The sequence below is a fragment of the Podarcis muralis genome, chromosome 5 (genome assembly GCF_964188315.1).
Source record: "Podarcis muralis chromosome 5, rPodMur119.hap1.1, whole genome shotgun sequence".
NCBI lineage: Eukaryota > Metazoa > Chordata > Lepidosauria > Squamata > Lacertidae > Podarcis > Podarcis muralis.
The window spans coordinates 86,692,122-86,764,210 of record NC_135659.1 but is presented as its reverse complement, the minus strand read 5'-3'; the positions used below and the strand labels follow the sequence as shown (position 1 = coordinate 86,764,210).

Here is a 72,089-nt window from a genome sequence, read left to right as displayed (position 1 = left end):
AGGGATCAAACTCCCCCCCACCCCAGTAAAGGACCCACTGAAAAGAGCCTTCTTAACAAAAAACAACAACATTGTGGGTGTTGCTAGAGTTACCATTTTGAGGGACTCCTTCAAATGGGGAGTGGATTACATGTTGCATGTCTTGTCAATGCAGACTCATGGACATGACAGTGCCACACAGTGCCACACAGTGCACACCGCCTGCTGTTTCACAACACTGTAGCTACTGACAGATATTTTGAATGACTGGTAACCCATTCTACGACAAGTAGGCTTTTGAAGTACATCTATCACCAAGAGGACAAACATGAGTTGTGTCCAGCAAGGTAGGGAAGCCACGTCTCTTCATTTAGAGAGGACAGTCTTCTATCTGAAAGGCTGTTTGTTCTGCCTAGGTTTGGTTTAAGGGAAAAGAGGAATCAGAAGAGATGTCATGGGCCTTGGCTATGCCCATCAGAAGTTAGTGCCTGGGCAGTAGACTGAGCATGGTGTCAGAAGTATGCACCCACACCCCAGGTTTTCAATTAAGAAGTCATATTAAGATTGCAGAGAATGCATGAGGGAGAAATTGGATGAGCCACCACCGTGTGGTGGCTAAAAGGCTGAACTGTGAACCAGAAAGTCCCCAGTTCAGATATTGCCTTGCCATGAGCTCCTTTGGACAAGTTGCTATCCTTCTGTTGCCCATTGCAATGGAGATGAACACTGGCCAACTTTGCAGAGTTGTTGCAAGGATTGTTTCGATAAAGTGTGCAAACATTATCTAGATCTGCTCTAGATAATACTTCTAAAGTATTACTGACATTATCCATAGAGGCTGGCTGCTGGTGTACTGATTCGAGGTGGATTTTGTTCTTGTTCTGTGGGTGCTGTTTTATTATTGGTTTTCCGCTGTTTACCACTAGGATGGTACAGAAAACAATTGCATGTGAAATAAAACAAATGTACAGCATTGGAAAACAGGCGGCAGGGATCCCCTTGGCGAGCAAGCAGCAACAGGAATCTGAATTTGCCATCTGTTGTTTTGTTTTGTAGTGTAAGCTAAGAACAAGCCTACATTGATGTAAACAACAAATTACCACATAATGACTTCTCCCTGTTATTCTCCCTTGGCAAAGCTTTTTTTTACAAATGAACACCCCTTCACATGTTCAACGTCACCCCGAAGTAGCCAAAACAACCATTTTCAGACTGTGGTTTAATCTGGATGTGACCACATGGGGTAACATTCAGAAGCAATTTTCCATGTAAGAAAATGAACGTGTATATAATAGGTAGTCCAACATTCCATACACACCCAAGCCTCACATTATGTATTTCTATCCAGAATACCACACTGCATAATTACAGTGGAGTCAAGTATTTGGTGCCATCTTCCAAGTGTGGGGCCATGCAAATCCTTACTAAATTAGATTTTTAAGATCCTTGAAGGTTTAATGAGCTATGGTGACTGAGCTATGGTGACTTTCATATCAGAGTTGAGGTGTTGGGTTTTTTAGTATCAAGCAAATCCTTGATTTGTATCTTTGCAGTGTCTCTTAAAAGGAAAAGAGAAGCCAGCAACCATCACGTCAGTAGTCCCTCCTAGCAAAAAAAGCCCAATTATGTAATTAACCAGCCAAGCCAGAGAACGAGGAGACGCCAAGCTGTGTTCAGGTTTTCATCCTCCATATCCAACCTAAAGCTGCTGAACCAAATGCTAAGCTCGTTTAAGCAGAGGCTGACACCAGTTCTTAGCCCAGCATCAGAACAAAATCTTGATGGGATTGCAAACACATTAAAGGATGAAGCAACCATGCAAATTAAGTGGAGAAGCAGGGTAACTTCCATAAAATGCAAGTCAGTAGGATCAAGAGTGTGCTTTAGGCCTTCTGAGTTTCTAACCTTTACCAGGGCTTAAATCCAGCATTAAATCTCCACCCTGATTAGGAAGGATCCTAGTCCCACAAGGGCACATTTAAATAGTTACATACAAACATAAAAGAATCGCCTCGCTGGATCAGTCTGAGGTCCGTGGATTCCTGCACTCTGTTTGGAACAATGAACACATAGGAGCGTCTGAGATGCTCAAAACCAGGGAATGCAGACCCCAGATTTCAGTTATTGTTTTTGTTTTGGGAGGGGACACATGCATATCACCAAAAATAATTGCACAGAATTTGTGTGTGCTAATTTATATATGCAAGTGGAGATTTAGACATAATCACTGTAATTAAAACATAAATGCATTCCATCTCACCATAGTGGAGAAGAATGTGACCAGGTGTGTCCAGGGGCTAAATGCTAACGAGCAACTTCAAGGTCTCCCTTTTTATAGTGCTTTATATTTAAATTTGACTAGGACTGGACAGATCTTAAGAGGGAGAATGTAGCCATCCAAATGGTATTGGACTCTCAACAGCCCCAGCCATTGTGACCGATGGTTAGTAATGAAGGGAGTTGCAGCCCAAGAATATCTAGAGGTCAATGGGTTCCACATTTCTGAAACTGAGGACTCGCTGCCCTCTGTAATGTAGGACACATAGCATCACCACATTGCTCCAGCAATTGGATTTCTGTGATTCATTGCCACGTCTTCTAGCAGTTCTGAGTAGCTAGAAGCCATGGACAGGTCTGAAACCTAACCTGAGAAATTATTGTTTATATCATGATAACAATCTCAACACAGGGCACTTCCAGCTGACCTGCTTACTGAGCATTCATCCTAATTTGTTTGTGGGGATGCTCAATGATGATGCATCAAAGCAGATGTTACCTCACACTTCCCAGTGCATTTTCTTGTCACTTTCCTTATTGCAAAAGGTCTGATCCTTTGCAGAAACAAGCTTGTTGCACAAAACCTTCCATTTAACTGTAACCGCACAACCTGTATATACCAGTATGTGATTGGATCCCACCCAAAAATAGTGACAATCTGGAAGTTCCCACAGAGTCAGACCAGAACCTAATCATGGTCAAATCTAAGCACACATTCAGAGAGTTCTACATTATGGGCTTGAGTCAGTCACTTCCTAAAATGAATATTAAAAATGTCACCAGACAGAAAGTTCACCTGTAGTTTTAATATCATTTCACTGCTGTTGTTTAAAATTGTTTTTCGTTTGTGAGATTTTAACTATCTGTTTATCTAAGCACTATGAATACTTGCAGGAGAGTGGATCCAATGGAACACAGTGGGAAATATTTTCAAGTAAACAATATTACAGTTCCACTGCATGGTTGAAATCTTACATACAGTTACTTTAGAAGGAACCCCAATGAGCTTTATGAGCCTTACTTCCAAGAAAGCATGCACAGGCTTGGGCTGGACAGGCATCTCAATGCCATAGTCCGCAAATAAGAGGGAGGGGGGGTTAGTATTAATTCTGTCTCCCCCTGGGAAAGCTTAGACAAATAGTTCTAGAAGTCAGACCACCCAACTTCTGCTTAAAAACCTCCAAGAAAGAAGAGTCCACCACCTTCCGAGGGAGACCATTCCACTGCTGAACAGCTCTTACCATCAGAAAGTTCTTCCTGAAATTTAGTTGGAATCTGCTTTCTTTCAAGTTGAAGCCATTTGTTTGGATCCTACCTTCCAGAGCTTCCTCCACCTTCCATGTGCCAGCCCTTTAGATATCTGAAGATGACTATCATATCTCCTACTCAACTCCCTCAACTGTTCGTCATAAGGCTTTGACTTCCACACCCTTGATCATCTATGCTTCCAGGTGTCATAAGAAAGCTGCAGAGATAGTGTAGGATAGTACGCACCCCGGAAATGATCTCTTTCAGCTTGTGCCTTCTTGAAGAAGGTACAGGGTTATAAAGACTAGGACTAGCCACCTGAGAAACAGTTTTTATCCAAATACAGTTTTGGTTTTAAACACAGTGTAAGGTAGTCTCTGTGGGAGTATATTGTATTTAATTATGGGGTATCAGAGTTTTTAGGGGTTAACCAGGCTGGGATAGCTGGGATAGCAGGCTTGTTGGTTTTTGAATGTCTGATGTAGATTCTTTCAATTTCGTTGTTCTGTATGGGACAAAGACAATAAAGATTATCGTATCGTATCATATCATATTGTATCTTGGTTGCCTTCCTCTGCACACATTCCAGCTTGTCAATATCCTTCTTAAATTGTTGCGCCCAGAACTGGACTCTGGGTCTGACCAAGGCAGAATAGAGTGGTACTATTACTTCCCTTGATCTGGATGCTAAACTTCTGATGATACAAGTATAGAAGAGCATTAGCTTTTTTTGCTGCTGCATCACACTGTTGACTCGTGTTAACTTGTAATCTGCTGAGCCTTCAATGCGCCATATTTCAGCATCAGTTTGTTATTTATTTTTATTTATTTTTAAAGACCTCATCAAAATTTTTAATATATCCTATTATAATTTTAATGCAAACTGTTTCCACTGATAGAATGCATATTTGCGTTATTTTTCGCTGATATATGCCTTTGTAGGCACACTTTGCCCTAATATATACAATTCTGCACACATCTTTTAGTCAGAGAACCACAATACAAAATTCAGAGAAGTGCAAATTTCAAAGGTTTAGCTGTGTTTTCAGTTCATGCCCTATTTTGGGGAGTGAGGATTACATAGATTCACATTAAATGGTGAGCTGAACCAATTTTATCCCCCATCCCTGATCATAGCAGTAAATTCCATAATTCAATTGTGTGTTATATGAAGAAGGACTTTTTTTATCTGTCCTGAATCTGTTCCTATTCATTTATTTGGATGACCTCAATATCTTATATTATGAGAACAGGGAGAAAAAGATCTCTCTCTAGCCACTTTCTTCACAGCATACATAACAATCATGCCATAGATCTGTTCTAAGGGATTTTAATTTTTTTAAGAATGTACATCCAGCATCTTATTGCTACATTCGCAAACCCACACTTCTGCTGAACAGCAACTTTCTCTGCAGAAGTATTCATTTGCACTTCAATGAGATTACTGTGGGAGTGAGATACAATTTACCAGCAGTAAATCTATCTGCTTGGATTTGTCCTCTAAACAGTTTACTTAGAAGAGATGGCCTGGGGTAACCTTGATAATTCAGATAGACCATAAAAGCCTAAATTGTATAGTGCAGAGTGCCAGCCTTAGACTAGGGAAACCTGGGTTCAAATCATGACTCCTCTGGTGACCACGGGCAGTTGCTATCTTTTGAACTTTTCTAGGTCACAGGGTGGTTGTGAGGATAAAAGGGGATCATTGGTATGGATGCCATGAAGACTTCTTTGAAAGAAGGGGAGGAAGCAAATGTAATCAGATTTAATACATACGCTTTCCCTAGTCTAGTTTGCTGTTTCCCCAACAACTCACAACTCCATTTTGCATTGCTTGGTTGTTCCAGAAGCGATCCCATATCCCACGGTGCATTTTGATCACAAGGCCTATAGTCAAGATGCCACAACCTGCATTCAAAATATGGATTGAAACTGATCTGTGCAACTAGCAAAGCAATCATGGAACGACATCACCTCAGAAGCAGTCACTTCTCAAGCCACATTTACCAGGACAAAAAAGTCCCTTCCCTTTTATGCCTCCATGCATACAGTTAACACACATACATACATAATTTTATTTGTATGCCACCTTTCTACAGTTCAAACCATGCTCAAGGCAGCTTACAACATGGAAAAAATACATAATTGCAATGTTGCAAAAGTACAAAACCAAACTGAACAATTTCCACATGACTCAGAACAAAATCTGAAATAAAGATACAAAAACCCACAGGAACAACCCCTCCCAACGCTCAGGGAAGGGGAAGATGGATCATATTAGCAGATTTAGTCTCCCCCTGTATCTGGTGTTCCTCACTCGATCAGGATTAAAATCAGGGGCAGGCAGAAGGCAGACTGGAGTCTATTGGTGGGTATCTGAGTGATTTGCACTCAATTGTTTTCCCCCAGCTCGTGGTTCTTTACAACAGCAACGGCAAACTAATTGCTTTTCACCTAAATGGGGCTGTTGAAATTAAGAAAGCTAAGCAAGAGCAGAAATCTGTGTGGAAAGAACTGTGTGATTTTGGTTTGGTTAAGAGCCGTGGGTTGAGCTGTGATTGGGTTGATTAGTGCTTGGCAATGCTGTCATTCAGTTGCTTCATCACAGTTTAAATGAGAGGCGGGGAAGGAACCAAATGCATCCTTCCAAGCCATTCTGTTTGGTCCTCAAAACACTCTCTCTACACCACATGACATTCCCTCCCTAGCTACATCTCCTTTCCTCAGGTCACACCCCTCACCAGCCCTGCCTTGTGCCCTCCTTAAGTGTTTTGACCTGACTGGAATGTGCCCCTGAACTCAGATAGTGCCTCTTGAATGTATGGTTAGAGGACAGAGAGGGGTGTCTGTGTGAGAGAGTCTGCAGAGGAACAGCCTACTGTATGAAGCTGAAATTTACATTCATTGTTCCACCCACATTTGCCTCTGGCCCCGCCCACCACTGACATGCAGCCCCTGGAAGGTTGCCCACTAGGGAACGCAGCCGTTGGATGAAAATGACGCCCCACCTCAGGACTAAAATCTCAATGTAAGCCTCTCTGCACTTTGGTTACATGAATTGGCCCTAATCCCTACCAAACCATTTCGTATAAAACCACAAAAGAGAAACAACTCCCAACGGTGTGATATTCTGCTGTGCCAAAGGCAGAGTAAAGGAAGGAAGAAGATTCCCCAGCGTCAGAAATAGCTGGGAGATCAAGAGAAAATGTACATAATTTGCCTTGGCTATTGAACCAAAGCGCATGCTTTGGGGCATGGCAATTCCACCTCTGCCCCCCAGAGGTGATCACTGGGTGATTTAAATGAGAAAAGGGAAGCTTTTGAAGAAGTGGCTTTGCTTTGAGAGTGCAACTAAGAGGAAAGCTGTCAAATGTGGGAGCTCCTTAAGGAACAGTCTTCCTGCTGTTGCTGCTCTGAAATTTTGGCTGGTGGGCCAGGGCCAGCACATGCACACAAAGGAGGAGTATACACGAGTAGCCAACAGTTGCAAGGGGAAAGTCAGGCTGGCTAAAGCTCAGAATGAGCTCAGGCTTGCAAGAGAGCTTAAAAATAATTTTTAAAAGTTTCTTCGGCTATGTCCGAAGTAAGAGGAAGAAGAAGCAAGTGGTAGGTTCTCTGTGGGGGGAACATGGAGAAATGCTATGGGGTGACAGAGAAAGTGTGGAACTACTCAACACCTACTTTGCCTCTTTCTTCACCCAAAAGGAAAGCGATGCCCAACCTGGTGATAACAAAATAAATGATGTAAGGAGGGAGCTGCAGCCCAAGATAGGAAAAGAGGTAGTAAGGGAACACCTTGCTACTTTAAATGAAATCAAATCTCCAGGGCCTGTTGAGCTTGCGGATGTAATTTCAGAGCCTTTGTCTATTATCTTTGAGAATTCTTGGGGAACAGGTGAGGTCCCTACAAGCCCATCTTCAAAAAGGGGGAATGAGAAGACTCAGGTAACTACCAGCTTGACATCAATACGAGGGAAAGTCCTAGGACAGATAATTCCACAGTTGGTCTGTGAGCATTTAGAAAAGGGTGCTGTGATTACTAAGACCCAGCAAGGGTTTCTCAAAAACAAGTCATGCTAGACCAATCTGATTTCTTGTTTTGATGGAATTACAAACTTGGTGGATCAGGGAAATGCTGTGGACATAGTGTATCTTGATTTCAGTAAGCCTTTTGACAAAGTCCCCCATGATATTCTCACATGGAAGCTGGTAAAATGTGGGGTGAATGAGGTAACTGTTAGGTAGATTTGTAGCTGGTTGTCTGACCAAACCCAAAGAGTACTCATTAATGGATTCCTCATCATCCTGGGAAAAAGTGACAAGTGGGGTGCCACAGGGTTCTGTCCTGGGCCCGTTGCTGCTTAACATCTTTATTAATGACTTGGATTAAGGAATTGAGGGGATGCTCATCAAATTTGCAGATGGCATCAAACTGGGAGAGGTAGCTAATGCCACAGAAGACAGAATCAGAATTCAAAATTACCTTAACAGATTGGAGAACTGGGTGCAAACCATCAAAATAAATTTTAACAGGGAAAGAACCAGATGCACAAATGTAGGATGGGGGACATCTGGCTTGCTAACAGTACATGTGAAAAGGATCTAGGAGTCTTGGTGGACCACAAGCTTAACATGAGTCAACAGTGCGATGCAGCATAAAAAACACACACCTAATGCTATTCTAAGCTGCATCAACAGAACAATAGTGTCCAGATCAAGGGAAGTAATAGTACCACTCTATTCTGCCTTAGTCAGACCACACTTGGAATACTGTGTCCAATTCTGGGCATCACAATTTAAGAAGGATGTTGACAAGCTGGAACGTGTGCAGAGGAGGGCAACCAATATGATCAAGTGTCTGGAAACTAAGCCTTATGATGAGCACTTGAAGGAGCTGGGTATGTTTAGCCTGGAAAAGAGGAGACTGAGAGGAGATGTGATAGCCATCTTCAAATATCTTAAGGGCTGTCACATGGAGGAGGGAGCATGCTTGTTTTCTCCTGCTCTGGATAAAGGTAAAGGTAAAGGTACCCCTGCCCGTACGGGTCAGTCGTGTCCGACTCTAGGGTTGTGCACCCATCTCACTTAAGAGGCCGGGGGCCAGCGCTGTCTGGAGACACTTCCGGGTCACATGGCCAGCGTGACAAAGCTGCTCTGGCGAGCCGGCACCAGCGCAGCACACGGAAACGCCGTTTACCTTCCCGCTAGAAAGCGGTACCTATTTATCTACTTGCACTTTGACGTGCTTTTGAACTGCTAGGTGGGCAGGAGCTGGGACCGAAAGACGGGAGCTCACCCCGCCGCGGGGATTCGAACTGCCAACCATGAGATCGGCAAGCCCTAGGCGCTGAGGTTTTACCCACAGCGCCACCCGCGTCCCTGCTCTGGATGGTAGGACTCAAACCAGTGGCTTCAAGTTGCAAGAAAGGAGCTTCCAACTAAACATTTGGGGGGGGGGGAACTTTCTGACAGTAAGAGCTGTTCAGCAGTGCTGCAGACTCCCATGAGAGGTAGTGGACTCTCCTTTGTTGGAGGTCTTTAAAGCAGAGGTTGAGTGGCCATCTGTCATGGATGCTTTAGCTGAGATTCCTGCATTGCAGGGGGTTGGACTAGATGACCCTTGGGTCCCTTCCAACTCTAAGATTCTATAATTTTATAATATGTCATAATGTATAATACAAGGCATACATATGTGCTTATCAGTCCATTTGCGTGTATGCTCAATTTCCACCATCCTTTGTCCTTGGGGAAGAGGTGAATCATCTTCAGTTTAAAAACATCTATTCCTTTCCAGGGTTGAATTCTGGAAACAAATGGCCCTATGGGTTTGCCAGGAGAATATATATGGCTGTGCACAGTGTTGATTGGCTAGCACCTGTAATGTCGTCAAGACCTTTCCACATAATTTTTGGAGCAGCTTTGCACTCTATTTTTGATGAACAAGTAGGTGAATAGGTTGTAACTGTACAGGCATCTTGGTTGAAACATGAAATGGGTAAGACACCTGAGTTAATATTTGATTTACGCATATACACATGCCTGTCTATTAAGTCTTGGGTGGCCATGTGTCCTGCTTTACAGAGGAGAGTCATCTGTATTGAAGGTCTACTACTAGAGGACATTCCTTTATTTAAGATGTCTTTTATTTGAGGGTTGTCCAAGTTTGGCTGAGATCCTGCCTCCTCCCTATTCTTGGAACAGCCTGGTTGGTGTTTTGTCTTTGTTATTTTTGTTATGGCTCCTTCTGATGGGGAACCCATAAGTATAATTTCCACCCACCTGTTTGGCATGTAGAAGGGGGAGTTTGGTCAGCATCATTCCATTGATGGTGGCTGGCAGGATGTCAACTGAGTGGGTGGAAGCACCTCTACATTACCAGCCACCACCTCAACCCAGGGAAAGGAAGAGGGTCAAGATTTCTCTGTCCCTCCATGATGAGGGACAACATGTATGTGTGAATGCATTGCAGCAGGCTGAAAACAATTTCTTAATTGAGAAGAGCAGCCATTTTAAAACTCACTTACAAAGGTCTCCATGCACAATTATTTTATTACAAGCCCTAATTTACCCCAAACACTGATTTCTTGAATCAATGCTGCCTTCGCCTCCAAGCCCTATTTATCTCCTCAGTTTTTGATTTGGTGTCTGCAGCTTGGCCTCTTCTTCTTCACAGTTTTTGGGACTTTTTCATAAATCATTTATTTCACACCTCTTGCCTCTATGCTTGTTGGCAAATCCGATAATGATTTCCCACTTATTTAGTTGTCAGATCTGAAATCATTTGCCAGATAACTCCTGGGAGAATTTCAGGAGGCATTTTCTGAGCAGTTTGTTGTCAGTATGCGATAGTCTAAATCCAAGCTGTTTGTAGAAGCAAATCACAGTTGCACAATTTCCATCCCTGATGGAATAGGAAGAGCCATCCAATTCTGTGTGAATTTCCCTTCCAAAAGATAAACATCTGGCACCATCAATTCAGGGTTTTAAGAAAGTTTTTTTTTTTTAACTCACCTGCTTCCCCTGACTCTTAATTGAAGATTTTATTGTATCCTGGAGTTTTTATGGCATTTAAAAATATTATCATGTTCAGTCTTGCTTAATTTTGTTTATTGCTTTACGGTGTTTGGCTTATCGTTCTGTATTTTACATATGTTGCTGTTTGATGAAGGTTGATTAAATTTTCTAACATAATATTCATGAAGTTTTTCCAAGAGTCCATTAGTAACTCGACAGTCTGTCTCCAGTGAATATCAGCTGTGGGTGGGGATAGTAACTGTTTTACTTAGGCCATGCTTGTACACTTTCCATAGGGCCACTGTTAATACCGGATGCTGGCCATTGCCCTGATCCTGGAGCCACATTATTCTAAAGTTTGTACAACATATGCATTCCAATTTCTTTCTTTCTTTCTTTCTTTCTTTCTTTCTTTCTTTCTTTCTTTCTTTCTTTCTCTCTCTCTCTCTCTCTCTCTCTCTCTGCGAGGGGAGGCTTTGTCTAATTTTGTCAACAATTTTTACATCTTCTGGGGAAGGCACTGAATGATAGCAAATTTTATTTATTTAAATGCCAAACTCACTGCTTGCCAATATGCTCCGGCAGGACTCACACTGTTTGTTATTGCTTTGGACTTCCTAGCATTTGCAACATTTCTCATAATGATTTCATCTCTGGAACCATGAAGCAAACCGTGGTACTGCAAGATTACAGTGTGTAATAGGAGAAAAGAATATGAGGCTCCAAACAGGCAGATCTAGAGTCCATGGCTTGCTCGCTTGGTGGGCTTGCACCTGTGAAACACCTTTGCTTTTGCAACATGGGAGATCTCATTTCTGTCAATCTTCTGTACGCACTACCAGTCCCCCTTCGCTCCTTCAGCATCCCCTAAGAAATAAGGCATGCACAGACTGCATTGTGTTTCTGGTTCATGCTGAAAAGCTATTTGCTTAACCAAGCATTTCCTGGCTTATTAATATTGGTTGCACATAGAGCTGGTTGGTGTGATCACTGTATTGCTTTGAATTCATTAGTGTGAATTGTCTCTGTGTATAATTGTTTTACATTGTTCTTACTGCATGGTTTCATTATCTCTGCACACCAGATATAAATGTTATAAAATACATACAATAAGATGGAAGGAAAGGAATGTTGTTCTTAAGGATTGAGGGACCCTTTGGAACAGTATGAGATACTAGAGGAACATCTTATTTCCCCAGAGGGCCACATTTGGTGGGTAGCATGCTGGCAGTGGGTAGGGTTAGAGCTGGCAGCAGGTGGGACCAGAGTCATGCCACACCCTTTTTTCCCTCTTCTTCTATATATTTTGGAAGGTGGTTTCTTCTCTATAGCTTCAGATGCCTCTCTCTGTATCATTGCCAAACTTGGCACAAGGGTTCCTGATGTTTGGATGCCACCCACCATTTTAAATGAGGATGGCAGGCTGAAACATCACTTTGACATGACTTATACCCTTCAAGTGTCCTGATTTTCCTGGGACAGTCCTGGAATCATGAAAGCCATCGCAGCTTCTGAATTGACCCCAGAATGTCCCTATTTCTCCTGCCAGTGCTGCCTCCGCTGAACTCAGGGAGAAGGATGAGCCGGCATTTGTCCCGAGCTGCAACAACTGCTGCGAGGGATCATCCTGTTGGCTCTCCATGGCCTCTCCATGACTGCTGCTGTCGGCCTCCTCCCTTGGGCAGCCCATAGCAGGTGCTGGAGTGCGGGCAAGGAGGAGGAGAAGCTGTCACTTGTGAGACCCAGCCCCATGTGATGCATCAGTTCTGAGGGGCAGGCAGAGGGCAAGGCCATTTTGGAGGAAAACACGACTTTGTGCATGACCGTCTCAAACTGATCACCCCATTCCTAACCTTAACGATTCTGGAATCTCTTGCAACCGATTCTTGGATGCGGAGCAGGCAAAGAAGTCTGGAAGGCACCTTTGTATTCTAAGTCACCTTTCTCCTCTGCTCATCCTTTGCTGGCCACAGTTAGTTATCCTCCCTATCCCCAGGTACTACTTTGAGCAACAGGCCAAGAATCAGGCAAATCCCTCGTTGTGTTTGCCCCAACTTGAAACAACAAGAGCTATTTCCAGATCTCAATTTTTATCTCCTGTGGTGCCCAAAGGTGGATGCTTCTATGACCAGATTATAACCGGCCCATGTGTTGATGTGCTAGAGAGAGGGAGGGAGGGGTGACAGCTGGGTGAGGAGATCCCCAACCTGGGTGGCCTTGCATAAGATCCAGCCACAGGTACAAGCCAGAGGGGATTTCAGAAAGTACAAAGCATCCAAGGAAAATGCAGTTGAGTTGAGTTGAGTTGGGCTGGGCTATCGTTCCACGCATCCCCGCCCCTCCCGTGGTATGCCAAGCCATGCAAATCAGAGTCTCAGTGTCCTGTACACTAGCAAGTTGAAGGACGTACTGTGTCTCCTTACATGGGAGACATGATCAACCAAACCTTTTTTTTATTACCTTCTTCAAACAGAGCTAATAAATCAAGATCACCAAAGATGCATGTTATGCAAAACTTAATTGGATTTGGCAGCTGGCCCACTAGGAGCAGCAGTTATCTGACTCCAGATCAGAGAGCTCCATTTTAATGGGTGGATTTGAGTCGCCCACGTTGGAGTTGCTAAATCCTGCTTTCAAATGCAGTGTGCGTGCATCTTTCACTCTGGGAAGCGGAGGAGTGGAGCATTGTTCTGCCTTTTGTGCAATAAGAAGGCGAGGAGAGGCTCTCAAAAATGGAAGACAATGCCTTTATGAAAGCGTGGCTCTCAGCTTCCCAAAGATAGGCTAATCACCTAATAGAGCTCTGGAAGTTTTGCAAACCATTCAAACCGCTTGGCAGCATGGCACGGCGCAGAGCGCATGAATTCGGAATGCTTCTTTGTGTTCCCTGTTTGTGCAATCATGGATGTGGGAAGCAATATAGGGAAGAGAGGATATGATATGGCACTGGATTTTCTTTTTTTAAGTCCCTGTTCTTTCTCCATGTACCCCCCCCCCCAGAGGGTGGCATTAACGAATAAGGCTTTTGCAGTTCTGGTCCTCTCCCTTGTTAGAATGTTGGAGGGTGGGGTAGATGGTGGTACATCAGTATTGGACTCCTTGTACCACAGCCCTCAGACAATTAGCTTTTATTTTATTTTATTTTTTGAAGTAAACCGATCAGACATTTCTAAAGAAAGTTATACAACAGCCCCGAATAAAATTTAAAATACTAACAGATGCGAAGGAAAGAGGGGGATTTGCCCTGCCGGACTTAAGGTTGTATTATGAAGCTGCATCCTTCTGCTGGTTGAAAGATTGGTTCTTGCTAGAAAACACTGATGTCCTAGATCTGGAAGGGTTTAACAATGCTTTTGGATGGCATGCATATTTGTGGTACGACAAGGTAAAGTCTCATAAGTTATTTAAAAACCATATTGTCAGGAAATCTTTGTTTACTGTCTGGATTAAATACAAGGACTTACTCGAAAATAAGACTCCGAGGTGGTTGTCACCGATGGAGGCAAAAGCCACAAAAATACTTAATATGGGGGGTGGCTGGGCAAAATATTGTGAAATAATAGAAAAAGTGGGGGACACTTGGAGGTTGCAGAGCTTTGAAAAATTGAAAGGAAAGGTGCGAGACTGGTTTCATTACGCCCAAATTTTAGAGACCTTCAAAAAGGATAAAAAAACTGGTTTCCAGGTGGAAAAATCAAAATTAGAGTCAGAACTACTTGAACCTAAGACGAAAGTGCTTTCAAGAATGTATAACTTGTTGCTTAAATGGAATACTCAAGACGAGACAGTTAAGTCAGCCATGATAAAATGGGCGCAAGATATTGGGTACAACATTATGTTTGAAGACTGGGAAAGGTTATGGACCACCGGTATGAAATTTACTGCATGTAGTGCCTTAAAAGAAAACATTATGAAAATGATGTATAGGTGGTACATGACCCCAGTCAAACTTGCAAAGATATATCATTTGTCTGATAATAAATGTTGGAAATGTAAGGAGGCTGAAGGAACATTCTTTCACCTTTGGTGGACATGCCCGAGGGTGAAGGCTTTTTGGGAAATGATTTATAACGAGTTGAAAAAGGTATTTAAGTATACCTTTCATAAGAAACCAGAAGCCTTCCTCCTGGGCATTGTGGGCCAGAGAGTGCTAAAGAAAGATAGAACTTTCTTTTTATATGCAACTACAGCAGCAAGAATCCTTATAGCCAAATACTGGAAGGCACAGGAGTTACCCACACTGGAAGAATGGCACACGCAACTGATGGACTACATGGAATTGGCTGAAATGACTGGCAGAATCCGAGACCTGGGAGAAGAGGCAGCGGAAGAGGACTGGAAAAAATTTAAGGACTATTTACAAAAACATTTCAAGTTATATGAATGTTGAGAATTTGCTAAGTTTTGAGAAAAACATGCTTCAGTATTGAGATTCGGAAATGATCGAAACTAAGTTATGACTGAGAAAAGTTTAACTTTTAGAGTAAATATTTAGATGAAATTACAAAAACACATGAAACAAGGTATTAATTTGCTGTTGATTTTTATTGTAAAGAATGCAGGGATGGAGGATGTGGGGAAGTCCAGTTGACGATGGAAAAAAAAAGATTTGGAAAAGTGTATTCTTTTTTGTTTTTTCTCACTTTGTAAAAAAAGCTTTTGTTGTGTTATCGACGATGTATTGACGTTGTACTCTGACCCTGGAAAACAAAGCAATAAAAAATATTTTTTTTAAAAAAAAAGAAAGTTATACAACAAAAGGCAGAGACACCTCTAAAGTGTCAACACTCTACCGGCAGCACCATTGCTAGGGATGTATAACCATTGTTGCTAAGCAGTCATTGTTTGACCTACATCATTGTACTACTCCTCTTTTAATAGGAATTGTATGCTTTACTCAGAACTAACTCCCTTGAAATAAATATATTTATTAATTTCGTAAGATTTATGCACAGCTTGTCTGTAAAAACAAAACAAAAAACTCAAAGCGGTTTTAAACCCCAAGCTTTAATTGAGGTTTCCTTATTGCTGAAAAAAATGGTGATATTAGAATCCCACTGTGTATATCTGCCAAATTTTCCATGTCCCTCACACAGCCACTATTATTCTGCTTATCACCACTAAGCTGTTATTTATTAATATAGAGTAATGATAAAATAATAATATAAAATACAAAATGAATCAGCAACTATAACCATAAAATAATTAAATACCTTACAGCTGCAGCAAATAAAAATCTATAACAACTTTTTTATCGTGGTTGACAAAATGTTGTGTTTGCATGTGCACAGGCTACATTAGCTCTCAATTTCTTGCCCCGGATGTGTCATCTTGATTTTTGGGACTAGGCATTTACATTTTATAATTTTGGAATTTACCTCCCCCCTACTTTTTTGCCATTCCTTAGAATCTGGGAGAGGGTGTGGCCTATGGAGAAGGTGTGGCCTAGGGACACTACCAAGTGGCTTTATTCGGTCTCTACCACTGATGTTCCACACCACTGTCTTAGACAAGGCTGCAGTCACAGAATCATGGAATTGTAGAGTTGGAAGGGACACCCAGGGCCATTTAGTCAAACCCCCTGCAATTTTACTAGTGTTCTCCAGTGACTTTCCCAATGTCTTGCAATTTTAAGCTTAAAAAAACAAACAAACAAACAAACTGTGGAATCTCCAATCCTGAAATGAAAGTGTAAGTTCATCCAATATCAAGCTAATTGCTGAACTTTGCATTAGCTAGGTTAGTAACATATAATACCTGCGTGTGTGTGTGCTTTTCTAGCAGAGCATCTGAATTCTGCTGACTAGAGAGCTGGTGGTTGTTACCTGACTCATTAAGTGGGAACCAGAGGATAAAGTCATAGATCACTATTTTCACTTGGCAAAAAGAAACAAAGCAGCGTCTGAGAGGCGCTGCTCAATCTGAGGTTCTTGAGACTTTCCCACTGAACAAGAGTCCTCTGTCTGATTATTTGCAGGATCGGGGATTTTTGAAGAGGTTGGCAGAAAAGAACCGATGCATCAGATTGGGCCAGTTGTGCTGGCATCAAGACCTGGAATGCTCAATTGTTATGCTAAGTACTCTGCAGAGTAAAACCCGACCAAATTTCCCATTGTAGGAAGAATTTCCCATTGTCTGTCTTGGCGCAATACATTTAAAACACTTTGATCCCACTTTATACAGTCATGGCTTTCCCCATGGGAGCTGTAGTTTGCTAAGGGTGCTGAGAATTGTGAGGAGACCCTGATTCCCATCCCAGAGCTACAATTCCCAGAGTAGTTTAATGATCAATACCTCTTCACAAGGAACTCTGGGAATTGTGGGTGTTGTGGCTTTTTGGTTGACATATTTGTATGTTTTGCTGAATTCCCTTCACACCAATGGTTGTGGTGTGATACAACAACAAATGTCATTGGGTTGCCCTCAGTTTCATTACTTTTTAACCTTTTTAACCAGGCCTTTGCCTGACTTGATCTACATCCTATACCCTGCTGGTTCTATGAGGGGGGGTTATTGGGTTGTTGTTTTTCTTTTGATTTTATGTATTTGATATTTTATGTGAACCGCCCTGAGTCCTTCGGATATAGGGCAGTATAGAAATAAAAATAAATAAATTACTTTAATCCGGCATTTATGTGGGTCAAGGGATGGGCCAATGGATTTTTTTTTCTGGAATCAAATAGCATTTAAAAAGAACACAAAGTGTGCACTATCTTCCATTAGTTTTTCAGAAGTGGCTTTTACATTGTGTGCAAGCTCAAATATAACAAGTAAATTAATTGGGAAATTGGGAAATAAACTGACATGTGAATGCAGCCAGAATGTCATCAAGTTCCATTGTTTCCAGGGAGTTCTGCTGTATTCCCGCTCAAAGGGTGTGGTGGCAAGAAGCCCCACTTACTTGCTTCACCAGGCCGTGGGTTGCTGGCTGCCTTATTTTGAAGAGTAGGCAAACTAAGACCCGGGGGCCAGATCTGGCCCAATCACCTTCTAAATCCGGCTCGTGGACAGTCCGGGAATCAGTGTGTTTTTACATGAGTAGAATGTGTGCTTTTATTTAAAATGCATCTCTGGGTTATTTGTGGGGCATAGGAATTCGTTCTCACCCCCCCCCCAAAAAAAATATAGTCCGGCCCCCCACAAGGTCTGAGGGACAGTGGACCGGCTCCCTGCTGAAAACGTTTGCTGGCCCCTGGTATAAATGGATATGTTTTTAGAGGAATGGAGGCAGTGCACAAAGCTCAGACCATATGCAGGTCTGCAGAGTCCGAGATGGAAAAAAGATGTAGTACCAACCAAGGAAGAGTGGCTAGTCAAATTAATGGCCGAAATGGCAGAGCTAACAGGTGTAATAAGAAACGAAGGAGGAGGAGGAGGAGGAGATTAAAGATTTGGAGAAATTTGTGGAATATTTGAAAAATCCATGTATGCAAACAAGTTCATTAGCAGGGTTAATGCAAAACAAGCAGCCAAACATATTACTAAGGGGAACTAAATTATAACTTAAAAATGGAGTAATGTGGAAAATGCAGCATAAAAATGAAAAAGGTAAAAGAAACCACAAAGGAGAGGGAGGGAAGTCAAATATGTGTGTATTAGAAATATATGTGATTTGTGTTTTTGTAAGTTGTATGTTCATAAATTTTTGGAAAACTTAAAATTTATAGATAGATATAGATGATAGATAGATAGATGATAGATAGATAGATAGATAGATAGATAGATAGATAGATAGATAGATAGATAGATAGATGATAGATAGATAGAGATAGATGATAGATAGATAGATAGATAGATAGATAGATAGATAGATAGATAGATAGATAGATAGATAGATAGATAGATGGATGGATGGATGGATGGATGGATGGATGGATAGATAGATAGATAGATAGATAGATAGATAGATAGATAGATAGATAGATAGATGATAGATAGATCCGGGTCATGACCTGCCTGGATTAGATCAGGTGAGTTCACTTTGCAATACAAGGTTGAGTGGATTCCTCCTGCATGCCTTGTTATGGGGCCATAGGACAGGCAACATGGAACGCACACCTCTGCCCTCCAACAGAACAATGTGGCCAGGGGACTCGGGAGAAACAGCCGGAGGGGCTGCCCCTACTGCTCTTCCAGCATTTGCTGCTTGGGGTAGTTGCCTCACTCTGCCTAATGATAAAGCCGGCCCAGAAGCCTTCTTCTTTGTTATCCCTTGGAAGGTCTCCTTGGAAAACCACAGACCCTCAGCACCATAGGAGCATAGCTGTCAAGCGTCCCTTATTTGGCGGGACAGCCCCTTATCCTAGCGCCATGTCCTGCTGCTGTCCCTTATTGATGAGGCTTCGTTTGGCTGCTGGCTGGGCTTTCTGCCTTTGGCTCAGAGGGGCTCAGAAGTTGAACATACCTGTGCCCGGAAAATCCCTTATTTTGGCTGCTGATCCCTTATTTTTGAGGCTGCTGGTCCCTTATTTTCAAATCTGTAAGTTGACAGCTATGCATAGGAGGATGAAGGGAACAATAGTGTGGCTTCTCCAAGTCCCACCCTGCCCCTTGTAATGTTTCTTCCCTCTCCCAAAACACTTATTGTGCCCCTGATGTCCCTTTCCCCACCCATTATATCACCCATTAGTGATTAGATTGGGAAAACTGGAGGGGGAATGACTTAAAAACCTTTCCCTGGCGCCTCAGCTCCAATCCAGCCATGGATCTCAAATGTAATGTGGAAAAGTAGATTTATATATCACCTTGGGCTTTCAATAAGTAAATAAAATATTAATCATCATGAGACATGTGTTAAAATTGTGAAGACTTGGCAAGAGAGGGCCTTGCAGGTATGATTAGCCTGGGAAAGGATGTTTTAAGGAGACAAGTAAAGTCTGCCTTGTACAATTTTAAGCTGGTGCTACATCTTAGATATGTAAAATCATGGGAACGTTAATATAAAATTGGCTGACTCGTCTTGGCTTATGAGCGCCAAAACTTTTTTGGAGCAGCAGGTTAATTTAGGAATGCCCTTGATGATTTTTGAGGAGCCTTCTCGAGATGTTTGCTGTTATTGCTAATTAATTTAATTCAGCAAAGTGAACATTTGATGCTGGTGTACCGTAACCAGCATAAAGCGCAGTTCTCTGGCTGAAGAGGGCAAGAGACTGAACTAGGCTGGGTTCCAGCAATCTAAATGCAATTCAAGCAAAGGAAATATTTCAACAACGTATCTACCACTTACCGTATTTTTTGCTCTATAAGACTCACTTTTCCCCTCCTAAAAAGTAAGGGGAAATGTGTGTTTATGGAGTAAATGCAGGCTGCGCAGCTATCCCAGAAGCCAGAACAGCAAGAGGGATCACTGCTTTCGCTGCACAGCGATCCCTCTTGTTGTTCTGGCTTCTGAGATTCAGAATATTTTTCCCCCCTTGTTTTCCTCCTCCCAAAACTAGGTGCGTCTTATGGTCTGGTGCGCCTTATAGAGCGAAAAATATGGTATTTACAATAATCTCCAAGTAACTCAATCCTATGAAAAATGAAAATAAGAAAAAATAGTATGTCTCTAATTATGGTAGGTTCTTCTCGCCAGAAAAAGTGTTCTGTCTTACTCAAAAACCTGCTGCCCTATTAGTAGGGCTAGTCCAATGTACATCCTTTTCCCTCCTATCTCTTTCTGATATTTTGTGATGGTGATTTATTTCTCTACCTCTCAAAAGGCCTGTGCAATCGATCACTTTAGGGCAGGGGTCAGCAAACTTTTTCAGCAGGGGGCCGGTCCATTGTCCCTCAGACCTTGTGGGGGGCTGGACTATATTTTGAACAAAATAATAATGAATGAATTCCTATGCCCCACAAATAACCCAGAGATGCATTTTAAATAAAAGCACACATTCTACTCATGTAAAAACACCAGGCAGGCCCCCCAAATAACCCAGAGATACATTTTAAATAAAAGCACACATTCTACTCATGTAAAAACATGCTGATTCCCAGACCGTCCGCGGGCTGGATTTAGAAGGCGATTGGGCCGCATCCGGCCCCCGGGCCTTAGTTTGCCTACCCATGCTTTAGGGTGAGGCATGGTGAAAATCTTCAGTCTTGGTGCTATGGCAACGCTGGTTTTCATCCAGCACAATAGTATGACCGTTGAATACACCATGCAAGGGCCATACAAAAGTCCATACAAAATCGCAGCAATTGTGGGTTAAATTCAACATTCCGCTGTTATGAATGCTCTGTCTGCACAAAAACTGCAGCATGCCACATGGAATAAGCCCCCTCCCCTCAAACTGTTCTGGGATTTCTTCTGACCCTACTCCAGAGCCAGTTTTGGGGTGGGGGGGTGGGAGGATGAGAAAAGCCTTGTTGGGAAAGTGGAAGTCCTGTTAGGTGAATATTGCCCAATACAGTGGTACCTCAGGTTAAGTACTTAATTTGTTCCAGAGGTCCCTTCTTAACCTGAAACTGTTCTTAACCTGAAGCACCACTTTAGCTAATGGGGTCTCCTGCTTCCGCCACGCCGCCGGAGCATGATTTCTGTTCTCATCCTGAAGCAAAGTTCTTAACCTGAAGCACTATTTCTGGGTTTGCAGAGTGTGTAACCTGAAGCGTATGTAACCTGAAGCGTATTTAACCTGAGGTACCACTGTGTGATGGTGATGATTTATTACCCATCCATCACCCTAAGGACCAAGGGTGGGTGACAACAACTTAAAACACAACAGTTTAAACTAGAAACAGTTTAAAACAGATTACAAGCACCAGAATGGGGTGGGACCTAAAATTGACCCCTCAGGTGTCAAAGGTGAGGGGAAAGAGGTGCGTTTTCAGCATTCACCAAAAATTGCCTAGTGAAAGAAAATGCCCAGGTTCTCTTCTGGTGGTGGGGATTTCCACCACTCAGGAGTTGCCACAAAGGATGTCCTCTCCTGGGCAACAACCATCTCCCAAGCTTCTGAGGGCTGTGGCCTCCTCTGCTGAAGAAGGAGGCATTTCAGATAATTGGGGCTTAAGTAGTTTAGGATTTTAAGCACTAATGTGGGCACTTTGAATTGGGTCTCGAAAAGCTCTTGACAACCGTTATGACATTAAAGTGTGAAAACTCTCTAATTCTCACAAGAGGAATTTTTTTTTCATAAATAAAAAAACACCACTGAGCTTTTTTTCTTCCTCCCACGAATGAAAATGTGGGGAAACATTTTGCAAGCATTGATTACAATTTGCTTTGAATGCCAGAGGCTGGATAAAATTACCTCAGGTGCTCGATTTGGCCCACAGGCATGTCTGCACAACAAAGGGCATTGTCTACACAACAGACATAAGCTGCTTTTGTTTTGTTTTTTGTTTTGTTTTGTTTTTTTAACTGTCATGGCTTTGCCTCTACAGGTATTATTATACTTGCTCTTCTGCAAAACAGCCAGACAATCGATTTCCAGCAAAGGAATCGCTGCACAACTATATGAGACTAAAAATGCCAGGATCCCTAAGGGTAAAGGCAGAGTGGTTAAACCTGTTTAATGATATAATTCAGAATTGCACTGAAGGACTTAAGAAGATTAGAAGAGCTCAGGGTAAATGATTCAGCTAATCCAGCATTATTATTATTATTATTATTATTATTATTATTATTATTATTATTATTAACATTTATAGCTGACCATTCCTACAATGAGCTCAAGGTGACATACATAGTTCTTGCCATTTTATCAGGTCACCCAATGAACACTTTAACCACTACCCCACGCTGACTCATTTGCTTCCCACAGTGGCCAACCTAAGCCACAAACAGGCCATGAAAAAATAACTGCCCTCCATACTGTTCCTTCCCCCACAGCCCCACAATTCGTAGAAAGTTGCATGCTGCTTCTGAACATGGAAGCTCTATATAACCATCATGACTAGTATGGATTGACCAATATAAAATACGTCTGTATACAGTCCTTTATTTCTTTTATGCATTTATTTTTTTAAAAACCACTTATATGCCACAATTTCTTTTCTTCTTCTTTTAAATCAAAAGTTTGCAACACTTACATATACACCACAAAAAGCCCACAAATATTAAAAGTACAAATCACCAGCTAACTAATATCAAAATGCACATTTTCTCAATTGTCTGCGTTAAGTATGGTGGCATAAAAAATGATTTTAGCAAACAAGCAAAAGGCCCTGCAATTCCCATCATCTGGGGCCAATGGCAGTGCCAGATGGGGCATGTGTAAGTCGGAGTCCATCAAACATTTGGAGGGTCACAGGTTTCCCAGCTCTGGTCTAACTATGAAATTATTATAGTAATAAATTATTATTATTATTATTATTAATAATAATAATAATAATAATAATAATAATAATAATAATAACAACAACAACTAAATTGTTATTTTTTATTAGGTGGTATCTAACTAGCAAAGGGATGCGGGTGGCGCTGTGGGTTAAACCACAGAGCCGAGGACTTGCCGATCAGAAGGTTGGCGGTTCGAATCCCCATGACGGGGTGAGCTTCCGTTGCTCAGTCCCTGCTCCTGCCAACCTAGCAGTTCGAAAGCACGTCAAAAGTGCAAGTAGATAAATAGGTACCGCTCCAGCGGGAAGGTAAACAGTGTTTCCGTGCGCTGCTCTGGTTTGCCAGAAGCGGCTTAGTCATGCTGGCCAGATGACCCGGAAGCTGTACGCCGGCTCCCTTGGCCAATAAAGTGAGATGAGCGCTGCAACCCCAGAGTTGGCCACGACTGGACCTAATGGTCAGGGGTCCCTTTACCTTTACCTATCTTACTAGCACATTCCGTCAGCACCAGGATTTTCACTTGCTCCGTTAAACTCCTCCTCCCCCATTCTCCTCCCCATGCATGCCCAAGAACCCATAGAATGGATTTAGGGGGTACACATGAGGAAGGGGAGGGGAGAAGTCACATTGTGCAAGCAGAAATCCTTGCACTGATGAGATGCATTAGTCAGCGGTACTTTGCATTTTTTGCGTGATGCCTTAAAAAAACAAGGCTGTCTGCACAACATCCAAACATGCATGATGAATATAGGTAGATGAAGGCTTGGCTAAAAGAGTGGAATGTTTTGTTGTTGTAATAATAATAATAATAATAATAATAATAATAATAATAATTTTAAAGGATCTTGAGCTGACCATTTCTGCATCTTTAACTGCAAAGCGTAAGGTTGTGCTGGGGTATGTGTGTGTGGAATTAAATAATTAAACGAGCGCCGTGTGCGATGCGGCCAAATTCACGCTCTGCTGCGCCACGTCTGGAAACGGTGCTCGTGACAGTGACACTGAGAACCAGTTGTCAGTCTAATGTAATCAAACAGACAAGCAGCTCTGCTGGCAAGAACTGAATTAGTGTTTTCTGTCCAAATCAGTGTCATCGGCCGGGGAGGCACTGAAGCTTATGCGGCGCTAACAAAACTCCCCCAGAAGCTGCCTTTGTTATCGCAAATATGGTGGGCATTGGTACTATCTGTGTAACCTCATTCTGTAAGAGAAATATACCTCGTGGTCATGCTATTGTTTTCATCTTCCTCATACCGGGATGGAATTCAGAGTCCAAACGCCTGATCTAATTAGACAACCGTAATTTTTTTTTCCCCTTTCTAAACCCAGGAATGTAACAGAGAATGCCAGGGGAGCTTGTTCCAGACTTGTATGTGGAAATCCATCCCTCTTGTACATGTGTGTTCATATACACATAGTTTATACAGGATATTAAAGTCAATCCATGAGGGGCTGAGGGCACCCCTGTTTTGTGGCAATTTTGCGATGTTTTCAGGAGTGTTATCTGACACAGCACAGGAGTCCTTTCCATGTGGAAATTTGTATGAACTCTACATCATTGTATTCTCCTATCATCCTGTTCCTATATACATGTAACTCGTTGTGATCTCTCTTATGCGCCATCTGCACTGTACATTTAAACCACTATGATGCCACTTTAAACAGTCACGGCTTCCTCCCGCAAAATCCTGGAAAGTGTAGCTTGTAAAGGGTGTTCTGAGTTTTTAGGAAACCCCTATTCCTATCACAGAATTACAATTCTGAGGGTGGTTTAACAGTTAATTCCACTTCTCAGTGAACTCTGGGAATTGGGGCTCTGTGAGGAGAATACATAAATTAAATGAATAAAAACTAAATCAGACCTATTTTCTGACCCCCATTTTCCAGGGACAGTTCCAGATTTACAGAAGCCATTTTCATCAGATAAATGTTGGAGGGTATGGAGTTATGTGACCCACGAGCCAAGGAGATAAGTAACTATGCAACCTTTAGAAGACACCTGAAGGCAGCCCTGTATAGGGAAGTTTTTTAAAAGTTTAACGTTTTATTATGTTTTTATATACGTTGGAAGCTGTTCAGAGTGGCTGGGGCAACCCAGTCAGATGGGAAGGGTATACCACAATTATAATAATTAGTATTAGTATTATTGAATAGGACATTCCTATTTTCATCAGAGATTTGTTGGGTGGTATGCTAAACACCTTTCCACCTCATCCCTACCTACTGCTAACTCTCCCTGCACTGCTTGACCTTTTTGGTTTTATTTTGTAAGGTGAAACTTTGCATTTTCTTCTATACATGCTGAGAGTGTCCTTTCATGTATCTGATGAAGTGGGCTCTGGCTCATGAAAACATAGGCCAGAATAAATACAGCAGCCTTCAAGATGCCACGGGACTCCATTAGTTGTTTTTGCTGTGCTGCCACTGACTATAAGGCTGTAAATAAAAGACCACCTACAAAGAATGAGACGAGCTCCAAGAAAGAGGGGACTATATTACTGTTGCTCCAGCTCCAGGGTTCACCTCCCAATCAAATACATATTACTGCATGCTAGCTCATCTCCTGATCTGATAATTTACAAATTAACAACAGGCAGGTTTTTAAGAAGGCAGGATAAGCCGGGAGGCTGAATGCACGTTATCAAAAGCAATGAGAAAAGGTTTCTCAGGAAGACGGTATCAAATATCTTTAACAGAAAATAGCAAGCCCTGATGTGTTTTTTGAGCCTAAGCCATTCTTCATCAGGGGCTACTGAGCCCCTTGTGGATGTAGCAGAATAAGGATGAGACGAGATGCTATTTAACAGCATGGTTAGCAATGCTGGGTTTATTTAAAACAACACAAAAATAGATGCTGCCCCCCTTCTATATTCATTGGAATTGCATTGCACAGGGGTGCACTCCCCTGGCCGCGGTCTGTGTTGTGCCCGTCTCCGGCTGCTCGCCCGCCTTCTCCTCTCCGTGCCATGGACATCCCCATCCACCACCCCTGGATGCGGCGGCCCCTGGGCTTCCCTTCGGCCTTCCCGTCGCTCTTCCTGCCGCGTCTTTTCGACCAGAGGTTCAGCGAAGGGCTCTTTGAGGGCGACCTGTTCCTGGCCACGCTCAGCCCCTATTACATGCGTACACCCAGCCTGCAGATGCCTGCGATGCCGCAGATACTGGACACGGGGCTTTCGGAGGTGAAGATGGACAAAGACAAGTTCTCTGTGTTGTTGGACGTGAAGCATTTTACACCTGAAGAGATGAGCGTGAAGGTGATTGGGGACTACATCAAAGTTCATGCCAAGCATGAGGAACGGCCGGATGAGCACAGCTACATCTCCTGGGAGTTCCACCACCACTACATGATCCCCGAGGGGGTTGACCCGGCAGCCATCACCTCGGCCCTGTCTCCCGATGGGGTGCTATCCATCGCGGCACCGGCTACCCAGGCTCTTCCCAGAGTGGAGTGCAGCATCCCCATCAGCCGCCAGGAAAAGCCTGCCGTCACCGGAAAGTAATAGGGTAGCAGCCTAGCTTGGCTTTTTGCTCTCAGTTTTTACTGGAAGCCAGCAAGCACCTCAGGCCTGCTCTCCCCTCACTAGTAGCTGCAAGGGCTGCTCACTCGTCACAGAAGTGACATTCCCCTCTGCCCACTCCCTGCTGAGGTTCTGGCAGCAGAGACTATATATTGCCTCTAGGGTGGTGATCCTTTAGTGCAATTTCCCTACACTCCAGTAGGACCTTCCTGGAGTAGAGACTGGGCCCTTTCTTCTTCTGGCTAGGAGTACCCTTCTGTTGCAGGCTTACTCTGTGCACCACTGTTTATGCCAATCTCCTTGCTTTGTATAAATACAGATGCCACTTGGGTACATGTACTTGCTTGCATTGCACAGGCAGGGGAAATTTAACTCTTCCCTCCCCCAGCTGTGATCACATCAAAAACCACACAGGCACCCACACACCCATACAAAGAGAGCAATGAGACTCGGGACAAAAGTCCCGATAGACAACTGATAGGATGGTTGTTGTTGTTTTTTCCTAAGCCTCATAGGCTTCAAAGTGTTAGGAGCGTCCTACTCTCGTGTAGGACCCTAGCAGAGACACATGCCCAAATGGCAAGTTCTCTGCCTCCTGGTCGATCGTTCGGGAGCTTCAAAAGCTTTCTTCAGCCCGAACATCACAGCGACTGATGCCAAAAGGGATTAGCACACTTAGGGATCCTGCAGAGTATTCGCAGTTTGTGTAACAGAACCAATAGCACTGCATTTTGGCTAATCTACTTTATTTACATATAATACACTTGGAGCATTCTGAAAGAATGAAAGAACAAAGGACAATAGCCCCACTTCATGGAACACAGTAACACAAACATCCTGTCTCCGTCACTTCCCACACTGTGGAATGAAAACATACACCGTCATGTGATAGACAACAATCTCATGACTGCAAACATGGAGCAGGAATCTTAACACAAAGTAGACTGATCCGAAGTGTAGCATTAAACTGATGGAGGTGAATTCAAACAAATCTCTTTGCTAAAGGGTGTTGAGAAATCAAACTGAGAAAGAAAACCCTCACCCAAAAGCTAGCTATTGCCCACAAGAAGCTTCTCTTAATATTTTGCAAGAATTCACGTTATTGGGCTGGATCAGACTTACTTTATTCACTCTCCAAAACACGGCATACCTTGCCACCACCCCAACCACCAGTGCCCATGTCCCACCTTCCACAAGCAGATCTGTACATACAGAGACAGAGCATTTGAAATGGTCTGCGCAGATGAAATCGAATGCCTGTATGCCCAGATAATATTCCAGCTAACTTCCAGAAATTGCAGGAAGACAAAATGTTATTCCTCACCCTTGACATCCCCCTTTCCTGATCTTCTCCTCTAGCCACCCTGAAAAACCAGGATATTGGAGTAGGGCCATAGCTTATACAAGGTCCCGGATTCTCCAGTTAAAAGGGTTTCACACAAAGGGATGAGGAAAGACAACCAAACCAGGTGATATGCAAGAGATTTGTGCTTGGGCAATCTCTCACCACAGCCTGTAAGGAGTGCCCAATTTGAGTAGAGGACAGAGCACAGGACTTTTTACACCAGTTGCTGGGGAGTGGGTTGTATCCTACTTGTGGACTTTCCAGAAGCATCTTGTAGACCATTGTGGGATATAGGATGCTGGACTAGATAAGACTTTTGCTCAAATCCATCCTTTGTTACCTCCCCAAGAGGGCTGTCTAGGCCTGAAGTGGGTCAGAACTGGTGGCCCTCCAGATGCTACTGGATTACAATTCCCATCATCCCTGATGGAAGTTGGAGTTGAGCAACCTCTGTAGGGCCACAGGCTCCATATTGCTGCTTTAGACTGCTTTAGACCTTGGGAAGCTCATTGGGTCAGGCTCTTTGGTGCAGGCTACAGTATATCAATACTTTGGCCACCTCATGAGAAGAAAAGACCCTGATGTTGGGAAAGATGGAGGGCACAAGGAGAAGGGGACGACAGAGGAAGAGATGGTTGGATAGTGTTCTCGAAGCTACCAGCATGAGTTTGACCAAACTGCGGGAGGCAGTGGAAGACAGAAGTGCCTGGCATGCTCTGGTCCATGGGGTCCCGAAGAGTCGGACACGACTAAATGACTAAACAACAACAACAGTATATCATCTAGCACTATCATCACCATAGCAGTAGTGCACAAGAAATGGTTAGAGAAGGAGATGAGCAATAAAAGGCCTCGGACTTGAGCAGATTCATGTACCTTTTGACTATCATGGAGCAAGGAAGCTCTGCACCACCTACTCACTTGGCCCATGGCAATGAACAGCATCATAGCAGGGTGGATTTGCCATCCCTAGAGTGCTCCTGTCACTGTGCCAGCACATACCATCCTACCTTGTAAACCTAAGTGTCATTCCTAGTAGTGCCAGTGATATTACTCAATATCTATACAGTGCCACAGTCAGCAGAGATATTAGTATAAGAAATGTTAAGGTGAGTAGCCTCCATGGGAAAGCTTCATGACTTTCCTGCAACTAACCCTTCTGTGGTTCACCATGTAAGAACAGAGAACTCCCATCTGGGTGTCCCAGAATGTCTAAATTGCAGCTTTAGTAAAGTGAAATGAATTTACTCAAAGATTACCCTGGTTCTCCTACAGCTACAGGATCACTTGCAGCAATGCTGGTTATTGCAACATGACTCCAGTTGGTGGATTCGGTAGAGTATTATTCAGAGCAAGTGTTAACTAATGAAATTTTTCTCGCCTGGGTAACTGATGACATGGTCCTTTAAAAGTAAGCATGGAAGCTGTTTCAGAATTCAGTAGGGTGCAAACTGGAATTTTCAATTCGGCATCCTAGCCCATTCCCAACCACACACTGGTGAGCTGCTCTGAGCATAGGATTGAGTTAGATTTGGAAAGTCTGCCCATAGTGGAAACCATTAGGCAGAATGCCTTGGACACCAGTCACTGGTGCATGTACAGTGGTACCTTGGGTTACTTACGCTTCAGGTTACAGACTCCACTAACCCAGAAATAGTACCTTGGGTTAAGAACTTTGCTTCAGGATGAGAACAGAAATAGTGCTCCGGCAGCGCGGCGGCAGCAGAAGGCACCATTAGCTAAAGTGGTGCTTCAGGTTAAGAACAGTTTCAGGTTAAGAACGGACCTCTGGAATGAATTAAATACTTAACCCGAGGTACCACTGTATATGTGGGTGGGCGGGCAGCTGTGTCCCTCCCTCCAGCCGTTGATTCTGAGCCATTCAACCAAGCCATTCTGGCACCCCCTAAGTGAGCATTCATTTCTCAGGTGTGATAGAGGAGGGCACTGTCCCAGCACAAGTGCTGAAGGAAAATTCAGTTTCTAGCCTCATTGGTTTTCACACTCCTTGCTGATCATTCACTCATGCCACACTTTAATGCATTTCTACATCATCTTCTAAACTGAAAGAAGCCCACTTGGTTGTTTTTTGAAAGGTTACAGGGCATTTTTATCCAACATAAACGCACAAACCTAAAGTTCTGGGGTGCGATTAAATCACTCCTGCAAAATACTGGCAGTCTGAAGGCACCTTGGATGACGTCGGGCCAATCGCTGTCTAAACCTAGTCTCCTTAACCAAAGGATCATGTGCCACACCAGATCTCCTCCATCTCTACAGATTTGCCAAAACGGCAAATACCGTATTTTTTGCTCTATAAGACTCACTTTTTCCCTCCTAAAAAGTAAGGGGAAATGTGTGTGCTTCTTATGGAGCGAATGCAGGCTGCGCAGCTATTATAGAAGCCAGAACAGCAAGAGGGGTTGCTGCTTTCACCGTGCAGCGATCCCTCTTGCTGTTCTGGCTTCTGAGATTCAGAATATTTTTTTTTCTTGTTTTCCTCCTCCAAAAACTAGATGCATCTTGTGGTCTGGTGCGTCTTATAGAGCAAAAAATACGGCACTTCTCAGGTAGATGATAACATTGCTTCCCCTGTAAGCTCCCCCCACCCCCATTCCTGCTCCAGTGCACCACTGACCGTCACATGCACCTTTTAAGGCAGCCCTTCCTTGTTTGCTTTCCACCTTAAAAACTGTTTTTCTTAAAGGGAAGGCGTATGGCCAATCGGCCTCTCTGAAACAGAAGAGTGTTTTCCAGGAAGAACTTGAAAGATGAGAGGGTGGGGGTAGTGAGTGTGATTTAATAAATGATACCTAGTAACATAATTATATGGTTTTAAAAACAGTTCTAGTTCACTTGTCTCAGCAAGAAATGCTGGTGCATGTGAGAAATAATTTATATTGCTTACTACAGGTTTTTAATCCTGGCAAACGCTTTCCTTCATATGGAGAGGTGGGAACACCTGCCCCAGTGATTATATGTATTAGCACAAAGGGATGACATGTTCTGGATTCTGAAGGGGGTGTTGTTATTAAAACAGCTCCCCTCAAAAATGCCAGGATGTCAATCGCTGTTCAAGAAGAAAAGTAAAGGTGGGGGAAAAGCTTGATACAACCTGACATTTAAAGCCAGGTATCTGTCATACATATATAGATATATTGTGTGTGCATGTGTGTACGAGCCAAAAAGGGTGAATGCTGTTTTCTCAAGATTAATGCTCTCACAACGTGGGAATAAAGGAATCACCAGTCACCTGAATGCCTAATAATACAAGTGTCAAATGATTTATTTAGAGCTTTTTTGCAAATTTCTTTTTTTGGGGGGGCAGGGTGCCCAGCAGTGTTACTATTCTGATTATGCCATCAATGTACACAGCTTTTTAAAACATAAGCATACACACATACACAAAGGTAGATCCTTGCCCCTTAATAAGTTCACAAGATGGACTTTTGGGCTGATTCTGCAGGATTTGTCTTTTGTTCTCCATTGGTTTTCCAGTCCAAGTGGGATCTCTCTTGAAAAATGATTAAGAATAATTATTTACTTGTACAGTGGTACCTTGGGTTAAGTACTTAATTCATTCCAGAGCTCCGTTCTTAACCTGAAACTGTTCTTAACCTGAAGCACCACTTTAGCTAATGGGGCCTCCTGCTGCCACTGCGCCGCCTGAGCACAATTTCTGTTCTCATCCTGAAGCAAAGTTCTTCACCCGAGGTACTATTTCTGGGTTAGCAGAGTCTGTAACCTGAAGTGTATGTAACCTGAAGCGTATGTAACGTGAGGTACCACTGTACACTGGAATGGTAAAACAACTCTGTATTGTCTTTGAGTGCACTTGGACTGGACAATCTATATTTCAATACAGAGTCTGTTTTTATTCATCCTGTTGCTTCCAAATGTGCAATACAGTTCTCGAACGCGATCCATTCCAGAAGTCCATTCGAGTTCCGAAACGTTAGAAAACCTGAAAGCAGAAGCCTCAATATGGAAAACTCAAAATGGAAGCCGTGTTTCCTGTTTGACTTCCAAGGTGTGTTCGAAAACTGAGGCATTTCCATCCGGGTTTTTGGCGTTTGAGTTCCAAAACGTTCGACTATGGAGGCATTCGAAAACTGAGGTACCACTGTATTAATAACTTTAAAGTTCTAAATCATGCTCTGCATCAGTTTCCTCCATCTGTTGATTCTTCCCCATCTCTACATATCCCTACCGGGATGCATACTTTACAGCTCTCATATCATGGTCAATGAATGCCAAATTCACTGATTACACACGCTGCACCACCATGAGAGCTCATTGCTTTGCAAATAAGTAGATAGGAAGCTGCTTTATCTGGACCATAAAGAAGGCTGATCGCTGAAGAATTGATGCTTTTGAACTATGGTGCTGGAGGAGACTCTTGAGAGTCCCTTGGACTGCAAGAAGATCAAACCTATCCATTCTGAAGGAAATCAGCCCTGAGTGCTCACTGGAAGGACAGAGCCTGAAGCTGAGACTCCAATACTTTGGCCACCTCATGAGAAGAGAAGACTCCCTGGAAAAGACCCTGATATTGGGAAAGATGGAGGGCACAAGGAGAAGGGGACGACAGAGGATGAGATGGTTAGACAGTGTTCTCGAAGCTACCAGCATGAGTTTGACCAAACTGCGGGAGGCAGTGGAAGACAGGAGTGCCTGGTGTGCTCTGGTCCATGGGGTCACAAAGAGTCGTACACGACTAAACGACTAAACAACAACAACAACAAGCTGCTTTATACTGAGCATGACCATTGGTCCATCTTGCTAGCAATACTGATTGTGGACTGGGGACATTCCAACTCTACCTGAAGGTGCCAAGAAATGGACTCTAACACTGCTCTAACGCTGAACAGAGGGTTGAATGGATGAAATGAGAGCGCTGGAAAGCATTCTATGAGTCTCCCCTTTCCAGCGCAGATAAAAATCAAGCACACTCAATGTAGAAAGGGCAGATCCAAAGGGAAATAGCCAGAAGGGCAATTACGATCCTTAATCTTCCTAAAGGTCTTCTGACATTAGCATCATGTTAGGTAGAAGTTCAGCACGTGCTTTTTCCAACGTGGAGGGGAAAAAGGGCCATCCCCAGAGGGAAATTTGAGATCTAAGGTGTAATGAAGGGAGAAAGGAAGGCTTGCTCAGAATTTTCTGGGTGAATCAGAGAGGGTTGCCAGCCAGTCTCCTCTGGGACTTGCTAATCCTGTTGAGATCTTGGTGGTAGAGTTATTTGTTGCCATTAATGTCAAATAGGTTCCCTGCAGCTCAGCTGAGGCCTGTAGAACTGGGACCTGGCTGCATACAGCACTGGGTGGTAAAGGAAGAAGCAAGAAGCAACATCTATTGATATTCCTAAGCACGCAAAGGAGTGTGTTCTATTTTGCGATGCCTGCATATCTTCAAGAGGGCACTAACCAAGCATACTGTACACTACACTTTGGAGGTGCATGTGGCAAAATGCACTCTTTAGTTTGAAAAATCCATAAACAGTATTGATGATGAGGGTGTTGGCAATGATCTTCGAGATTTCATTTCAAGTTTGTATAAAACAGAGTTCAGATGAAGAATAACCATTGATTTCAGTTAGGGCTGCTTGTTGTCCCACCACTTTCCCCAGGGAAGCCCATTATTTAGTGCTGAATAGGAGCAAACATCAATCCACAGAAAACCCAATTGACATTTCATAGACTCATAGAACTGTAGAGTTCGAAGGGACCACAAGGGTAGGTTTCCCCAGGGGAAAGCAGTGGGATAAGTGGAAGTATGGAAGTGCTCTTTTTCAAGGGTGCGTGTGAGTGACTTTCTTTACTTCCTCAAAAGTAATGTTAAAAATCAAAACTGATTAGTAACTGACTGGTATCCACTACTGCCAGTTCCACCTGTGTACAGTGGTACCTCAGGTTAAGAACTTAATTCGTTCTGGAGGTCCGTTCTTAACCTGAATCTGTTCTTAACCTGAGGTACCACTTTAGCTAATGGGGCCTCCTACTGCCGCCGCGTGATTTCTGTTCTCATCCTGAAACAAAGTTCTTAACCCGAGGTACTATTTCTGGGTTAGCGGAATCTGGAACCTGAAGCGTCTGGAACCTGAAGCATCTGTAACACGAGGTACCACTGTATAGGAGTATTCACACATTACATTGTACAAGTATACAATCTGTGCACCTCTGTGAACAAAAAAGTTTAGCTGCACCTTCACAGGAGACTCGTTCGAGCACAGCAGGAAACGGTTTATTATTGTTAATATGGAGGAATTGTTTTGAAGTTATCGGAGACAAAGCTGATACATTTGATTTGAGAAAAACCATTGCTGAGATTTATCATTAATAATAATTAGATAACTTCTTTTAGACTTTGGTGTGAAAAGGAAAATGAATGAATTTGAGACATTGGGGTCTGAAGATAGGGGAAATATTGCTTAACAGAAATTGGAACAGTTGGATGTCATCCTAGAGTGAATGTTTTGAATAATTTCTTTTATGTAACTGACAGATGGAAAATCAGAAGTGCTTTTATTTTTCTTTATCCTCCCCTTCCTTTTCCAGTATTCTTTTCTTTCCATCTTTTTCTTTATTTTTTATTTTTCTTTGGAGTCCTCTACTCTGGGCTGTTATTGAGGTCCAAGGATTACACACACATGAAGGTGGTGGTTGGTTGGTAGAATGACCAACCAATGAGAGGCAGGGAAGTGAAGATCTCCCAAAACGAGAGACTGGCAGAAAAAAGGATATTTTCCAGGTGAGAGCTGGGAAGGTCCACCATTTTCTGTGTTTGACAAAGGTTAAGAGCTACCTTTAAGAGAGAACTCCATGTTTTCTTTTCTCTTTCTCCCTCTGTTTTCATTTAGATTAGTTTACTTAATCTTATTGCATTATGAAAAAGCTTTAATAAAGAATATACTGGGGGAGGAGGGGGGGAGACTTGTTCAAACCTTACATTGAACACACTGTCTTTACACATGTACCCTGCTGTAATCTTCGGATGAAGGGCAGTATATGAATTATTATTATTATTATTATTATTATTATTATTACTACTACATATGTTTGTGTGAAAGAGAGTACACTTGCTGATTTGTGCAGCTCAGTGATTGTGTACATTGGTACATAGACTATACACTCGGACGTTACATGCAAATAACTATGTGAGCGTACAGCTCAGTTACTAATGTACACAAACACACGGACTGTACAATGATGTACATGTGAACACTTGTACGTGTACAGAGACAGCTTATACCTTAAATGCCCCCTCCAATCATTCCTCCTGACCTTCCTCACCATTCGCCTCTGGTGAAGAAGAGAGCTGTGTGCCAACCCCATCTGAAACCCACTCTATAGGCTGTTACTACTCAGGTACAGTGAAGGGTGTTGTTCTGTGGTTAGTGAAATAAGGTTCAACTGTCAGTCAAGGCAGCTTCTGCAGATGGAATGGGGAAACCCATCTTGTCCTTTGCCTCCAGATGTCTTGGGCTGGCCCTACTGGTTTATAATTAGCACTTCGCTGGAAATTTATCCTGCATTTATTTGACTATTCTACCACCAGTCAATGAGAAAAGAAAGTGCACTTGAAAAATTACCAGGGAGGAGAGAGAATTTCAGCAAAATTCTCATGTGGGTGTCAGGAGCTAGAGTCATTAGCAGTTCAGCAATGAAAAGACCAGTGGCGTCAGTGAAGTTCACACTATTCAAAGAAACCAAAGCAGTGCAGGCCTAGTGATCACAGCAACTTGTCCTAGTAGGCCTTGCCCCAACGAGGCAGTTGTGAGGTCTGGAGGTCCTTGCCTTCCCACTAATCTCCCACAACTTGAGGCTTTGTCGTCTTGTCTCTCGTTGCTCCGCCCTTTTCATTCCTCTGCATGTTCTGAGAGACCAGTGGGAAGGGCAGCTGGTCGAAGCAGGAGGGGGAGACTCCCTGGATTCTTCAGCAGCCTGTCTCATCCTCGTCTCCTGGCCCACTTTCTCTCCTGCCTCTGAGTCTGAACCACTCTCTGCCACAGCCTCCTGCTGCTCATCAAACCCTGTTGCCTCCTCATCTTCCAACAACTTCTCCTCCTTGTCTGCTCCCTCTTCTTCTTCTGACCACTCATCTTCATCCCCCCACCAATCCCCTGGCTCTGAGCCTTCTTCCCCTGGGGGGTTCCAGCCAGTCCATGTAGGGGTGAGGAAGAAGTTCAATCTAAAGGTGAACCTACTTTATTTGCATTTTCCAATACAACACACATTCCACACATTCCAAAACAGAGCCAGGCTTCAAAAGCCGTCCGTCTCTGAATTTTGCAATGCAGCTCTTCTGCCAAGTTGTGTGTACAAAGAATGCATAAAATGCGTGTCAAAGTGTGTGTGTGTAAACAATATACAAAATGCATTGTATTAAGGGAAACTACTTTGCATAAAATGTATTAGGCAAAATTTCATACCGAGATATGTTGATTGGCAAAAATCAGCAGTGAAAGGCTTTTGAATTTTCATGAAGTCTTGTGTTACAAAAAAAGAAGAACTTCCAAACAGATGTGGAAATGTGGAGAACTGAATTTCAGAGTAGAAAAATGAGAAACCGAGAAACCGAAGTTGACAGATTTGCTCAACCCTAGTGGGCTGATGTGGTCTGCCATCTGCAGCCTCTGGTGGGGTCTTTTACCACGGAGAAGGGCCCATGGAATGAATATTACACACCACTGCAAGCTAATCAATTTTGATTTAATCCCTATTTAAATATATGTAGGGTTGCAGTTTAAAGCTGCTACCCTAAACATACTCCTAGAAAACAAAGTATGTTAAAAAAAAATCAAAAAAATGTATATTGCATATTTTAAACCATATACAATATGGTTTCATTGGTTTCAATGCTTTCATTGCATTGATTTTTGTTGTTTCAGATTGCAACCCTTCGAGGAAAAATGTCTTTCTTAATGACACTATATCAATAAATAAATGGTCATGATGATTTTCAGGGTTTTTATGTGCTGTACTGACTGGTTTAAGCAAGGGGAGGTAAAGAATAAATGGGGAAAGGAAGGGGGGGGGAATCAATTTATGCTCGATGTGCAAAATGCCTTTCACTTACTCTATAAAATCCCAGAATTGTAGAATTGTGGAGTTAGAAGGTAGCCTGAGGGTCACCTAGTCCAACCCCCTGCAATGTAGGAAACTCAAATAAAGCATCCATGACATATGGCCATCCAACATCTGCTTTAAAACTTCTAATGAATGGGAGCCTGCCACCTTCTGACCATTCCACCCTTGAACAGCTCTAGAATACCTCTATATTCAGTGAAATATCTTAGCTCTGTGGGGATTTCCCACCCATTTCTTGGTGAGGATTCCCCTCCTCCCTGCATTGCGTGTGAGCAATTATCATAATTCCTATTAAAGTCGGTGGTTTTGGATCCTGGCTAACTTAAGAACATATGAGCCCTGCTGGGACAGGTCAGGTGCCCATCTACTCTCACTTAGCATTCTGTTCTTTCATCAGCCAGCCAGAAGCCTGAGGGAATCCCACAAGCAGCCCCTGAGGGCAGCAGCATTCTGCCCACCTTCAACTCCCCGCCATTGGTATTCCGAGGATGTGGAGCAGGGCTCAACAAACTTTTTCAGCAGGGGGCCGGTCCACTGTCCCTCAGACCTCGTGGGGGGCCGGACTATATTTTGAAAAGCAAAACAAAAATGAATTCCTATGCCCCACAAATAACCCAGGGATGCATTTCAAATAAAAGGGCACATTCTACTCATGTAAAAATACGCTGATTCCTGGACCGTCTGCGGGCCGGATTTAGAAGGCGATTGGGCCAGATCTGGCCCCCGAGCCTTAGTTTGCCTAGCCATGATGTAGAGCCTAACCATCATAGCTAGTTGCTAAATGTAGCCTAATCCTCCATGAGGGTAAATTCAACTAAATTTGGATCCAACCCAGTGGGGTATTCCTGTAAGAAATTCCTGCTTTGAAAGGCTGTTGTACTTTTTATTAAAGGTGAGCTCCTTACAACTTCAGAAACAATATCCCTACTTTCATACCTCATGAAACTATAAGACTGGCGATACTAAAGTATTTTAATTGCTAGGTAAGGCGTAACGCATGCTGCAGATATTAGCCGAAATCATGTTCTTTTAATTATATGGTCCTTTCAATTTTATGGCTGTGGTTTTGTTTTGTCTTTTGCATCCCATCTCTATATTTACTCCGTATTTTCAGAGAGATCCCAAGATGTCTCAGAATAATCACTGTGCTTAATTGGAGCTAAATTATAACGCGAGGCGTCTGGCTGCACTGTTTCTCTGTGATAGATCTACAATTGTTTCTATGACATTGAGCACGATCTATAGAAGGAAGCAGTTTAGTCTTCAGCTGGAGACATGGAAACATGTTTTAAAATTCTGTTGGCTTTCTTTGTGAAAAGATGTGTATTCCAGAAGCGTTTCCACACAACACTTTTCAAACTTGCTCTTTTCTCCTTTTTAATTGTAATTGGGTTTTATTTATTTTTTTAGAATGTTTTAACTTGTTTTAGAATGTTTTTGCTTTGTTTTTAAATTCTACTTCTGCTTACCATCCTGGCCTCCTTGGGAAGGAAGGGTGGGATATATAACCACTTAATAATGATACAAGTGGGGTTTTGTTTTTTTACATGGCTTACATATATTGAAACACTATTTTCACAACCCCCAAACAGTTTTCAATCATACTGAGTCCCTCCTTGAGAAGGGGGACCAACTGACAGCTTTCCAGTAAACACAACAAGAGTTACATGGGGATATTCACAAACTTCCAAAATCCATTCAAACTATTGAGTGCATATTTTCACCTGTATCCAAGATTATGGGCTCTTCGTGTCATAAAAGCTACCTAGAGTATGAGATAACTAATCTGTATTATTATTATTATTACCTCGGGTTACAGACGCTTCAGGTTACAGACGCTTCAGGTTACAGACTCCGCTAATCCAGAAATAGTACCTCAGGTTAAGAACTTTGCTTCAGGATGAGAACAGAAATCATGCGGCAGCAGCGGGAGGCCCCATTAGCTAAAGTGGTGCTTCAGGTTAAGAACAGTTTCAGGTTAAGTACGGACCTTCGGAACGAATTAAGTTCTTAACCTGAGGTACCACTGTATTATTATTATTATTATTATTATTAATACCCCAGCCACTCTGGGCGGCTCCGAACAGAATATTAAAAACACAATAAAACATCTGATAAAGAATAGATCTTACTGGCCCTTTTTCCAGCTGGCCTGGGAGGTTAGGACCCTGGCTGACTGACTTTCCATCTACAAAAGCTGAGGCTGCTGAACAGACTGTTGGGCTGGGGTATTGGTAAGGGCTTTTCTTTTGTTGCTGATACTATTTTTTTGCTGTTGATATTATTATTTTGCATCTTTATCTTTAGATATTATTTAGATATTATGATGCATATAGAAATTGTTCAGTTTGGTTGTGTACTTTTTACGTTTTTTATCGTTTATGACTAGTTTTGTTGCGTTTGCAACTATGGTAAATGTTTTCGTATTGTAAGCTGTCTTGAGCATGGTTTTAACCATGGTAATGCAACATACAAGCAAAATGATGGTGTCGATGTTGATAAAGAAGTTGTAGAAGTCAGTCAGCAACATAGCTGTCAACTTTCAGATTTGAAAATAAGGGATCAGCAGCCTCACCTGTCCCAGGGACAGTCTACGGGATATCTAACAATCCAGGATAGCAGTAGGAAGCAGCAGCAAATGGCGCTGGAATAAGGGAATTTCCCGCAAAAAAAGGGAAGGTGGACAGCTATGGTCAGCAAGGCCAGTGGTCAGGGATGATGGGAATTTTAATATTCTTCAATATCTGGATGGCCACAGGTTCCCAATTCCTGATTTAAATGCAGAGTCTTGACTGTGATTTGTTCTTACAGTCATTTTACCAATGAATAAAAATTAAAAGAGTGTTCCGGTGCCTCCGCTGCTCATTTATTTATATTGCACCATTCCTCCAAGCAGCACAAGCTGTCCTACATGGTTCTCCTCTTCCCCACTTTATTCTCACAACAACCTTGTGGGCTCCTTAGTAAGAGCAGGAGGCTTCTTTAGATAAGACACTGGCCTGATCCTGCAGGCTCTTCATGATGTCACAGAGCCAGGATCCTGCTCCTCTGCACTCTGTGCACTGATTTGCAGACAAATATGTTTTCTTTACCATTCATACGTGACTTTGTCTAACTGTTTAAAGACCTGGCATCTTGTCTGGAAAATCACGTGCCATATTCAGCACTTAATCAAACCCTTTGTTCTCTTTGCACCTTGTGCTGAAAGAGGTAGTACGTCAGCAGATTCCCATTTTCCCACACACACAGGTCTAGCCAATTGATGGCTCTCCTTGATTCCCAAATCTGTTGCCCTGGCTTCATTCTGTTTCTATTTGTAATTAATATAAGCGAAAATCTGATTCACCAAATGGCGTCTTTCTTTCTTTCTTTCTTTCTTTCTTTCTTTCTTTCTTTCTTTCTTTCTTTCTTTCTTTTGATTGGACAATGTAATAATCCTCTTTTAAAGAGAATGAATCATTTTACCCACTCTCAATCTGTGTGTCAGCATTCAGAGTAGCCCTATTAAAAGTCTGCTGCAAATCGTTCTTAAACCATATTCCTACCCACTCACAAGAAACCTTTCAGGAGACAGACGTTTGCATGGAGTTTAACCCTCACTTTGCACCTCAAGGGTTATCATTGTCTTCCTTGACCAACAAGGAAAGAGGCTACCCAATGATAATACAGGATTTCTGGAAACAAGTGCCTCCACCTAAAACTTCATGAATGGACCCAGACAGGTGCCAAAGGGTCCTCAGGTATCTAAATAAGCCACATTAACTCAGTGTGGGGCTTTCAATGCGGCTGCCCCAGACACCCACTATTGGCACTTTCCGGAAACAAATTGCACATGCTAAGGTCCTGGTTTCTTGGGTAAAAAGCCACATAAAAATGGCTCCCATATCAGCATACTTTGTAGGACACGGAGCAGACACTCTTCTGTATTGTACTCAGAACAATTCATGAAAGTATAGCAGGAGTGGGATCATACACCAGAGCACACAAAGACAAGCATCACATGCCCTCAGGGCCGTCTTAAGCATATCCGGCACTGTGGTGCAAAGCTCCCTCCCCATTTCCCAGAGTTTTTTAGGGAGGACGGTGCTACCAGTGGGGCTGGAGGAGACGGGCAGCAGCTGGAGGGTGGCTCCTCTGGCAAGGAAGAGGCGGAGGCTGGACGCGGCACCTCCTGACTCAGCTAGCCACTTTGTGCAGTGGTGGCCACAGCAGGCGGAGGCTCCGGGCACGGTGCTGCTTCGGCGTGGCATGGTGGAGGTGGGCGAGGGCGGCGAACTGATGCTGGGAGGTGCTGCATCCAGCCTCCGCCTCTTCCCTGCAGCCCTCCGGAACTTGGCGCCCTGGCGCCCTGGCGCTCCACGCCACTAGCCTCTATGGGTAAGACGCCCCTGCACGCCCCTAAACACACACCTCATACATGCCAAGGCAGGACACACACCACATATAAACCAGAGTACACATGTAGACACACACACACACACACACACACACACACACACACCCATTGTATACACAAGAAAGTGCCCTCTCATCCCTACTCCTCATCAGGTTTGTGTAGAACCACAGAGGAAAAGAGGGATATTTCCCTTCCCAGCACCACAGGGAAATCACCCCCTCTTCATATCCATCTCCTGAAGAGGGGCCAGGGTGATTTTCCTCCCCACTATGGTGCTGGGCTATTAAGAGCAGTTCCTTTCAGCCCAGCCCAGATCACTCATCCTTACAGCAGTTTCAGGGGAATTTTCCATTGATATTCGGGTGCAGGAAGTTCCCTGCACACACCCCTAGTGGGTGCTGTTTTTCAAAACGGCAGCACCCACGTAGCAGTTACATGAAATATAACCATGCATTTCATGTGTAACCTAGCTTGCCCCTTCCCAGCGTTCTCAGTACCTCCTTGCTATTATTTACTTATTAATCTGTTTACTTAAAGGGCTTTCTTTTCCAACAGCTAACTCAGAATAAAACTGAATTAAAACCCAATACATGCGTACCTACTGCTAGTTTTTGTGTTTGCTTTCAAGGGAGGCAGTAGGCTGAATGCCGGGGGGCCCTTCTGTTGTTGTTGTTTAGTCGTTTAGTCGTGTTCAACTCTTCATGGCCCCATGGACCAGAGCACACCAGGCACTCCTGTCTTCCACTGCCTCCCACAGTTTGGTCAAACTCATGTTCGTAGCTTGGAGAACACTGTCCAACCATCTCGTCCTCTGTCGTCCCCTTCTCCTTGTGCCCTCAATCTTTCCCAACATCAGGGTCTTTTCCAGGGAGTCTTCTCTTCTCATGAGGTGGCCAAAGTATTGGAGCCTCAGCTTCAGGATCTGTCCTTCCAGTGAGCACTCAGGGCTGATTTCCTTGAGAATGGATACATTTGATCTTCTTGCAGTCCATGGGACTCTCAAGAGTCTCCTCCAGCACCACAATTCAAAATCATCAATTCTTCGGCAATCAGCCTTCTTGATGGTCCAGCTCTCACTTCCATACATCACTACTGGGAAAACCATAGCTTTAAGGGCCCCATCGAATTCTTGGAATAGCCAAGCTAGCTTCTTGGTGAGGTGCTACCTGGGTAATGGGCCATTAAAGGGAACAAAGAAAGGGGCTCTGTGCAAGACCGAAACTGGGTAAGGCCCCCTCCCTCACCTTGCAGGGGGTCAGAAGGACAAAGGCAGAATTGAGAGCAGAGAGTTGAGTGATAGGAGCTAGAAGCTGGAAGAAAAGCAGCAGGCTGGGAAACCAGAAAGAGTCAGAGCAGTGTTTGATTTCTGTCTGCATCCAAGGCTGTGGCTATGGAGAAACCAAGGCCCCGTTGGTGTGCTAATGCTGGGAACCCCTTCATCATAGGCTCTGGTTGTATATATGTATAAATAAGGCACATATAAATACACCACAGCTTCTGCTGTACGTCATTCAGTGGTCCATCTAGTCTAGCATCCTGTTCTCACAGTGGTCGACCAGATGTCCATGGGAAGAATCCCACAAGAAGGACCTGAGCACAAAAACACTCTCTCATCCAGCAGTTTCCAGCAACTGGTATTTAAGGACACACTTCCTCACACAGTGGAGGTAGAACATAACCATCAGGGTTGGATTAGTATTAACAACAACAACAACAACAACAACAACAACAACAATTTATTATTTATACCCCACCCATCTGACTGGGTTTCCCCAGCCACTCTGGGCAGCTCCCAACAGAATATTAATAGTAATAATAACAAAGTGATAAAACATCAAACATTAAAAGCTTCCCTCAACAGGGCTGCCTTCAGATATCTTCTAAAAGTCAGATAGTTGTTTATTTCCTTGACATCTGATGGGAGGGCGTTTCACACGGTGGGGGCCATGGCTGAGAAGGCCCTCTGCCTGGTTCCCTGTAACCTCACTTCTCACAGTGGGGGGAACCGCCAGAAGGCCCTCGGAGCTGGACCTCAGTGCTGGACCTCAGTGTCCGGGCTGAACGATGGGGGTGGAGACGCTCCTTCAGGTATACTGGGTCAATGCCGTTGAGGGCTTTAAAGGTCAGTACCAACATTTTGAATTGTGCTCGGGAACATACTGGGAGCCAATGTAGGTCTTTCAGGACCAGTGTTATACAGTGGTACCTCAGGTTACAAACACTTCAGTTTACAGACTCCGCTAACCTGGAAGTAGTACCTCAGGTTAAGAACTTTGCTTCAGGATGAGATCAGAAATCGTGCTCCAGTGGCACGGCAGCAGCGGGAGGCCCCATTAACTAAAGTGGTACCTCAGGTTAAGAATAGTTTCAGGTTAAGAATGGACCTCCAGAACAAATTAAGTTCTTAACCAGAGGTACCGCTGTATATTATATCTTATCCCCCCTTTTAAAGCTATCCAAGTTGATGGTCATCACTGCCTCTTCTGGGCAGTGTCTGTCCTAAACCTTCCAACATTCAGCTTCATCAGGATGTCTATGAGTTTTAGTGTTATGAGAGAGAGAGAGATAGAGAGATAGATAGATAGATAGATAGATAGATAGATAGATAGATAGAGATAGAGAGAGAGAGAGAGAGAGAGAGAGAGAATCTTTTTTCTGTGCTGCCTTTTAAACTGTTGCTATTTTAAATTGTTGTGACCTTAGAGTGAAGGGTGGGTAAATTAATAATAATAATAATAATAATAATAATAATAATAATTCTGCACCATACCTTTAAAACACATGTAGTACATTTTTAAGCATATGGTTCCCCCCCAAGACTTCTGGGAATTCTAGTATGTTAAGAGTGCCTGGAATTGTAGTTCTGTTGTGGGTAAACTACAGTTCCCAGGATTTTGTTGTTGTTGGAAGCCATGTGCTTCAAATGTGCATTAAATGTGCTTTAAACATATGGTGCAGATATGACCTAATGCCATTTAGTGAGTTTGTGGCAGAGAAAAAAAATATCTACCTGAGGCCTCCTGATTCATAGCTCAGTTTCTCAGCCACTATGCTTCGCCAGCTCTGTAAAAGAAAGTAACATCCAAACTCAGAAACTGGGTGTTGCTGTGATCAGCAGTAACTCGGACTTGTGTTGCTCATGTTTCCTGAACCCCATCTTCTTACCTGCCCAGGTGTAGCTGGTTTATCCTTTAATGGCTGGAGCCACCCAGTGACTCACTCCTTCCCTGTTGATCGGCATCCTTTCCTCCAGAATGGAAATTTACATAAGAATTCCATAAGATAAAGAACTAAGACGCTGCAATTAAGCGGCCTGGATATAATTTGCTTTCCATGGGCCCGGTAGCACTCTCTAAAGAGCTTGAGGGATCAGAAACACTAGGAACAAGATTGGCAAGCAGATGGCAAGATGTCTGCAAGCGGGTGATCAATAGGAAGAGCATGCCAGCTTATTATGCAACGATTTATTTATTTTAATTTTCCTCTGAGCCAGCCTCAGCAATATCTTCAAAACCAATCTGAAATAGCTTTCACTGTCTTTTCCAATGGCTCTTGGACACTAGTCTGGTGTTTCCCAAAACGTCCGACACCTCAGGTAAATTTTATCATCACCCCATAATCTAATTCCAATTCAGTCCTGTCCTTTATGTAGCCAAAATGGAAAATCTATGTACAAGATGAGGGTATCAACAGACACAGGGCAACCTTGAACTCCAGCAAATCTCTGGGCGGGGGGAACCTTGAGGAACGGAACTCTCAAAACAAGCCAATGAGGGCTGAGTTTGTCCAGGGATCACAGAATGCTCACCCGCACCTTTAGGGAGAGAAACATGCTCAGTGGGCATGGAATACTGGCTGAGCCTGCATGCACCCCACACATTTTAAGCCCATTGAATTGTAGTTTGCCACCTCTACAATTCCCAGCACCTGTAACAAACCACAGTTTCCAGGCTTCTTTTGGGGGAGGGGAATGTGTGTTTTAAACGTGCTTTAAATGTGTGGGGTGTATGCTGAGGAGAGGGGAGGAGAAAGGGTGGGGAGGAAAGGTGGAATGGAGCAGCTGGATCCCTGAACAGAAGCACTCAGCACTGCAGAGCCCCACTAGTCTGTACCAAATGTGAATTCAAGTCATTTAGCCCCTGTGAATTTCGCGGCAAGATATACCGTATTTTTTGCTCTATAAGACTCACTTTTTCCCCTCCTAAAAAGTAAGGGGAAATGTGTGTGCGTCTTATGGAGTGAATGCAGGCTGCGCAGCTATCCCAGAAGCCAGAACACCAAGAGGGATTGCTGCTTTCACTGCATAGTGATCCCTCTTGCTGTTCTGGCTTCTGAGATTCAGAATATTTTTTTTTCTTGTTTTCCTCCTCCAAAAACTGGGTGCGTCTTGTGGTCTGGTGCATCTTATAGAGCGAAAAATATGGTAATTACCAACAAATAAGATAGTGGTTTCTACATACCCAAGAACTCCTGAGGTGTGCAGATACATGTACATTTGTAAATTAATAGAAAAGGAAAATAAAAACCCAAAGGATAGCTGAACATGCTCAGTGGACTTAAGGTAGCATGGAATGTTCAGTCATCTAAAGGGAGAAAGAGTGACTCGCTTTGCTTGACTCCTTAGAGGAACGCATGGCTATCTGGCAGCAATCCTGAACAGCAGCACTCCTCTTTGGCGGCAGGGTGGGGGTGAAGATATACTGCAACATTTTGTTGCAGATCCCACTTCAACATTAGGGTGCAACTGACTCCTGCACCTCACACAACTGTCTCGAGGTGATGTACAATAAAATGTGAAAGAGGTGTGAAAGAGAAAGAAAGATCCAAGCATCGTGTGCCTATGTGATTCACTGTGATGAGCACTGAGTCATGCTGGAAAGGAACTGGCAGCATGCTCCGGCGCCTGGTCATTTGGCTACGCTGTTACATTGGGTGTGGTCCGGATGATGCCATCACAACTGGTGCAGAGACATGGCAGGTTTACTTGCCCAGTGGCGACTGTTTGTGAAGAGGACAGACCGAAGCAGTGACTCATGCAGAGATACAGTGGGCACCCTCTTCTGTGGATGGAGATTTCAGTTTTTTGTTTCAAGACTGCCAGCAGGGTTGGACACCCACAGGGAACTGCTGGGATCCTGGCACTCCTGTAGGACCCGTGGTGCTAACAGCTGCTGTGGGCTCCTACTAACTGTGCTTGTGAGTCACCAGTGTACAGTGATTATTGTTATAAATGTATTGTTATATTTTTACACAGGCCTCCATCTCTTCAATGAAAAAAGCAGAGCTCTAGCACTGTGTAACAGTGACATGTGCCATTCATAGAATACCTTTAGAATGTTTAAAATACTACTGCACATATGTAACATGAAGAACAACAATGCGATGTGAGATGCAATAGAATCCGAGACATGTATACTCAGAATTAGGCCCCATGTATGCTCAAAAGGGGGACATGGGTGGCGCTGTAGGTTAAACCACAGAGCCTAGGACTTGCCGATCGGAAGGTCGGCGGTTCGAATCCCCGCGATGGGGTGAGCTCCCGTTGCTCGGTCCCTGCTCCTGCCAACCTAGCAGTTCAGAAGCACGTCAACATGCAAGTAGATAAATAGGTACCGCTACAGCGGGAAGGTAAATGGCATTTCCATGCACTGCTCTGGTTTACCAGAAGCGGCTTAGTCATGCTGGCCACATGACCCGGAAGCTGTACACCGGCTCCCTCGGCCAATAAAGCGAGATGAGCGCCGCAACCCCAGAGTCGGCCACAACTGGACCTAATGGTCAGGGGTCCCTTTATCTTTACCTTTTATGCTCAAAAGGACTTATTGCTCTGTAAGCATGCAAAGGAGTGGGAGACCTTGAGTGGCATTCAGCTAAGTTTTACTTATCCATGTTCATTAATGCCAACGGATTGACTCTCAGTGACTTAGCTGAATACCACCCACAGTTATTGTGATGGATCCTATTTTAAAAATCTATAAGGGATGCTCTTAAAACAAGCAGGGTTTTTTGCTATATGAAACCTTGTTGAATCTCATGTGTCCCCCCTCCTTTTTCAAAAATCTTACACACAGAGAGAGAAAAAAAATCTGAAGGGGCATCCCAGTTTATTTTCCTAGATGGCTGAATGCAATATTTTCCCTGATTAGTGGCATCAAGTCTGGGAATACGCAGTGGGCCCCCCCTTCCCATACTATTTCCATATCCCCCCCCCAAAAAAAAGAAAAAGTGGGTGGGGGAAGGAGAAAACTACAAGTACAACCCTGATCAAATTGATTTAAACCCAGTTGAAAAAACACCCTAACCAATTATTCTGAGCCAATGGAAATTTATATGCATGGAAGGACACAACCAATTGAGAGGATTACAAAAATCACAATGATGTGTGATATAATTGCATGAGAGACTCAACCTGCAAAGCTTATTACAGAGGCTGAGGCTGGCCAGTGGCTGTCATTGCACAGGGTATTATACAATATCTTGGTCGGCAGTTATACAATGGAGGCTCTGTTAGGCAACCTGCTACCTTTCAGTTCTCAGCTGCATCTCTTCCTGCACCAGGAGGAAATGCGGACAGTGTGAGTTACTTCTGGCGTCTTCCTGCCTCTCTTTACCACGTACAACTTCTTGTAGGCTATCAGGATTCCCCCGCTCCTAGCAGAGGCTGTGCACCTTCAACAGCTGCACAACAGGCAGAATAGGCCTATTACTTCATACAGAGGGGAAGTTGCACCTGTTGAATTTCAGCCTGCCTTGCAGCCATTAAAGGCACAGATCTTCTATATGGGCAGGGGGGAAGCTGGCAGTTCTAAACACCCTGCCTAGTTTGCAAATGGTTGCCTCTCATCTTACCAGGCTGCAATTTGGGGATTACTAAATTGTGTGAGTTCCTGAAGTGGGGAGTCAGTTAGGCATGGCTTCCCTCACCTCTTCTTGCCTTTGATCTGCTCCTCTCCCTGCCCGCCCCACTGATGGGGCATGCTGTACCACTGACATACTCTATAAGAGGCCATATTTTTGCATTTCCTATTTCTGATTGAGACTATACACCCAGGGCTGTCTTAAGCATAGGCGGTGCCAGGGTGCAAAGATCTGCCTGGTGCCCCCCTCCCCCGGTTGCCCAGTCCCAGGCGCACAGGAGGGTGAAGCTGGCTGGCCACCTCAGCATCTCACTGGCTCGGTCGCTCCCGAACCCGAGGCGCAGAGCCACCCGCAGCAGAAGAGTCCGCTGTGGCGCTCCAACTGACAGGCGGGCTCTTCCCTGGATTCAACTCTCAGGCCCTGGACTCTCGGCCTGGCATCCCCGAGAGCCTGGCACTCGGGTGCCCCGCACCCCTAGCACATATGAGTAAGACGGCCCTGTATTCTCCTCTGTCTGCATTGAAGGAATCATAGAATCGAAAGGGACTCCAAGGATCAGATGGTCTAACCCCTTGCAATGCAGGAATCTCAGCTAAAGCACCCATGACAGACGGCCCCACAACTTCTGCTTGGAAACAGGAACAGTACTTCAGATGCCAAGTGGAGGGACACAAGACTGTATGGTCAACCTTTCCTACCCTGCAAACGGAAAACCAGAATGGCAGGGAGAATGGCATACCCTCCAACATTCCTCAGATAAAAACAGGGACATTTCTCACTCCCCACCCAACTGACGCTCCTTGACACCCATTTTTGTGTCCCGTCCCGTCCCCGAGCATTTCTTATCAGAATAAGGGCCATCACAACTACACTAATGGGACAAAGCACACACACCCTCCATCGTCCTGAGAAAACCCCGTAATCTTGATTTTGTTATTTGGTAGATTTACAAAAAGGAAAAACACACACCAATAAATCAATTTTAGAAAGAGGCAAGATTAGACACGGAGGCACAAAGCACTTTTTAATTTTAAAAAATAGAGACGCCTTATGTTCTGCTCTACTCCCCCTTTCTTCCCACCCAGGGCAGGCCTGCCCTTTGTCTGTGCATCAGACCTAGCATGTTGCACAGGGCTGGGTCTTGCCGGCCGCAGCCTGTCTTCCTCCTCCTCGCTTGCTCTCCAGCAGCTGCTATGAACTGACCAAGGGAGGAGGCTGGAAGCAGCTGCCATGGAGAGGATTTGATATCCCGCTTTACCACTACCCGAAGGAGTCTCAAAGCGGCTAACATTCTCCTTTCCCTTCCTCCCCCACAACAAACACTCTGTGAGGTGAGTGAGGCTGAGACTTCGGAAAGTGTGACTAGCCCAAGGCACATGTGGAGGAGCGGGGAAGCAAACCCAGTTCACCAGATTATGAGTCTATCACTCTTAACCACTACACCACACTGGCTCCTTGCAGCTGCCGCTGCTGTGGACAAGCTTATCCTGCTCCCTGACAGGGGCGCCATCTTGAATAAAATATTGTGACCCAGGTAAGGCCCACCATGCATAATCAATCACATGGCGCAAGGCACACACCACATTTGAATGGGAATGCCCATCAATTTCATGAGGGCCTGGTCCCCTCAAATATTTTATTGTGGGGGCCAAAGCCCCCATGGCCTCTAGGAATTAGCTCCTATGCTACAGTACCCGAGCTTGGCAGTAACAGTGCTGGAAGGGAAAATAGGGACATTCCAGGACCAAATCAGAAGCTGGGGTGCCTTTCGTAATTCTGGGAATGTCCATGGGGAATAGGGACACTTGGAGGGTGTGGAATGGATCTAGCCAAAGGTCGTCCTTGACACCTAATTTTCTGTGTGGAGGAATTTTTGTTGTTTTGCTTTTTCAGGAAGGAGCATGAGAACTCCTGCCTGCAATCTCAAGTGGTGCAATCCAAACACAGCCTCTTTTCTATGACTTCAGCAAGAACGAGGCCTGCAGCATCAGCTTGCTGAACTTCCCCCCCCCCGCCCCCCCCATGCCATTTCACATGCTACCAAGTGTGAGACTGCAATATGTGTATATGAATGCTTTCCATGTTCCTTCAGAGCTGCTGCCACAGGTTTTGCTGATCTTTACTTTAAAGCCACAAGAACGAGCTCAGTAATTTTTTTTTTTTGGGGGGGGGGGGACTCTTTGCCCAATAATAAGATATAAAGTTTCAGCTAGGAAACAGTCATACCTCAGGTTGAATATGCTTAAAGTTGAGCGCGTTCAAGTTGCGCTCCGCAGCAACCCGGAAGTAACGGAGCGCGTTATTTCCAGGTTTCACCGCTCGCATATGCACAGACGCTCAAAATGACGCCACGCGCATGTGCAGAAGAGGCACGTGCATGCGCAGACATGCCGTCGCTAGTTACGTTTGCTTCTGGATGCGAACGGGGCTCCAGAACCCACTCAAATACCCACTTAGATAAAGAAAAACAAGAAATGCAAAAATAATGACTGCTTATTAATAAAAAGGACTGTCCATGTGATGACTGAATGATGCCAATGGAGCTGTCTTCACAACATTGATGACAGTGCCTTTCACCAGCTTCATCTGTTTGGCCAGTTACAGCTGTTCCTGGACAGGGACAGCCTGACCGCTGTAGTCCATACATTGTCAACCCTGCGGCTAGATTATTGCAACGTGTTCTATATGGGACTGCCCTTGGGCTTGGTTCAGAAGCTCCAACTGGTGCAGAAGGAGGCAGCCAGGCTGCTGATGGAGGCATCTGGCTGAGGACATACAATACCAACTGTTAAAACACCTCCACTGGCTGCCCATCTACTGCTGAACGTAGTTCAAGTACTTGCATTCATTTACACAGCCCTGAACAACTTCCTGTGTTTGTGTGGGGATACAAGACAAGGACTTTTTGGTGATGGTCACCCAACTCTGGCACTCTCTGCCCCAAAAGCATGAATGGCAACATTGTTGTTGGGCTTCCATCCCTACCTGCTTTGACTGATTCCAGGCAGAGATGAATCTGATGTTGACAATGGCAACGAGAAAGCATCTTTCACTTAAGAGTAGCAGGTTATCTTAGGGTCAAGGCAGGCTGCGTGGAACACACAGCTCTGTTCACCACCTTGCTGCTCCTTCCTGCGCAGTGGCATTTTCCACCTGAGGCAATTGCCACACTCTCTCTAATGGCAGGACCGGCTCTGGTTCCAGGAATCTGCACCCTACCCTACACCTCAGATGTGAGAGGCATTTCAAAGCAGTCAGGCCCAACCATCTTAGATCTCTCCTTCCATCGTGCAAATGGAGATTATCCACATCCTAAGGTTTACTTGCAGTGAGAATGAATTACCGTTGAGGATGTTGCAGTCTGAAAAGGGTCGGAGACAAGGCAAGCAATAACCGACCCAATTCTTTTGAAAAAGTGCAACCAACATTTCTTGAATCAGCCTGAAAGTTCATTTCCATCTCTGGACTCCGCATTCCATCTTCCTCCTTGAGAGACGGAGAGGATCTTTTGACTACAATATAACAATCCAGTGTATTTTGAACCCATTTTTGATTGTTGCTTAATTTCACTCTAATTAGCACCGAATAACAAGAGTCCCTCGGCAGCACCTCTTTTGCCAACTTTTAACAAGCTGTCAGAAAAAATGGAGTGTGAATAACAAGCTCAGTTTATATAGGCTACATCATTTTGTGTGGCTTTTTTCTTCTTCTTTGTATCATCCGAGTTGTCTGTCTTCATCTGCAACAGAGAACTGAAGCCACTACGTTAGGAAGGAGAAGCTAATATTTGCAGATATTTAAAATTTGGAGAAGTCTCCGTATTTCCCATGCAAATTTTGAGTGCAAAAGCGTGAATTCAAAATCTGAGTTTGTATTTTAAATGCTTTTTTTACTTAATATCTAACATTCAAGTAATTGGGCTTGCAGCTATTGGTGTCCATGCAGAGTGGACCAAATTTCTTTCTACTCATGCATCAGAATATCCCCTTCCTCTCATCTCCCATGAGGACACTCCAATGCAGATTGGTGAGTGCAGGAGAAGATGACAAATAAATTCTGTTGTGCAAGCAGAAGTCCACACACATAACCCTGAATACAACCCTTTTCTTTTCTTTTTTTAATTTTGATTTTGTCAGGCTTCAATTAGGAAAAAAATCATAAATTGACCATTGTCAAATATTGAAACAAATTACTACTATTATACATGCCAAATACTGTCAAATATTAAATATTTTCTTGCCTGCTGATTACATTTATTATCGGAATGGGTCTTTGAAAGAAATGCTTGACAGAAGAATTTGAAGAATTCTTTTTTTAATGAGCCTGGATTATACATTATGGTCTTCAGAAGTAAGTTAGATGATGTTAACAGTATGCTGAGCATATTCAAGCTTGGAGCAAATTTAGGATAGCAGTAGTATCTCACTCTTAAGAACAGTTACACACACACACCCCACAAAAAAAATCAGTCTGGTGACTTTACTTAATGGATTACGGTATATTGTTAGTAGTCAGACATCAGGACTTTTTAAAACCAAACAATTAAGTAAGTGTGATGAATTTGCACTGGGTAACAATGTGGATAATCTTCCATTTTTTCTGTTTCTCCATTTAAGACATCACACATTACCTGCTAATCTTTAATTAACAAAAAGTTCGTCATTTGAAGATCAGGTTTTAGAAAGAACAGGAGTGAAAGGGAGGATATAAAGAAGCTGTAAGATTCTAATAAAATCTAATTAAAAAGTAAGGTTTTGCTTTGGTTTGAACCATAAACTTTGGGGAACACCGTGATAAAGCTGTCAGCCTTGGTTCTGCTTCTCTGCTCTATTTTCCCAATATATTAAATTCTCAGTTTGGGTGTTGGCTTTAGTTTTTCATCAGTCATAAGTTCAGTCAAGAGGTCATTTCAAAAAAATATATATCCTGGTGGCGTGTTATTTGACACTTTTATTGTTGAGAGCCCTGGTTGAAGCCATTCTATGTATAATTAACCCAGCAGGGCAACTTGGGTTTCATTTTTGCACTTCCAAATTCTTCAGATTCCAACTCCAGAATGTTAATAGATGACTGAGATTATGCCTACCCAAATAGCCTTTTGTTTGATTAAGGCAGTGGTTATTCAAACTGCATCCCTGGGGTTTCTGGGAATCATATCGGGGATTCCCCTCAGTGAGGAGATCAGTAATAAAGATGTACCTCTTTTCTGAGCCTTTGACACCTGAAGAGTGTGTGTGTTTGTTTGTTAGGACCCATCCTATTCTCTTGACTGTAATTTGTTTTAAATGTGGTTTAATACCATATATTTAAATAGTTGCAATCCACGATTTAAGCCAGAATAGAAGGGCAGGTAAGAATTTTTAATAATAATAATAATAATAATAATAATAATAATAATAATAATAATAATAATTACATACCCTGGAAAAAGTGTCCTGGAAAAAACAGCACACCCCGTTTTCTCACATGAGAGCATCACAGCCAATTTGGGTGCAATGATCTCATGCAATTTTGCACCGAGATCTCACCCACACAAAAGTACTTCCCCCTGAAAAATACCCTTTATTCAGGGCTACGACCTTGCACGGTGCCCCAAAAATGTATGTTTGGGGGCACTGTGTGAGCATCGCCCCAGTAAAAGTGCAATTTGGGGGCTCCATCATCTCAAACGCAGATCATGTGACTTGTGTGGGAACACAGGCCGGAAGATGCACGTCCCAGTTTTGGGACTCAAGATGTTGGGGAGGGTATGTTGCTGCTATTGATTATGTTGTTGCTATTCCTTTCCACTAGCAATCTGTACTGCTCCTCCAACTTCAGTCTGCCCCCAGCCGGCTGCCACCTAGCTGCCTTCTTATTTACATCCATTCTAGGGGGTGGTACAGGCTGTCAGCATCCTTACTCTCAATGTTGCCCTTGTAGAACTCAGCAGGGAAGAGGGTGGTGGTGGTGGAACTAGAATTTGTTGGCTCTCCTATTGACCTCTGTGACTTCCACCCTAGCAGGTACCAGTCTCCACCGTGATGCACAACTGCAATGGAGTGCTTAGTGTTTTCTGGAGCATATTCATAGTGTGTTCAAGGTGTTAGGGAGGCTAAACATGACTGGCTACTTTCCTAGGTGTACTGAGTGTATAACCTCATGTCTCAGAAACTTGTGCAACACACTAGACTTCCAAGGCTGACATGCAGCAGTTCCTTGACAGAAGGAACGGAGGAAATCCCCTCCCCCAGTTTTCATTTTCATGAAAATCTATCAAACTGACGCTTCTCTAATAAATGCAAGGACTAAGTATCAAATATTTCACTTCAGATTTTGCAATGCTGTCCCTCCAACTGCAACACTGGGCACATTAGAGTGCTATTTCCTCAGTTGTGTGGAGCCCCACGTATAATAGCACTACCAACTGATGGTTGAAACACGATGGTTTAGCAGAGCTGAAAGGCTCCAATGTGGTTAGACAGCAGCATAGGAACAACTCTAAAATGGGTCAACGAGAACAAAATGCATTTCACACTTTTGTGTGTATTTGGCGGTTCCTTCCATGTACAGGAGGAGGAGAACGAGACACGACATTAGCCACTGAACTCAACGTCCAGAAAATCCTGGTTTTCATTCTTGTTTAATAAAGTTTGTAGTCCTCATGGCTGTGATGATATGCTTGGAAATGCACATACAGTGCCTAAGCCCCTGGAAAGATGCTGCCAGTCAGATGAGATGGTCCATTGCTTCAGCTCAGGATAGGGCAGCAGTTTGTGTCATATGCTCAGTATCCCAACACAGAATTTTTCTAAGTACATTGTTTCTTTGCACCAAAAAGACTATCTGTGGAGAAACTACTGCGATGAATGGGAACTGCAACCAACGCTGTGTTTGAAGACACGGAGCTTTTCATCTTTGAAGTTTAAGACTAGCAGTAAATTCCTGAAAGTCAGTCCTATTTCCTTTTATATTAGCATGTTAACAAGCTTTGAAAGACAAGACAGACCTTACAGGACGACACAGCTGGGTGCTCCTCTAGTCTGGGGCTCTAATGAAAGCCAGAACATGCATGAGGGTTGGGTCTGCGGCTTGTCTGCTGTTTACGGGCTCGGCAGGGGAAGCCCGTTGCTGCCGCAGCGATGAAGCCATCATGTCCTCATCAAACACGGATGCACTCAGCATTGCCCAGGAAAGAAACAGTTGGGATTAATTAAGAAAGGAAATGCCGCAATATTTGCAATTACTTCTGTCGCTTAAAGAAAGAAAGAAAGAAAGAAAGAAAGAAAGAAAGAAAGAAAGAACACAAACCTTTCTACCAAATGAAGGCCAACAGTTTAAGAGGAGCATCGGGGAGAAGAAAGCACGTGAAATAGGAGGAAAGACTAGATGGGAACTGATTAAAGGAAGAGGCTTAAATCGTGAATGAGCCAGAGAGGGATGGTTATGGTTTAAATTTGCTGGGCTGGAACGAGGAGAGCCATTAAGGGACTACAAAAATCTCCAGGCTGAGTAAAAGTGTGTGTGTGTGTGTGTGTGTGTGTGTGTGTGTGTACATGTCATGTGCTATAAAGGTAAATGGACCCCTGACCATTAGGTCCAGTCGTGACCGACTCTGGGGTTGTGGCGCTCACCTCGCTTTATTGGCCAGGGGAGCCGGAGTACAGCTTCCGGGTCATGTGGCCAGCATGACTAAACTGCTTCTGGCGAACCAGAGCAGTGCACGGAAACACTGTTTACCTTCCCGCTGGAGTGGTACCTATTTATCTACTTGTACTTTGACGTGCTTTCAAACTGCTAGGTTGGCAGGAGCTAGGACTGAGCAATGGGAGCTCACCCCGTCGCAGGGATTCAAACCACCGACCTTCTGATCGGCAAGTCCTAGGCCCTGTGGTTTAACCCACATGTGCTATACTGTACATCTAAAGGTCAGAGGGCAGTCCTCCAAGCTATTTTATTCAGTAAGAACATAAGAAGAGCCTGCTAGATCTGGCCAATGGCCTATCTAGTCCAGCATCCTGTTCTCAATGTGGCCACCCAGATGCCTGGGGAAAACCCAGCAGCAGGGTCTGAGCACAAGAGCATTCGCTCGCTGCCCCTTGTGGTTTCCAGCAGCTGATCATCAGAAGCATTATTGCCTCCAGCTGTGGAGGCAGAGAACAGCCATCAAGGCTAGTAGCCATCAATTATCCCCCATGAATTTGTCTAATCCTCTTTTAAAGCCGTCATTGTGTCTTATGAGAGCAAATGCCATCGTTTAGCAACACACTGCCTTCCCGGCAACCGAAAAGAGCTCCCTAAGAAACTTTTGCAATGCACTCTACGTGGGGCTACCTTTGAAGGTGACCTGGAAACTACAACTAATCCAGAATGCGGCAGCTAGACTGGTGACTGGGGGCAGCTGCCGAGACCACATGACACCGGTCTTGAAAGACCTACATTGGCTCCCAGTATGTTTCCGACCACAATTCAAAGTGTTGGTGCTGACCTTTAAAGCCCTAAACGGCCTCGGCCCAGTATACCTGAAGGAGCGTCTCCACTCCCATCGTTCTGCCCGGACACTGAGGTCCAGCGCCGAGGGCCTTCTGGCGGTTCCCTCATTGCGAGAAGCAAAGCTACAGGGAACCAGGGCAAAGGACCTTCTCAGTAGTGGCACCTGCCCTGTGGAATGCCCTCCCATCAGATGTCAAAGAGATAAACAACTACCTGACATTCACAAGACATCTGAAGGCTCAGGGAAGTTTTTAATGTTGTGACATTTTAGTATATTTTTGGTCTTTGCTGGAAGCCGCCCAGAGTGGCTGGGGAGGCCCAGCCAGATGGGCGGGGTACAAATAAATTATTATTATTATTATTATTATTATTATTATTATTATTATTATTATTTTGAAAATCAAAACAGAATCAAAAGCCTGACCAAGCAACGTGATAAGCAGGAGCCTAATTCTAGTCGGAGAATACCCTTTTCTGGCAAGGCAGCAACAATCAGAAAGGTAAACATCAGGTGTCAATGGGTGCTTCCAGACCATCACTATTTTGAGGTGGGACACAAATGGCAAAATCAGATTGTTACAGTTGATTGGGAGATCCTGCGCGATGAAGTTCAACAGTGTTGGCACTGGGTGTTTTCTTTAATATCTAAGATTGCTGAACAGATTTTGCTGCCCAATCCTTCTCTGGCCCTTCTGGCCCTACAAAGCGACACCCCCCCCCCTCTGTAGCTCCCAGAAATCTAGTGTTCATGATGCTAGCAGCCACCAGACTGAATGTCTGTTACTGGAAGTTCTTCTGCAGGAAGAATGGTTCACATGGAAGGGTGGTCTGGGGCATGAGCGTAGCCAGGATTTCTTTATATGTCCAGCTGTCCTTTGTCAACAACAAATTGTCACTTTTTTTGGTATATGAAATCAATCAGTAGGCACAAGACTCATTCCCTTAGTCTATGCTGCCTGATCATCAGTCCAAAAGCACTTTTTATATTAGATTACAGGTACAACAGCTTGACCTACATTCAACTGTGCTGCTGTGTCTGCAGCTGCATGCTACATGTTGCCGTGCAACCAGTCCATGCAGAATGTAGGCACCCTATATATAGAAATCAGCAAACAAGTGATATTTTAGGGAGCAGGCTAGCAGGCGGGGCCCATTACTTACATCATAGGAGCTTACACAACACAAAACACTGTTGCTGTATGCAGGGTTTTCTTCCTTTAATTTTTTTTGGGGCCCCCAAGAGAGTGGGGCCCTAAGCTATAGCTTGTTTAGCTTATATGTAAATCCGGCACTGGTCTGAGATGAGGCCAACTCTGACAGCTTTGACATGGATTTCTCTTTTTTGAATGTATTAATAATGGGGGATATTTTAGCACCCCTCTGGAGTCTCATTCCACATTATGATTGAGATATCTGCAGCCTGGTTGATCTTTATTGGAAGTCATAGAATCAAAGAATTGTAGAGTTGGAAGGGATCTTGAGGGACAATCTAGTCCAACCCCATGCAGTGCTGGAATCCTGCCCTCAGCCATCCCTGGGTGGGCTCGAACCACCAACCTTCTGGTTAACAGCCAAACACACTGACCCATTGCACTTACAGGGACTATCTGCATTTCAAAATGTTGGTTTTATGCAGTAGCTTTGCAGCACTCTGCCTGTTGTTACTTACTGTATTTTTCGCTCCATAGGGCGCACCGGACCATAGGGCGCACCCAGTTTTTAGGGGGGGAAATCAAGAAAAATAATCTTATTTCCTCCCCAGCCCCAAAGAGCAGCGTACAGGATGCGCACAACCTCTCCCTGCCAGAGGGGTTGCGTGTGGCTATGGCACAAGCCAAGGCAGCCAGCAGGATCCATCCCGCTGGCTGCTTTGGCTTCCTCTTTAGCCCCACGCAACCTCTCCCTCCCGGGAGAAGCTGTGCGGGGCTAAAGAAGCCATAGCCACGTGCAGCCTCTCCCTGCCGGAGGGGCTGCGCGCGGCTCTCCCTGAAGCCTGGAGAGCGAGAGGGGTTGGTGCGCACCGACGCCTCTCGCTCTCCAGGCTTCAGCGAAAGCAATGCGAAGCCTTTGGAACACGGAGCAAGTGCTCCCTCTGCACTTCGGAGGCTTAGTGTTGCTATTGCTGAAGCCAAGGAGCCTGCATTCGCTCCATAGGACGCACACACATTTCCCCTAAATTTTTGGAGGGGAAAAAGTGTGTCCTATCGAGTGAAAAATACGGTACCTGGTTTCTGTATACCTTATGCATCCAAAATTCAACAAAAAGTTATGGGAAGGGAACCCGCTTCCCCAAAAGGTCATATGCTTTTTTGTGATAAGGAAAGTGATGGAACTAAGGAAAGTGATGCAAAATGCACTGGAATATGTGGAATGACACTTGCTGCGATGCATCACCATCTAACATTTCCACAAACAGATAAGAATAAATGCTCATTAAAGAGCAAACGTCGTATAATCTCCCAGCACACAAATTAGGGTGAATGCTCAATAGACAGGTAATCTGAAAACGCCCATTGTAAGGTGTCCCTTTAATTTGTTCCACGCATCCCTTGAAGATTTAATTGATTCCAAGCTTCCATGTGCACCAGGTTAGATGACCAAAACAACAAACAAGACCTCTCATGCCCTGGCATTGTTTAAACCGCATTGCCACACATGAAATCTGGATATATGGGGATGTGCCTTATTAAATCCTTCATAAATCATTGCTGGCAGTCCTAAGATGATCTTTGAGACTGCAAATAAGCAGGGCACAAAGAGGAACAGGCTTTGTAATTTCTTTGATCACAGACATTAGAGCCACAAAAGAGGGGGGAGGGAGGAGTAAAGTAATGACATTCAAATGAATTTATTTGAAATGTGTTAGCATATGGCATTGGGCACTTAATGCATTATTTATTCCAACAATAAACTATGTATGCAATAAACTGAATACGTAAATGAAGGACTTTGAAAAACCATTTAATCCCCCTCCCCCCCTAAAATATAATCACTGGAATTTTCATTAAATGTTCTCTCTCTCTCTCTCTCTCTCTCTCTCTCTCTGTGTGTGTGTGTGTGTGTGTGTGTGTGTGTGTTCCATGAGTCCCATTTGTGGGGGGAGAATGTTGAAAAGAAGACAAGTTTTTGAAAAGGAACAAACAAGGTAACTCAAGTGCTGTAGCGGTTAGAGTGTTGGACTAAAACCTGGAGACCAGGGTTCAAATCTCTACTCTGTCATGAAGCTCACTGGGCGACCTTGGGCCAATCACTGTCTTGCAGCCTAACCTTCCTGACGGAGTTGTTGGGAGGATGAAATGAGGAAGGGGAGCTCCAGGTACACCCCCTTGAATTCCTTGGAGGAGTGCTGGGATGGGAATTCAACAAATAAATTTCTATATCTCTAACTTCCGAAGTCCAAACCAGCACTGAATAATCTCTAAGGCCACTTACACAGTCGCAGGTAGAGGAATGAAATATGAATGAATCCCCGCTCTACTTTTAAAATGCACTTTGTCCCGTTCCCATTCATTCACTATGATTAGGAGAAGGTCTAGCATCCAGCAGTTCTAGATGCAATGCCAGGATGCAGAGACAAAGAAATAGCCTGGCCTCTAGAGTTCTCTGTGGTAGACAAATATAGTAGCTATGCCAGTACTGGGACAAAAGGCCCTACAGCCACAAAACCTGATAAAAATCTTAATGACAGTAGAATTGACTGACAAACCCATCAGCACACATAGCATCTAAAGGATGTTTCCCAGCTTGCTTAAGGGCATAGGATGTTTGCCAGCAAGCTTGCTCCAAAATCAGGCATGTTACGATGCATGTGCCATATCAATTGCCAATGCTAGGGGTATTCAATATTTTATTTTATTTTACTTTATCCTGTGAGAACAGGATGCTGTACTGGGTCTAGCAGGCTTCTCTTATGTTCTTTTTATCCCATTCCTTTTTTTGTTATTAAAGACCTCATTCCTCTTGTGATTCATAGTGATTCATATGGAAACATCACATTTGTTTCAGCATTCATTTGTGTAAAATTAATTAATTTAGATACATTCGTTTTCTTCCTTTCTCGCCGTGGCGGCAAAGCTGAATTTATTTCTCCAGAATACCCACAAAGCTTACAGCATTTCAGAATAAAGTAGCAGTGACAAAAAAATAATTTAAAAAATGGCCCTGACTGCAGGTTATTTCCCCCTCAAATGTGCAGGTGCTATACTGTGCATGAGGCATTCTGGGGGAACAAAATGGCAGCCACTTAGAGCAGCTGGCCATGTGTTGGTACCAGGCAGACCTCACTTGGGTGAGCATTCCACAGATAGGAAGCCACAACCAAAAAGGCCCTCTCCCATATTGCCATCCCTGATGTACATGTCCCTGCAAAAGTGTCTGGACAGGTTGGTGTCAGGAGAGGTGCCCTGAAAGATACTGGGGTCCTGAGCCACAAAGGGATTTGCAGGTAAAACTCAGCACTTGGAATTGGGTCCAGAAACATACAGGCAGTGACTGCAGCTATGTCATGTCATGATGTTATGTTGTTGTTATGTTATGTTATGTTATGTTATGTTATGTTATGTCAATACAATTTATTACCTGCCCTTCATCCAAAGTCCGGGGGCAGGTTACAACAATTAAAACACAATACTGAAAACTGTTTTAAACAACTTAAAATTACAGAAAGGAGATAAATCCTAAAAAATATGCATCTCAGGTGTCAAAAGCCAGGGTAAACAGGTGCGTCTTCAGCATTCGCTGAAACCTGTACAGTGAAGATACCAGAGGCACCAATGTGAAGAGAGAGGTGCACACCTTAGAAGCTGCTGCAGAAGTAAAGGTACCCCTGACCATTAGGTCCAGTCGTGGCCGACTCTGAGGTTGCAGCGCTCATCTCGCTTTATTGGCCGAGGGAGCCGGCGTACAGCTTCCGGGTCATGTGGCCAGCATGACTAAGCCGCTTCTGGAGAACAAGAGCAGTGCACGGAAACGCTGTTCACCTTCCCGCTGGAGTGGTACCTATTTATCTACTTGTACTTTGACGTGCTTTCAAACTGCTAGGTTGGCAGGAGCAGGGACCGAACAACGGGAGCTCACCCCGTCACGGGGATTCAAACCGCTGACCTTCTGATCGGCAAGTCCTAGGCTCTGTGGTTTAACCCCCGCGTCCCAAATGAGCATTTGGTAACTTCATCTTTAAATGCTCTTCATCTTCAATTGAAGACATCCTCTCCCACCCTTGCTTGAGAATCTTGCTCCTTTATTTTGCAAAGGTTCTGCAGCTTCAACAGCAGCATAAATCAAACCCCACCGAATTTAAAGGATAGAGCGGGGTGATCTATAGGGTTTGGGCAATGCATTTGTCTTCCTGACCTGATACATGTTGAGCACCCTGGTTTTCTTCTTGTTGTTGTTTTCGTTTCAATTATGCATATGCAAACGTCGGACGCAAGCAACTGTTCCTCGAGTCATTACAAATGTCGTTCTGATCATATTCTTCTCACCAAGCAAATTCATAATGTCAAGCCCCTCGCAGAGCGATGTTGTTGATCGTGCACAGCATCCTGATATGGGGGGAAAAATTCACCCCAAGTCATTAGCAATTAGTTAATTAATCCCAACATAAATTATTAGAACAAAGTCACTGGGCACTGCTCAGCCAGAAGCCATGTGGAAGGGCGGGGGAGGGGCTGGGAGAGGCTTCTTTTCCAACTGCCCCCAAACAAAAAACCCATCAAGCAGAAGAAAAGACTGAAGTGGGAATGGAAATGGAAATTTTCAAGAAAGCAAGCATGTTGCTAAAGCATGGATGAGCTAAATGGAACCCAAGGGTTGCATGAGGTCCTCCCTGCTTTCCAGTTTGCCACAGTTGCCTGGGGGGTTAGTATGTTGCAGTCGTCCTCACAACAATAACATTTTCACTAAGGGAGATGAAACTAACCCACTTGGGGAGACTGGAGAAGAATCAACGTAACCACAGATGCACTGAAATACCCGAGAAAGCTTCCAGCAGGGATGCAAGGAGGCAGCAATTTCTTATCCTGTCCTGGGTTCATCGCAATCCACGCTATTTTCTTTCTGCTACAATTCGGCTTCTGCTAAAACCCACACTGTTGGTGTGCTATGGACTATGTAATTAATCACACAATTAATTTCAACAGAAGGGAAACATCAAAAACAATGCAGAAAACAATTATTTACACAGACTAGAACACAACGAAAGTATCGCTCCTATTTCGCTTGCATATTTTCCAGGATTTTCTGCTCCCATTTCTGATTCTGGAAGAATTTTCCAACATCCCTAGCATCCAGTATATAGTTTGGAAGAGACCTGATGCCTGGGCTTTAAATGTATTGTCATGCTCTCCCAACTACCTTGAGTACTGAGAAGTTTCAGGAGTGATGGTACTAACTCAGGTGCCATTTCCTTTGGAAGGAGGGTGCACCCAAGAGACTAAATGCATTTCTGTAACATTTGGGTTTATTGACAGGTATGCAGGTTGAGCACAGAAGAAGGCACAGCTTAGCTGCCAAATCCAGTGCTTCACAACAGATCACCAAAGATACAGCACCACATAAACACTGTCCAGCCTACCTAGGGTTGTTTTAAGGAAAGAATGGGAGAAGAACCATGCACACCTCCTTGGAGGAATGCCTTTTGGAGGGGGAAAAATGGGTTAGAAATGTGGTACATAATTTTTGGTTATTCCATTGAGTCTTTCTTCATGCATTTTTATTGCCTTTAAAAGGAAATGTACCAAGTTCTTTACTGAGATAAATGGGAGAGCCCTAACCCTGACCTGCCTCAGCACCTTGAGGACCAGATGTCATCCTGCAGGTATGTGGCTGTACATGTCTATTAAATGCCTTGCCAAAAAAAGAGGGGGGAATACACATGGCTTTGGGGAGCTGCTGTACAATAAATGCTAAACTGGCCATTATTTGCTCTATAGGTGTTATTGTAGTATAATCCCTTCCCCTGTGGGGTGATGAAAAGATTCCTACAATAACTCACTCTTGTCATTTCAAGTGCACTGTAATCATCCTCTCTCTCTCTCTCTCTCTCTCTCTCTCTCTCTCTCTCTCTCTCTCATATTGCTCACCTCCTTTTCTGAAGGATGGCAGCATTCCTTAAGATGCCCATAAATTTCAACATAAAGCCGTGGTTCCAACATTAATTATATTAGCTGCCGCGGAGATTTGCAGGTGTTCTTTTAGACACTCGAACCCGCTGTATTTATATCTGCCTGCCTCGGTTGTTGGACTGTTGTAAACTTTATATCATGCAAGGTATATAATTACACTCCGTCTTAAAACTCCTGTACGGCAAACAACTGCACACCTGGCCTGTTTGTAAAAAGCCACATTCTTGTCCAAAAGGATTGCGGCACTAGCAAATACTGCCTCTCCGGTAGCAAGAGCGAAGTGAGGCCCTGTTGTCAGCAGCAGGGATCCCCAACTTTTCTAGAACCAGGGATACATTTGGAAACCCTAGAAACTGTCACAGACACCACAGAAAAACCCATTTCACAGAAGGAAAAAAGGCAATGCTCAAACAGGCAAAATAACCACAGTCTGAACTCCAGTAAGCAAGGAAGGAACACATAGTACAAGCCTGCTATCTAACTTCCAGGCTGTTAATATTTTGTTGTAGGATTCAATTGCATTTGGAAAATTCAGGTTCTGCAATTGTAGTTTATAAGCAACAGACCCACCTCCCTGCAAAGATCAGACTTTTTGCAATAAGGAAAGTGAGAGGGAAAGTGTGGATAACACTTGCATTGACAGAATGCCATCTAACCACCCTGCAAACAACTCAGGGTGAATGTACGTTATTATGTTGTCCAATCACAACAAACTGAATTACTCACACCCAAAAACACATTTTTAAGATCCCTCACTGAAGAAATTTGCAAAACTTAAATTTCACCCCCAGCCCTAAAAAGGCACACCCTTGCACATTAAATAACCAATCTTGTCTAATCTCCCTGCAAACAAATCAGAACGAATTCTCAATAAACCAACCAGCTAGAAATGCCCATAGTCTGAGAGTCCATGTTCCTATTTCTCAGAGTCCCAGGCCTCTGAACACAACAATCCCCCAAACTAAGTCAAATAATTAAAAAGGAGGCAAGGCAATGCACACAACACCCAAAACAATGTTCTCATTTTTTCAGGGCTCCTGCTTGGACAGCCCTGCTCAAGGTAGCCCTGCTAGGCTGGAACCCTCTTGGCAAAGATCAGGAATAAAAATGGGGCTTCCCCCTGCCAATATATGAAACAAAATGAAAAGATCCATATGCCACCTCATTCAGCTTCCTGAGGTAAACACACACACCCTACCCCTCTCTGTGGTAAGCAGGGGGTGTGAGTTTATTGTCTAAGATTGTGGCCTCTCTCAACTATGCTTCAATGGAGATTTCCCAGGTTGGTTGCTGCATACAACTAAGGATGAGGGATGGTGCTTCATGCACACATAAAAGCGCCAAGCATATCTTGACTTGTTGAAGCAAGAAATTATCACCCACATGTGGCCACTGTGTTCAGCTGAACACTATTTGTTGCACACACACACACATCAGATATTGGTGTAAGAAAAAGTCTCAATTAAAAGCTGATATTGTAATACCTTCCCTACAACAAGGTGAAACCATTATTTACAGCAAGGTGAAACATTAAATCTACTCCTTTCCCAAAAAGCCTGAAAACACTTTGCCTAAGGACATTTCTTCACTGGAAACGTAAGCAACCAGCTATGGAGCAGCAAAACAAAAGCTGTCTTTCACCTGAGAAATATAACAGTGGGCTCCATAATGAAATGTTTGATTCATAACAAATTATTCACCTGGTTTCCATGCTGTTCTTGCAGACTGTATGGGACTGTAAGAATTGTAAGAAGAGGAAATGGTTTCAGACTAGTAGGTGTCTGCAATAACAAAGGGAAATGTCTTTAGTGATCTCCCATCCTTTTTTTCAGTTTCACCTTTACCTTTCTCAGAATGACTGAAACAGAGATCTGCGATGCAGAAGCAGGGGTTCTGTTTTGGTACAAACAGATGGAGGAAAGATAAAGGTAAAGGTAAAGGTAAAGGACCCCTGGACCATTAAGTCCAGTCAAAGGCGACTATAGGGTTGCTGCCCTCATCTCGTTTCAGGTCGAGGGAGCTGGCGTTTGTCCACAAACAGCTTTCCGGATCATGTGGCCAGCATGACGAAACCACTTCTGGCGCAACGGAACACAGTGACGGAAACCAGAGCGCAAGGAAACATTGTTTACCTTCCCACCACAGTGGTACCTATTTATCTACTTGCACTGGCGTGCTTTAGAGCCTCTAGGCCGGCAGGAGCAGGGACAGAACAATGGGAGCTCACTCCATCACGGGGATTTGAACTGCTGACCTTCTGATCAACAAGCCCAAGAGGTTCAGTGGTTTAGACCACAGTGCCACCCGCGTACTTTTTACCTAAACAGATGTACCAGAAAGGGATGGCCACTTGTGCATCACCTCTCACAAAAACAGGACAGAGTAGGACACAATTTTGAATAAAGTTTGCATGTGCTCATTTAGCTGCCTTGATGCAAATTTTAAAATAAATACTATAATTTAATAGAAAGACTAGACATCTCACCATACTGAGGAAATCTGTGATCAGTTGACCTGCAAAATTTTCTAGGTGCAAAATTTTCTTTATCACAATTATAAGTAGTTTGTTGAAGGGTTTTCAAACCTGCTGCATGCAAAACTCACAGAACCAAGATTCAAAGGCAGCGAAATCTGAAACTAGCTGATAGGCTTCAGGTATAAACATCACACCCTGAGGTGTCCTGGGAACAGACTGAAGCGGGGATCTCTTGGCTGAAACCTGAGGCCACTGAAGTGGTCAAATGATGCTTATAGCTGCTGAAGCTTAGCATGGAAGGAAGCCACGGCCGTCTCTGAATGTAGGTAAGAACACCAGCCAAGAGCTAACTCTCCTCCTCTCCTGCATATTTTTCTGTCAGCTGGCCTTCCCCCAAAGTCCGTTGCAACTGTCAACGCTGCAGCTTGCAGAGCTGCAACGCTGTTGAGTATTGACACAGCAAGTGCTGTAAAGATTACAATGCAGTGTCAGCAGGAGGTTCTGTGTGTCTCCCTGAGCCAACATCACTGCGAATGATGCAGACATTGAAGGTCATAGAGCCGCCACAATAAGCAGCAGCAGACCCAGTGCTCTGTAGGAGAGTGCAAGTTGGTGTGTGTGTGAGAGATGGAGGCTTTGTTGTTGCTGCTGCTGTTGCTGAAGACTCCTTTTGTTTTATCACATATTTGTTAAAACCACATTTGTTTGTTATTCCTTTGCTGCAATCTCTTTCTTTCTTTCTTTCTTTCTTTCTTTCTTTCTTTCTCTCTCTCTCTCTCTCTCTCTCTCTCTCTCTCTCTCTCCCTGCTCTTCTTCTTCTTCTTCTTCTTCTTCTTCTTCTTCTTCTTCTTCTTCTTCTTCTTCTTCCTCCTCCTCCTCCTCCTCCTCCTCCTCCTCTTCTTCTCTGCTTCTTGCAATGGCAGAATAATTTATTTCATCAGCTGCTGCTTAGCACCACCATTTTATTCTCCCCACATGCCTTCGATCTGCCTCTTCTCTGAACAGCACACAGGCAGGTTTTCAGACATCCGCAGAGGGGAAAGTGTTTCACTGGGAGAAAAAGGCTTGAATCCAGGCCACTTCCTTCAGATTATCTTCAATGGGCCTTCAAGCCACCCTGAAGTCCTGCTCCCAGGGTCAACCACCTAAATGGTGCTGCAAGCACACCAGCTGATCAGCAGTTACAGTGACCTCCTTCAAACTTTGACAGGTGAATCTGTGGAGCTGTCCTTTGTGAAGGGTGCTGGGAATTACAGCTCTGTGAGGAGCGAACTGAAGTTCCCAGGATCTTTGGGGAAACCCACGTGCTTTGAATGTTCTTTAAATGGATAGTGTGGGTGTGAACAAAAATGAAGGCATAGTCTCTGCAGACATCCATGCTGGAGGAGTTTACTCTGCATGAATGACATCCATTTTCTAATTATTATTACCGGTATATATTCCATCCTTCATCCCAAAGGAGACCAGGGCAGCAAACAGCAAGTGATAAAAACATTGCAATAAAATCATGCCAGGGGCCAAGATTCCAAACTTGGGATTGGGGAGAAAATTGATTTAGTTCACATTTCAAGGTGAAATTACCTAATTCACTCTTTCTTTCTTTCTTTCTTTCTTTCTTTCTTTCTTTCTTTCTTTTTTAAAAAATCCAGTTAAAATATCAATTCTTCAGTCTTTTCACTTCTCTGAATTCTGAAATACAATTCTCCAGCCAAAAAATGTGTACAAAAATGCACCAGCTGGGGTTAAGCGTCACAGAGTAGTGAAAAGCAACGTTCACAAATGCATTATATGGGGTGGGGGTGGGGAATTGCAGTGCTTGTTGGGCAAAACTGCATAGGAAAACGTGTACATTCGTCCATAAAGGCAGGTGAAGCTTTATGGGGACTTTTAAAAATTAAAAATTGCCAACTGATGTGGAAATTTAGAGAGCCAAACTTAAGACGAGAAAAAGATGAGAAACTGAGAAGTCACTGAAATTGCCATATTTGCCTATGCCTGTTCCAAACCCTAGAATATCAACACCTCTTGTTCATTGTCCATAGGTATGGGCTGATTGGACCAGACTGCTGGCAGGGAAGGTCTACACACACACACACACAGAGAGAGAGAGAGAGAGAGAGAGAGAAGTTGTTATTTTTTTTTGGGGGGGGGGAGAATTAGTGCTAAATGACCAAGGATGATACTGATTGAGGGGCATGAAAGGCAGGAGGCTGAGAGACGAACTGGATTGGCTCGTCCAACTTGTTTTCCATCCAAAAAGCAATCATCTTCCCTTCCTTTCCTTTTTTAAAGGAGGGGGGTTAAGCTGCGCTTTTCAGTCTTCCTTTAATTTGTTTGACATGACCTTATCAGGACTCTGCTAGTTGCGTTCTGCTTCCCTTATGTAGTTGTTCTCAACAAAGTGAAACTGCATATACTTGTCTCCTTCTGTTAGGCATTTGCTGTTGCCCAGCCGAAAAGCTAAAGCAGTTTGAAAGATATGACAGCAAAGTTCCTCAGTACAGTGAGCACACGGATTGATCGGTTTTGATTTTTTTTCTGGAGAGAACAAGACTCGTCAGCGCTCGGCTCGAAACGCTGCCAAGTACATCATCATCAGGATGACCCAGGTGCTGTCAGCCCAAACTGAATGGTTTCCCACCCCCTTTAAAAGTGGGGAGGGGTCATAATCTTGGGGAAATTTCATAAATCTCTCTGGGGAGGTGTTGGCTAGCAAGCATTTTTTTAAAACGTAGAGTTTACCCTAAATCATATGAGTTCTACAGCAATTGTATGTTTCTGGGTTTTCCAGAGTACAATATGTTTCCATATTTCATTTTGGGATAAACGAGAAAGGCCGTCCTTTGCATTTGCAAGTTTTCAATTTTTTTGCATAGGATTTCACAGTGTTTTGCCTCATCGCCACACTGGGAGGAAGGTCACTGCTGTGCCCATTTCAAAGATGGGAAAATAAGAGAAAGGGATGCTAATTTGCCCAAATCTTGTTGACTAATCAATGACAGAGATCACGCTTGGGATATAACCATTGTGCAAACAACTTGAAAATTGTTTGGAGAGGATGCTGGCAATAGAAACATTTAGCTACCCTTCAAACAACAGCCCCAATGTTTACTTGGAAGAGGAAATAGGTAGATGTACCCTTGAAATGCAGTTTCTCATATCTGTGTACCATTCACCAGCCGCTGTCCCAAGACCCCTTCAACACTATACACTTTCAGACCCTCCAGGTGTCCCTATTTTCCAGGGACGTCCCTGATTTAGAGAAGCCGTCCCAGTTTCTCATTTGAGCCCGGAATGTCCCACTGTTCCTTAGGATGTCCCTATTTTCATGGGAGAAATGTTGGAGGGTATGGAGTTATCTGACCCCTGAGCCATCTGAAGGCTCTTATAGGGTCCTCCCTTAAAGAGGGCACGTATTGCAGTGAGACCTGGAAAACCGACACCCTGTGTTGTGGGTGGGTACGATTGCTCAGCCACAACACCCGATTGGTAGGTCCCTCGAAGCTGGGTGAAATCTGGCCAATGGAACGCAGCCCAAATGGTTTGAGGTACCTATTTATGCCCATGCATGTAACCCAGAGCTTCCTCTTTCGGTGCGTACATTCGGAACACCCGCCCACCTCTCCCTACTTTTAGGGCTTTGCACTTGACCTTGCTATGCCGTCGTGTGTCGTCTGTCATTGGGACAGGGGCACGGCAGGAATTTTCCCCACTTGGCTGATTGGCTGTTGTCATTTGGGTTTCGCCTGCTGTGTAGCAAATCGTCAGAACTTATAAGGTTGCGGATAGGCTCTGGTTCAGGTGATAGGGATGGGGGAACACTCTCGGTATCCCTATGTGAAGGGTATTCCGTTAGAGGAATCCAGGGACTTGATGGCTTGGTCAACCCCTGAGAGGGGGTTGTGCCCGTGCCTGAGTCCAGGAGGGCATCTGGGTGGTGGAGTTATCCCGTTCCCAGCTTTCCGCTTATCTAGGTATTCAGCCTTGGCTGACCTATGCTAGAACTCTGGGTCAGCACTACCTGCATGGCAGGGAGCGAGTCCAACTGGAGCCTATGCAACCAGTCACTTTCTGTAATCAATAAAGTTGTGGCCTAAATTCTGCCGAAAACCAAAACCAAAATTTTGAGTCAAGTGTGAATTTATTTAGGGGGGAGGTTTCTGGGTCTGAACACACAATAGTTGAAATTCCTCTCTCATAAGACTAGATCCTGGGGTCACCCAAGGAAGCTAAATGTTAGAAGATTCAGAAAGAAGTACTTCTTCGCACGTTGCCTAGTTAAATTGCGGGATTCGTTCCCACACAACCTGCATGGCTTTAAAAGGGATTTTAGACAAATTCACAGAGGATAAAGCTATCAGTGGCTACTAGCCATGATAGTTTTATGCTGCCTTCAGTATTGGAAGCAAAGTGCCTCCGAATCGCAGTTGTTGGAGAGCATGTGCAGAGAGTGCTCTTGCATTCATTTCCAGAATGTGGGCTTTCTATAGCCCTCTGGTTGACCACCATGAAAACAGGGTACTGGACTACTAGATGGGCCTTTGATCTGATTCAGTAGCCCGGCTCTTCTTATGGCTAGGTACTTCCTCCTCCCACACTGTCCTCCCATTCATGATTGCTCACTCCCCTGCTGCAGTGGGGAGTTTATGGGGTGGGAAAGAAAAATAACTATGGATATAAAGACAATATGATCTTGAAAGGAAAGGGTTCGGATGACAGAGCTGATTCCTAGAGAGAATATACGGCTCACGGAGAAGGAAATGGCTAGAGCAATTTACAGGACATAACCAGCCCAACAATCTACTGAACAGCTGTGTGATTTTAGGTCCTGTCCATGTGGGGGGCCTTGGACAGCTGTTCTGTAGTGTTTTTAGAAGTCACAATTTTCTACTCTCTGAAGGAAAATGGAAGTAGACCAGGGGAAACATGGGAGGAGTATGTTTCGATCACAACGTAGTGCAGATGTCCCTGCAAAAAAATGAATGAACAAAGTGGGACAACTCCACAGTTAATGCCCAATATGGAAGCAGCGCTAGTGGTGGGAGAATGAGTGAACAATTTCTCCCTGTCCACACTATCCATAATATTATAAACGGTGATTCTGTCCCCTCCCTCCTCCTCTGCCCTAACACAGGTGAGTCAAGAAGTCACATTTGAATGCTCAATTTGCTATGACTAGCAAAAAGAGGGGGATTAATGACGGCTAAAATGATAACATGGCTCAGAGAATGCCTTCATGCTATTCACCATTCATTATGATCATCATGAGGCTGCTCTCCATCACGAGCAGTTTGAGGAAAGCAAACCAAATAGAAAGCCCGCTCCATTCAAAGGATCTGCTCCTAAAGGGATTAAAGTGTACGGTTCATAGAGAACCTGCTGAATGATCTGATTTGTTCAGCTCATGTCTGTTTGTTTTTGGTCCAGGTTTTTGGTAGTAAACCTCATGATGCTGCAATGGGGCCTTTTGTTGCTTTTAGCAGAAATGAAAGATATTTGTATAATACAAGGGGGTGCGGTGAGAAGCAGAAGAGAATGGGCTCTTTTGCATTTTCTCCATCTTAAGGCAGATGGAATAGTTGCCCTCCCTAGCTAGTCTGAATATTGCACATTTCACAGTGATTTCCACATTCGTTTGGAGCTAAGAGTTTGTAGATATGAAAACATACAAACAAGTTTTAGCTGGGGCGGGTAGAGATTGTAGTAATTAAACAATTGCTTGAATTAATTCCTTGTACTAGCCCTTTTGAGCTTTGCTCAGGCTGGGTATAATAATAACACTATAACAGCAGCCATCTTGATTGTTTTGAATGGACCTAGACTGTGGCTTCTTGCGGCGCCTTACAATCAAACACAGAACATTGCATAAAAATGCTAATGTGAGTCATAAATCTGTGTTGAAGGTGGAGGATGTGGATAATGTAACAAAACTGAAACAAGCAAACCAAAAGAACAATAATAAAAGCACAAACAATTCAAAGTAGCAGAATGAACACCATGAGTGTCTACTTTGTTAGGGTCT

At 43.8% G+C, this 72,089-nt stretch overlaps 1 pseudogene; it reads left to right on the top strand.

Moving 5' to 3' along the window:
- The first annotated feature begins 25,702 nt into the window (after positions 1-25,702).
- Positions 25,703-26,652, top strand: LOC114598379 (alpha-crystallin B chain pseudogene; annotated as a pseudogene).
- Positions 26,653-72,089: the final 45,437 nt, after the last annotated feature.